The sequence below is a fragment of the Crinia signifera genome, chromosome 4 (genome assembly GCF_055691185.1).
Source record: "Crinia signifera chromosome 4, ASM5569118v1, whole genome shotgun sequence".
Lineage (NCBI taxonomy): Eukaryota > Metazoa > Chordata > Amphibia > Anura > Myobatrachidae > Crinia > Crinia signifera.
The window spans coordinates 185,024,325-185,096,413 of NC_139220.1; the positions used below are offsets into that span (position 1 = coordinate 185,024,325).

Here is a 72,089-nt window from a genome sequence, read left to right on the forward strand (position 1 = left end):
TGGAGGGAATGGAGAAATAAGTGGGTCAGTCCATACGGTACCGTATTTTATGGAGAAAGGGGTGAGATCCGTTCCTGAGGATGCCTTCCGAGATGTCCTTTATGTATTCCCGTTTAGTGGGGGGTCCTGTTCCTGATAGTGGTGGCGTTTATATTTGTGGGGTAACGTACCCCGGCCAGATGGTAGGAAGTCCGTTGACTGGACTGGGACCAATCCTCCAAAACTTAGGGAAAGGTAATAAGGTAGTTCCAGGTAGGCTGGTTCGGTCTCAAAGGTGTATCTCCAAAATATTTGTAGTAGGTGGTATGGGGCTGTGGGTTCCCTCTCCTCCACCAACGCGTTTCGCCTATAAAGAAGGCTTTTTCAAGGTGTGTATGGGCATTGTGGCTGCAGGGTTTAAATACCTGTATTGCTATGTAAATGATCTACCTAATTGGCAACTGTTTGAAACATGATAAGCAATAAAAAACTTTAAAATATGCAATAAAAAGATGGATCGCATGAGCAGAAAGAAAATACGGTACTTGTTTCCTAGAACGGCCACACCGATGTTGATTGGGTCGGTCGCATCGCATCGATCGCATGCGACCAAATCGCATGCGATGCGACCGACGCGATGTTCCCGATTTTTACATTGATTGAAATGTGAATAGGGTCCCTGGGACCCTATTTTACATTGGATTCAATGTAAAAGTCTCCCCAGACCCCAATTTTAACCCCCTCAACGGCACCCCACGATTGACGCCAACCCGAAGCGTGGCAAGCGGCGGCGGTACGCGTCCTCCGACCTTTTCATACCCCTACTATCCACGTCGGCGTGGAGTTGAGAATATAAAGTGTGGCGATCGCACACGTATAACTTCACAGGTATACGCGTCCCCTCGTTGGGCTTGCTGCGCTCGCCACGCTTCGGGCTCAGTGGCTCGCTGCGCTCGCCACACTTTATATACTCAACTCCACGCCGACGTGGATAGTAGGGGTATGAAAAGGTCGGAGGACACGTACCGCCGCCCCTCGCGGGCTCGCCACGCTTCGGTTGGCGTCAATCGTGGGGTGACGTTCACAATGGGGGCGGGCATATACAATGAGAAATGGGCCATATTGGCCCATTTCCCATTTTTTTCCCGATTACAATGTTAAAAATATTTTAACATTGAACCCTATGGCAAAATCGGGTGCATCGCGTCGGTCGCGTCGCGTGCCATGTTAATGCACCCGACCGTCGCGATGGACCCGATTTTGCCTTTGCCGGCAAAATGGACCTGATTTAAAAGGAAATTGGGTCCATCGGGGGTAATCGTGTACCTTAAGTTAAGGTACACGATTACCCCCGATGGTGGCCGTTCTAGGAAACAAGTAACGAAAATACATTTATATGTAATAATGGGCATCAAAAACGAGTATTAAAAAGTATATAAATACAGTCAAAACATAATCAAACAATTGCATGAGCACCGGATATCCTGTTCTGGGGCTATGGAACGCATTACACTTCCTGGATTTACATGTGTTTAATTAGCTCTGGACCGCACACCGTTTTCCGGGTGCGTCCAGAGTCTGTGTGCGCCCCATGGTCTCGCCCCTGGCGTGGTTTCCAGCCACTAGCATGTCCAGCAGCGGGACTGATTTACGTGGTGGAACGCACCGCGTTTCCGGCTGCGGGACTGATTTACGAGTTGGAACGCACAGTGTTTCCGGGTATGCGTTCCACCGGGGCTGCTATTAGTCTGTGTCGCTTGGACAGATAACCAGTGGGACATTAGAAAAAAAAGGATATAAAAATATATATACACTTGGCTGTCTTTAGACAAGGAGCATAATCTAAACAAAGGTATATACATTATAATACAACACATGGACTGAGAGATATAAATGATGATGTCAGGGAGGCCCTGGCGGCCATCTTTGTTTTTGGAAAGAGGTTTCTCCATATGCAAAATATTTGACAGACACAGAAAATAATAAATACATAAATGAATGGTAAATACTGCATTAAAAAAATAAATAATATAATAATAATAGTAATCATTATTAAATGTTTCAAGAACAATAAATGCACAAAAAAAGGTGGTGTTCATAAATAAAATTAGCAAGTGGTACCAGGTGGTATGGATAATTTGCAATGAATACAATGTACAGATTAGTGAAATTAATTAATTGGTTTAACACTATACAAAAGAAGGGCGTATTTTCACAGGCCCTCTTATGAAATAGAGGGGGGGGGGGGGGTTGGTTGGAACCTATAGGTGCACTTGATGCACAGGCTCAGTCTATGATGGCGTTTAGTTCGACTGCCTCATTCAACCCTTCAGGGTAGATGGTCCTGAGTCTGTACATCCAGTACACCTCCTGCTTGCACAGTCTAGCGAAGCGATCCTCTCCTCTAGAGGTTACAGGAATATGTTTGAGGCCAAAAAGGGTCAGACCCTCAGGTTTGCCTTCATGCACCTCAAGGAAATGTTGGGGGACACTGTGGTTTATCAATTTTTTGGCAATGTTGCGGCGATGCTCAAAGAAGCGTGTTTTGATTTTTCTTGTCCGCCCAACATATTTTAGGTTGCACGGACACACCAACAGATAGATTATGCATTCCATATTGCAATTCATAAATTCATTAAAAGGTATCCTTTTCCCTTCTCTGTCCATAATGCTGTTTATAGATCGGGTTTGGATGTGGCTGCAAGTAATACATCTGCTCATACCGCAACAGAAAAAAAACTTGGTTTAGGGCCTAGCCATATGGGAGTTAGGGGTTCTTTAGTGCTCTCAATTTCTCTGAGCATACTGGGAGCTAATTGGCTTTTTAGGGTCCTATTCTTTTTAAAGACAAAAGAGGGTTTGGGAGGGATGGTATCTTTCAGTAGATAGTCCGATTTCAAGATGTTATAATTCTTAGTAATTATCTTCTTAATAGAAGAGGAGTGGCTGTTGTATTTAGAGATATATGTGGATTGTGTATCCCATTTTGCTTTTTGTGTAGTTTTCTTGGATACAGGGAGTAACAATTGATCTCTATTAAGAGTAATAACTTCTTCGTAGGCTCTGGTAAGTATATGTTACTATACTTAGTACACAGCAGCTCTTGATAAAGCGGCTCATTCCCTGCGCCCCCCACTCTGTGATAACTTGTTCTCTCCCACCATCCCCACTAGGTGTAGCATCTCTTCCACCTCTTACTTTACCGCTGCCCGCTTTGCCTCGGGATACGGTCTTTGTTTAATGACCACCCTGCGTGGAGTCACAGCATCATTCTGGATGATCTGTGTCTTTCCCAGAATGGCAGAAACACATCTTGGTACTGTGCCACCCAATTCACCGCTTCCTGTTTCAGACCAGGGCTAAAGGTGCCCATACACTGAGCCGATTTGATAAGATTTTGTCCGATTCTACCGATTTGGGCTGTAATATCATGCCAAATCAACTCAGTTTGATGTCCCCTCGGGTCTGATGCGTGGTCCTGTGTGCATCGGACCCAAGCCATTGATCGGACCTGCTGCCGTGCAGCGGGGTATTAGCAGCTGGTGGGGGTGACGCGTAGTGGAGTCCATCCAAGCAGCAGCTGGAGCTTGTAGCGGCATTCTGCCAGGTGGCAGGATGCAGCTGCTGAATATTTTGAAATGACTGGCCGGACATTGATTGGCTAAGAGTCTTATTAATACAATATGTGGACCTCCCAGGCTTCCAGATTTACTAACTTATACTAATATGAATGTTGGTGCAAACATTTGACAGTCTTCATACATATACATCGCACTTCCTACTGCTTTTTTTATTTGCCATCATTAGTATTGCCACTTATCCTGTACAAAATAACTGTTCAAAGCATCTGCTTTTGTACTTTTTTTACCCTAAATCATTCCCTTTTAATATTTTTCCCTATTTACTAAGCCTTGGAGAGAGATAAAGTACCTGTTAGGCGCACTTCCCGGAGCTAGGATGTTGCGCCTTCTTCTCCCCACCCTTTGCCTAGCAACGGGCGGACACCAGGCGTAGCGCCTCCTTCCCACCACCCGGCACCTAGTAACATTTGAACAACAGGTGTAATGCTTTCTTGCTCCCCGTCTGGGTGCCGGTTGCCTGGCAACGGGGACGCTAGAATCAGGCGGCGTTCCCCGTTGGCCAGAGAGAAAACAGTATGCGCAGCTGCACTCTATTTAGAATTAGTCACTCATTGGCTACAGCCCCTTTTTAGTCTCTGGCTGGGCACTCCCCAAACTGCTAGTGATAGTTCCCGCTTTGTTCTGAACGTGTCAGTTGTGGAGTGTCTGTATATCGGAGACCTTGCCATTGTTCCTGATTTGACTCAGTCTGCCGTTGCCCGGATCTCGGTGTAGAGATTTCATTCAGGCTGGTCAAACATGCTTATTGCTTATAACATCTTATGCATTGTTGCATTTATTCCCAAATACATTCTTTGGTATTATTGCATATACAGTACCATCCTGTGCCTGGTTGCATTGCCGTACCTTAGCTCACTGTGTACAATTTCTTCTGCACAGCCTCCAATATCCACTTTGTCTATAGCAAGACCTGGGGGCATCTGAGTATGGGCGGCGGCCCTAATCTGCCCTGGAAAGGCGGCTGCTATAGGCAAAGTCTTTGGCTGTAGGAGGCTAAAGGACTGCTGGGCATTTTGTCAGTTAGGAGCTGATTAGCTGGTTCTTTATCTCCACTTTGACTCTCTGCAAGGTTTAAGGCCCCCCATACATTAGCCCGACTTGTCCTAGGGACAAGTCGGACCCGATTTCCCCGGCAGCTCCCCGGGAGGTTTCCATCATGATAAGGCACTTGATGTGCCAAGTTGTGCATATGATAAATCGCCATGCGATTTATCATATAAAACTCCCGGGGAGCTGCAGGGGGAGAGCGGGGTGAGGGACACGGGGGAGCCGGGCATTGTAGCTGTCAAATAGGCAGCGGGCGGTGGGGGGGGGGGGGGGGGGGGGGCGCTGGAGAGCCGGGCTGGGGACACAGGCAGCAGCGGGCGGGGGTGGACGCCGGTGAACGGAGCTGGCCGGGCGCAGCATGACCGGGGACGGGGAGAACGCTGCAAGTAAAAAAAAAAACCTTCACATGGGGAGCTGAGCACACAGGGCTACACAGTGATGTACCGTTGAATGATCTGCCAGAGCCAGTGTTCTTGTAGAGAACACTGGCCCTGACACTGGGGATTATAGATTTATCCAGCGTGATGGATATTAATTGCAGAGGCAATGGCCCCTACTCATGGAGCAATGTAGGGGCATTTTCTAATTTCTGAGATCGCTTAGAAAAGACCAGCGAATCGCTATGTGTGTAGGTCCCATTATTAAATAAATCCCACTGTACTAAGGCATGGAGAGAGATAACGCTATCTTGACGTACCAATTTATCAGCTCCTGTCATTTTTCAAACAGCAGCCTGTAGTAGCTGATTGGCTGGTAGTCTCCCTCTCCCCCAAAAATTAGTGGGATATACACATGAATAGCATACATCTTATTCAAAGGGTATTTTGCAGGGACTACCTAGTACATATAAACATTTTAAAATGTATGTAATATATATATGCTAGCAGTGTGTCCAGGTTCGGTAGCAACACGCTAAGGTCCTGGGAGCAATAGAATTTACTCTCCTTTTAAGACAACCACAGGCTCTCATTGGCTAGTTTAACAGAGTGATGTCAGGTTTAAGAGAGCAAAGCCTAAGGCCGAGTCTCGGGTTGTGCACGGTGCCAGCACGTATATTACATACATCTTCACATATGTTTATATGTGTTTAGAGGTGCACCACCAGCTACAGTATAGGCAGATGGTGCTCAGCTGCCACTGATAATGGTATTTATTAACTCAGTATGCTTGAAAAATATCACAAAGGACTGGTCTCTGAATGGGTGTGGGTTAAATGGACTACAGTGTATGGTAGACAGTCAATAGGTCGAGACGAAAAGGTTGACACACAATAGGTTGGCTCAGGCAAAAGTTCAACATACACAGACAAAAGGGTGCTAGGCTGTTGGTGTCAATCTTAGAATACTTATCCTGATTAAGATCATGCAGAGACATTCCTGGGTTGGCCTTCTCAGCCTAGTCCCTGCATTTTCTGGGGGGAGGAGGGGGGGACAATCCACTCCACTCCATGTCACATTACCTTAAGGCAGATGCGGGAAGGGGAGGCACATGGCAGTTCCTTCCCCAGGCGGTGACCCGGCAGCTTACCCCAGTGGCAGGAGGAGGTGGGCATACTGCACACAGCAGCTCTGTGCCCGGGCAGTGACTCTACAGCTTCCCCCAGTGGCGGGCTGTGGTGGGAGGGGGTCCCTAGGCAACAGCTTCACCCTGACGGCTTCCCCAGCGGCGGCACTCTCTTCCAGCCCAGAGAAGTCAAGTGAGTAGCTTTCACACTGGCCCGTATCATGGGAAAGTCCTGGGAGCAACCCTGCTGGCTAGCAGGGTTGAAATCCTGGGCAATTGATCCCAGGATTTCGGCCTGGGGCCCTTTTACAACAGCACTAGTCCCGGGTCGTTAGTTAGGCACTATTTAAAAAGGATTCTGTCCCAGAGGTGATTATTTTCATACCTCATGTACATATCAATGTAGTAAGGATAAGGTTATCTGGGTTTTGTTTTTTACAGATCTTCTAAGTTGTCATTCAGGCATACCTTACTTACATGTATATAACATGAATTAATCTATAGTATCAAAAATCCTTGAAGGTGGTGAAGATGAGATCTTGATCTATACCTTTGGTGATATGCATTTGTCAACAAGGAGCACTTTATAAGGCAAATTAAATTCTAATTACGACAAACCACATGTCCTCCCAAACGCTTTATTAATTTAAGACATCAATCAATCAATCAAAAAAAAAATTGGAGTTAAAGGCAATCTACTTTGAAGCTAAATTCTTTATTTTTCCATTCTCTATATTTTGAGTCAAGCCGGCAGCATTATCATTGCCTTACTGGGGCCTTTCTGAATCACAGAACGTTGGCATACGTGTGTGCGGATGAGGCAGAGAAGTAATTGCACTCACAAAATGAACTGCACTGCGGATTACAGTTTTTAGCTATGTAAATGAGGACCATAATGAGTCTGTAAATGTGCAGATGCTACCAGGTGAAAACTTTGCTATTTCCAAAGCATTAATCAGCCACATATATAAATCAGATACAATTGCATAGCCGGTAGTGCACAGATAGGCTTGGCATGAGATAACACATTTGATTACTGAGATTGGAAAAAAATGGGAGTATACTAAGCTGCAAAAAAGAAATCTCTTTTACCACAATGGGCCTGATTCAGATTTGTTCGCTAGTCTGTGTATACTTGCAGCCTAGCAAATGGGTAAATGTCCCCCGTCCCCCCGCTGCCTGTAGTTCTGCATGTGGCCGAAAGGAATAGAAATTAATCGATGGTCACTCATCGAATTATTTTCTCTTCCGTTCAATAATAAAAGTCGGTCAAGACTGACTTTTATTTTGGCCAAAGAATACAGAATTGGGGGCGAGCGTTGACGTCAGAAGCCGGCCCCAAACAGGCTTGGGGTATGCCCAGCATCTTCATGGACACACCCACCATTTTTGTGGGCATGCTCATGAAATCCTTGGCGTAACCCCTACTGCCCGCTCCTGGCCCTTCCTTCCTGAAGCGAAATTGCTCAGCGAGTGTGGAACTTGCCAAAGCCGTTCGCTCCCGGGGTTTGGACATGTGGGGACTGGAGGACGGGGATAAACATCAGGGACGGGGGCGAATTCGGACTTTAATGTTTGGGTCTGAATAGGCCACAATGTGCGTAACAGTAGAATTCTGCTCATGTTGTTTTCAGCATTAGGTTGATGGGGAAGTGACGTATTTCTTCATAGGATCTTCCTCCCATTCAGGCAAAGTAGATATATTGGTTTCGGTTTTCTCATCAATGGGCCACCCCCAGGCCTTGAAGAATGGGGCCAGGTTCTTATGGACAGCTTGAGAGAACTTCTCTGCCCAAAGATTCATCTTAACCTTTTTCTCATTGCTGACATTTGATAATCTTTGATAATCAGAGAACAGGCGTTTGAAGGGATCCCAGCCAAAGGCCTCTTGCAACTGAAGGATATACAATACATAAGGTGAATTAGTGATCTATTAATACATTTGTGAATTGTTATCTATAAATAATAAATAGGTACTTCACAATATGGTTTGCATTCTTTACAACATGATAAGCACACTTTTTATACGGCATGACAAAATATAGCACATGGCAGAAGGATATGGGAAGGGCCAGCAATATACATTTCCAATGGTGGCTCTCTGGATACACATTAATAAGTCAAATGAGTTGGTACTCTTTACCTAGAAGGGCGCCCATCGCGGACATCGCATGCCATTATAATGGCATGCGATGCGACCGATGCGATGCCCGCGATTTTACATAGAAATGCGTGTTAAAATGTAAATCGCGTCGGTCGCATCACATGCGGCCAAAAAATCGCATGCGATGTGACCGACGCGATTACCGAGATTTTACATAGGGAACAATGTTAAATGGGTCAATTGACCCAATTTAACATCGGGAACAATGTTAAATGGCCCACAGACCCCAAATAGTCACCCTGGGCCCCCCAATTGTTAACGCCACCCCACGATCAACGTGAACCCAAAGTGTGGCGAGCGCACTATCCACGTCGGCGTGCAGTTGAGAATAGAAAGTGTGGCGAGCGCAGCGAGCCACCGAGCCCGAAGCGTGGTATCCGCGTCCCCTCGCGGGCTTCACAGGTATCCGCGTCCCTTCGCGGGGCTCGCTGCGCTCGCCACGCTTCGGGCTCGGTGGCTCGCTGCGCTTGCCACACTTTCTATTCTCAACTCCACGCCGACGTGGATAGTGGGGGTATGAAAAGGTCGGAGGACGCGTACCGCCGCCCCTCGCGGGCTCGCTGCGCTCGCCACGCTTCGGGTTCACGTTGATCGTGGGGTGGCGTTAACAATTGGGGGGGGCCAGGGTGGCTATTTGGGGTCTGTGGGCCATTTAACATTGTTCCCTATGTAAAATCGCGGTAATCGCGTTGGTGGCATCGCATGCGGTTTTTTGGCCGCATGCTATGCGACCGACGTAATTTTTTACCTTGCGATGCCTATGATCAAAATCGTGGGCGCCCTTCTAGGTAAAGAGTACCAATGAGTTTGACCTAATATTGTGTGTCCAGATGCCTCCTTTGGATATTTACTATTCAGCTGCATCCCCATACACTATTGTTGAAGTCACACCAGACATTTATTTTTCATGCGGATGTGCATCTTAATTGCAATGCAGTATCATGAAACCGCTTAACAAGATTGCAGTTATTAATTTGTGAGCTACAATGCACTCATGTGCCCAGTAGGTAAAAATGCCTAGCTACAGTGACCTCCTCCAGCTCTTCTTTAAGAAGTTTTGAGAAGAAGAATTAAAGTTGTCAAGTATGAACTGCTGTGCAACATAATGTAGTTCCACCAAGGCGCACTTACTGTATGCTCTTTTTTTTTTTTTTTGTGCTCATTGTGAATTAAAACTATACATAGATTTACTGTATTTGTACAAACCAGAAGATATGTCTCAAGGCAAGTCCATTCAATCCAATCTTTCAGTTTGGTGCCATCCTTTATGTAGTTTGTAATTCGAGCAGTCCTGTCTTCTGGCTTTAGATCCGGATGTGCTAAATCCCGAGTAATATTCAGCACTGTCTCATGTACATATACAGACCAGAGGTTATTTGTGGCTTCGTTGGTATGAGGGGGAAATTCCCAGTTAGATTGTTGTTGATTATGACCAAGTTCATGGGCAAATCCCCACATTCCACTTTTCCTTATTTTCGTAAGGTCTACCATAAGGTTTGCTACTGGCAGATGACACATTATTGGGTATCCAGCATGCATCCAACCTACAGAATAGTAATATTTAAAAAGCCATATAAGTAATTGACTAATATATCTTGACACTATTATAATCTTGTAATTGATGCAATTAGCAACGAGCGTGAATACATAAACCGGGCTGGTGTTTGGGAAGCATAAATCCTGGGGAAGATTTCCTGTTCTGTTTTTATTTTGGTGCTTTGGAAGGATGTATCCTCCCCAAACATCAACCCTGATCTCTTATGGGTTGATGTTTGAGAAGAAATAGGTTCCTTCCAAATGAAGTCCTCTTCAAATTCAGTGTTTGAGAAGGATATACACTGGGAAAGATAAGTCCTGTTCTGGGCTAGTATTTGGGAAGATCCAGTTCTTTGCTGGCATTAGGGAAAAATATTCCTGTTCTGGACTAGTGGTTGGGAAGGATAGGTCCTGTTCTGAGCTGGTGTTTGGGAGGAAATGTCTTGTGGGCTGTTGTTTGGGAAGGATAGATCCTGTTTACATCTAGTGTTTGGGAAGGAAAGGTCCTGTTCTGGGGTGTTGTCTGGGAAGGGAAGGTCCTGTTCTGGGCCAGTGTTTGGGAAGGGAAGGTACTGTTCTGGGCTTGGTGTTTGGGAAAGAAATTTCTGGCCTGGTGTTTGGCAAGAAAAGTTCCTGTTCTGGGATGATGTTTGGAAAGTGGAGATCCTGTTCCGGGTTGGTGTATGGGAAGGAAGGTCCTGTTCTTGGTTGGTGCTTGTGAAGAAAAGTTCCTGTTCTGGGCTATTGTTTGGGAAGGAAAGGTCCTGTTCTGAAAGAAAGGGAACCGGTTCGGTGGTTGTTTTTGGGAAGAAAATATCCTGCTCTGGGCTGGTGTTTGAAAGTATTAACCCTAAAATAACTAAAGAAACAAGTTCATTGTCAATGCTTTTTTATGTGGACTTAGATGGGGAACTAGCCTGGATAGCTACATTTTGAAGGTCTTTTATATAAGTTAAATGTTATTGAACTGGACACTTCTCTTTATCAAGTAAATCTATGTAATAGTGATAATGATAACATGCACTGGAGATATGCACATGCATGCTACCAAGCAGTTGCTATAAGAAAACAGAAGCATCACGAAGAGGTAAATGTGTGCAGCTTGGAGAAGTGTTCTCTATCCCCATGAGGAACGTTATGTGCAAGGTGATAATGCACCAGCCAATCAGCTCCAATATGTAAATTGACAGTTAGGAGCTGATTGGCTGGAGCATTATCACCTTGCACATAACATTGTTTATGGGGATTGATACCACTTCTCCAAGCTTCATACACTTGTCCCTAATTACAAAACAATGTTTGCTGCTTATATGCACACTTCGAAGGCTTTATTCTCATACAGTAAATTAATATTTGTAACTACTGCACTTTCAATGTGTATTGTTTTTCAAGGATGGTAGTAGTGTTTTATAGCCATATATTTATGCTACCAGAATGTATACTTAAGTCTGTTCCCCTGTTATCCAGATGATGGTCATAAATCCAAGTCCTGCTTTTTGTATAGTCAGAGTATATTTCGGTCACCTCACCAGTGCACCATAGCGAAGGATTAAGCAATGGTATCTTGAGACTGATCTATGATTACATTTTAATTTAGCTGTGTTTCTTTTTGGATATACAGGGTGAGTCAAAAAAAGGAAGGATACAAGACCAGCAAAGAACCACAAGTGTAGCTATAGCTGCAGTATGGGGGGTGTGTGAGTCTCCCAAAATATAAATAGACAAAAAGAAAGTATATACAGCGCTTGGGTTTGAGTGAATGTTGTACACTACCACATGAAAAAAATAATACACATTTATTAATTAATAAACATACATACAGGATAAGCATAAAAATTGTATATTAGAGAACTCTCATGATAAGAAAAAAACTATTTAAATAGTGCAAATGGTAATCACAAATATGCTGGTAATCAATCCAATTTGGATTCTAGATCTTGCTAGCGTATTAACTCCATTAGATGGGAATGAGCAACAGTTCACTGCACCAAAATGTTATAGTTACCAGAATTGAAGCAGGGAGATGATTTTAGTCCCTTATCAATCAAGGCTGTATGTATTTGTAAAGGTCCTGGAATAATACCCAGTAGGATCCTGATTCACTCAGGGGGCATAGCCTATAGGCAGTCTGTGTCTGTGTAAATGCTTTGCTGCAGGAGAATCTGAGGTTCTGAGATTTTAGTACATAATCTAACAGTGTTGACTATATTATCTTAGTTTGTTTGGCATATAGCAGCCCTCCGTTCATTAATGTTCCTAGCTTGTAGTCCAAGAGGGTATTCAATCTGGGATTCCGACCGTCGGAACATCACAACAGTCGGAATCCCGGGCCGTTTTAATTTCTTCCGACTGCAATCCGACAGCTGGAATTTAATGTTCCGGCTGTCTACCATCAAAAAGTGCGGATCGGTGAAAATGGCTGCAGATTGTTGAAACATAACGGTGAATTCGACAATCCATGGCCATTTCTGACAAAACAGATCTGAGATTTAAAACAAAGTCAGATCTGACACCCTTCAATGCTAGCATTAAGGGCAGCATTGAATAGGCAAGTGCCGATATTTCCCATATGAAATACCTACACAGATTGAATACCTCCCCCCTTATAACCTTTTTGGAAAACTTTAAGATCTGGGAGTTGTTTTTGCCTCACCTTGTACAACGTAATTGCAAAATGATGTCTGTGTCATGTGGGAATTGTACAGTGCATGTCTCTGCTCCTTATGTAACTCGTGATGTGGGGTTACAAAAACTGGGAAGCAGTGTGTAACGTAATTTTATATGTGTTTTACTTATATGTGGAGTTATTTTATACAGTGAAATTAAATTAATGGGTCATTTTTTTATAAATAGATTTTCTACCCGATAATAATTAAAATAAAAACCTTAAATAATGTGACTTTGCGGTTTACCAACCTCGTGAGAGCTGCACATCTGCCACGATTCTTTCAGGACGTGCAAATTTTCTTGGAATTGCAGCAAGATCGGCTATTGCCACCATGACATTTTCCCACACAGAAGTTAATTCTTCAGGATCATCTAGTGAGCGGATAACCTCAGAGGGGACAGTAAGGATTATGTTCTCTGTAATGATCTCAGCCCAAGGAGCTGGATAGTTGCGAATGGTTTGCACCCAGGATGAGTTGTTCGTTTGGCCTGGGGGAAAAGTCAGAAGAAATTATTGATTCCAGAATAACAAATAAGCTGCACATTTTGCACATCAATGGTAGAACATTGTTATACTGGTCCATAACAATCCAGTAAATAAAGATGTATATAAATTACAGTTGTAATTTGCTTAACCAGCCTCATGCTGATCACAAAAAATGATGAGCCCCATTTATCAATGACTAATACAACTCATTCTCTATGATAAATTGCCTAACTGTCAAGCACATGATAAGCTGATTTAACAACACGTTTTATCACCCAACAGATGTTATCACTTGCTGCTAAATGAGCAATATTTTTGTTTCTTTATATATCAATTAACATTTGCATCTTTTTAAAACCACATAAATATTGAGGTCCATGCTGCATCATTAGCAATGTGAAAGTCTTTCATTATCATAAATGTCAATACACACTATGCAAATTTTTCGCATATTGTATGCTGACCGATTATGGGGATAATCGATGGGCTGTAAAACGCTTAGTGCACCCCATCGCTCATGTGCTGGTAATAAGCTCATCTGCTGGTAATACCAGCAGATGAGCTGCCAGTCCAACGATGATGCAGGAGCGCACATCAGCGGCCACTGCTCATCACTGCCCCGTACACACTGGGTGGTTTTTGAGCTGAAATGTTTTGAAAAAACATCTGGTTGCAATTTTTAAAGTGTGATTTTTTTTTGGGGGGGGGGGGGGGACGGCAAAATGGGCAATTTTTACAGCTAACCGCATGCTACTACATGTGTGATTTTTGGAAACTGTGTGAATTTGGCTGTCTTTGACAGAATAAAATTTCTAAAAATCGCACCCTATTACATGTCACCCATGATCTTCTGGGTGTGGATCATTTTATCGACCACAGTTAGGTCGACAGTCATTAGGTCGACACCGTTGTGTCGACAGGGGTCTAGGTTGATATGGGTCAAGGTCGACAGGTGTCTAGGTCGACACGGGTATAGGTCGACATAGGTTTGGGCATCAGGTCATTCGGTCGACATGGATTCTTCACTTTTTGGACCGAATGTCGACACAGTCGACGTGGACACAGTTGGAAGTCAACCGCAGCCCCTCGCATCGCTCGCTTTGCTTGCGATGCTTCGGGCACGGTGCCTCGCTGTGCTCGGCACGCTATTTTATTCTCCCACCACGCCCTAGTGGATGGTAGGGCATGAAATACCACCTGTCGGCACATGTTGGCTCAAAAAAAACAGTGAAAAAACCCATGTCGACCTGTCGACCTAACCCATGTCAACCTAACACATATGTTGACCTAAACCCATGTCGACCTAGACACCTGTCGACCTAGAACCCTGTCGACCCAACGGTGTCGATAAAACGACCGTATACCGATCTTCTATGACTACAAGAGGAGCACTGCAGCTGACCTGTGTCTGCCATCATTGAGAATAATGTTGCTGCTATGCAGGCCACACTTGAGGTGGACTTAAGGGTTGCCATGGCCCAGTTAGAGAAGGAGATAGGTATCTCATTTGGATACATTAGCTTGATACTCCACAAATAGGTTGGCCTGAAAAAGGCCTGCTGTGTGTCCGATCAGCTGACTTGAGAGCAGAAGGAAGCTCAGGTGACTTGGTGCCGCAACATGCTGGCCAGGTTTGATGGTGGTCATTCAAAAACATTAGTGGTGATAAATCCTGCATCTACATTTAAAACCCTCGAAAACAAACATGGCAGCATGGCCAAGCATATGGTGACTGCTTTTGTGGCAAAAACTGTTAATGTTGCTACTATACCATTTAAGCAGCAGCGCACAGTCACTGGGGACTGGTACACCAACCTAAGCCTGCTGGAAGCCATTTCCAAGCGCCATCCAAGAAATCACCACTATGGCACTCTTCTTCATTACCTACTCAGTCAAGAAAAGTGCTATTTTCTGGCCCATGAACCCATTATTTTGGTCATGCACTATACAGTCCAGACCTGGCCCCCTGTGACTTCTTTGTGCTCCCACTAATCAAGAGCAAGTTGCATGGGATGCATTTTGAGTCACTGGGAGCTGCATGAAAGACCTTCATCCAGCATGTAAATGACCTACATGCGTACTGGTTCTGCTTCTTCAAGTGGTTTGAAGACATGCAACTTTGCATAGACTCCTCTGGCGAATACTTTGAAAATTGTACACCCCTTGTATGTGTTAGTATTGGCTTGCAGCATTATGTCCGAAAATATTAATAAGGTTTTACTGCTGTCCATGCTTACCTTTTATATAGGTTGGAGCCAGATCTGCTCCATGCACTGATACGGAAATCATCCCCAGATTGCTGTTTCCCTTCACAATAATATACAGCAAGCCTCCCCAGACACAGGAAATCACAACCCTCTGATCAGTAACACTCTTCTTGTAGACCACCACAGGAGCACGGCTCAGCTCAGTTTGACCACTCAGGTCATCTGTATGACAGCCAACCTGAACCTGTAATACATACCAAAAGGATATGGTAAATGGAAACTACACCGAAGGGGTCATTTCTTTATGCAAAGAAACTTAGTCATTCACTTTACACATGATTGCAGTTGAGTTGAGTCTCCCTCAGAGTAGTGGAACAGTATTTGATATTGGTGGAGTTTAGGTTCTGTATAGTGATAAGAGTGTCATGTGGGTTTTGTCTGTGTTTGATTCGGTCTGTAGTGTGCCGTCACACCAATAATTTGATATGATGTTTTTGAAGGTTTATAATCCTAGCAGTTTATGTATTATTTTATTGAACCATTTATTAATTAAGGTCTGTTATATACTGTAAATAGTGCATTTTAGTGATGACATAAATGCTTATATGTAAGTGATAAAATGTTTATATGATTTCATTGGTTTCAATTTGTGAACATGTGAAATGGTTAAAGATGTAATTGCTGCTATGTAAAAATAATGTTAATTGTTGTATATTGCCGCATAATGACTATTCACTAGAAGCCCTGGATGAATGGAACGCATACAGTAGAGCAGGGGTGTAAAACTCAAATTCATCGGGGGCCGCATCAGCAGTTTGGTCGCCCTCAAAGGGCCGGTTGTATCTGTAGGTCCCCCTGTATAATTATAATGCCATGACACCAAAGGCTGCTCCCCCTGTATAATATAAAATGAATGCTGTGACACCACAGGCTGCTCCCCCTGTATAATAATAATGCCATGACACCACAGACTGCTCCCCCTGTATAATATAATAAAAGTAATGCCATGACACATAAATGATTATACAGGAGGAGCAGCCTGTAGTGTCATGGCATTATTATTATTATACACGGGGACACCTCCGGAAACAGCAGATATATATATTTTTTTTTATTGTGAGTGTGATCCTCATCCTCACTTACTGTTTCTCCGTCTGTCCTGCAGCTGCTGCGGCTTCCAGCTTTTCTTCACTGCTTGCTGCGGCCACACTGTCCCCGACTCCCGGTCCAGCTTCCCTGCCTGCTCCTACTTCTCTACAGACGCATGGGCGCGCGGCGTCATCGTCATGACGTCCCCACCCAGTGTCTGTCACTGCCAGGCATCAGAGGGAACAGGCGGCCGGGCCCTCCTCCACGTAGCCGTGGAGGCCGGCGGACATGTTTCTGTAGCCGCATACATATGTGCCTACAGGAACATGGCCGCCGACAGTGGAGGAACAGGTAAGGCGGCCGCGGACATGGACGCGGCCCGCAGCACTCCTGTTTTAGACACACTGCCCCTGCGTGCTATCTCCTCGCGCGGGCCACATGACGAGGTCTGGCGGGCCGGATTTGGCCCGCGGGCCTTGTGTTTGACACCCGTGCAGTAGAGTAATATGTTGATGTATTGGGCAAATCTGCGCAGACGCGGGCACTCTATTCCAGAGCAAGGCTTGGACGTGCAAGGAGCACAACACTAACTGAGGTGAAATAAGCATGCACCATTACGTCGGAGGAAGCCTCTGGCTATACATACAGGTGGAGAAATGCGTTAAGATTGTTGGGACAAGCAGCACCAGAAAAACAGACATACAGTAACTACAGATGTAATTACAGATTAGGCTAAAATGCACTAATAGCTGGCAAGTAAATGTTGGTATTGGAAGGAGAGAAAAGAGGACTCTTTTTGTGGGGCACTCTTTGTATTATGTTTCTATTAAAACTTAGCTTTTAATGTATTCAAATAAGATAAAGTAGACATACATAGACAGACAAACGAATAAACAAATAGTCCAAATCTATACAGATGGGGGTACACTTAGATTCTGCAGTGAGCTTTTGAATTATAGGCTATGCAAAAATTTATTTGGTGTTCAATATTGTGTATGGACAAGGACTGTTTAATTCTTCAGCACAGCTAATTGCTGTTGGCTGCTGAAATTTGCAGTGAGCTTTTAAAAAAGTTGCTGTGCAAAAAACAAGGTTCAGTTCAATGTCAGTACCTAATATATGGTTGTTGTGATAAATCTAGCAAAGCTATTTGCTATTTGTGCTAGAAATCGTTTGAAGGTTTTGTTAAAACTTTTGCTAGGGAAAATTTCCCTCCTTGGACTGCATATTTGATGATACCCGCTACTGAGCGTTTACAATGAGGTGTCTGATTATTGGAATAGTTTTCTTAAGAGTGTACTCTGTCAGGTGGTGCCTGCTGAGAGTCTCTTATGTCAGAAATGCTCCAAAACACATCATTGCAAACTTCCAGTCTCTGGAAATCACTTTCCACATATATGCTTATAGTAACAATAAGAGATTAGGCATTAATATAAAATGATTCACTGTACACATAAAATATTGTATATCACATAAAATACTCTGTTTCTATCTTTCAAAGATCTCCCAACCTGAGGGATCATTTAGTCAGCAGTCATTTCACACGGACAAAACCCAGAACCCCAATCATTGCTGGATCATATCCATGCGGCACATGTAAAGCATGTGAATATATGCATAAAACAACAGAAGTGGAGGACAGATACGGCAACAGAACAAAAATCAAGGATTACATCAACTGCAAGAGCCAAGGGGTCATATACTGCATTTCCTGTGACTGTGGTCCAAGGTACGTGGGAATGACGTCAAGAATGCTAAAACAACGGATATTGGAGCATTTAGGATCAATCAGAAATGCTGAACAAGACCGCAGGAAGATGAAACAACTCACAACAGTGGCCAATCACTTCCATTTTAAGCATAAAGGCAACACCAGCACCTTCAAAGCATTTGGCTTGGAGAAAATACATCTCGGAATAAGAGGAGGAGACCTTACACAGGAACTCCTCAAACGAGAAAGCCTCTGGACCTTTGAACTGGGAGCCCTGGCACCGGGAGGTCTGAACGAATACATAAATTATAGTGTCTTCATCTAAATCGCTTAAATTAACAATATCTGAACTTTTATCAAATCCAAAAATACACTTCTATCTCACCTATTATTACTCACTTTCCTTGACCTCATATGCACGATCTTACTAATATGTCACCTGAACAAGTGACCCCAAAATTACCCCAACGGACCCATCCCTCAATCACCCAGTTATTATAACCTTTTTTCACAATTTTAAAGACCACCCTCATTTATGAGGTATTCACTTTGCCACTATCACTTATGACTTTACCTCCCTCCTCTTCCCCTTTCCCCACTTTTGTCCCAAGGACATATTAATATCACTTCTTTATGGAAATGGTGACCCCAATCCATACCTCTTAATTCACGACAGCCCAAATGATACTCACCAAAATCCATAGATTATAAACACTAGTATGGACACTCAACACCCTCACAAAACTATCTCTTTCCACACAGCACGTACATCGGAATCACAGACCGTCTCTGATGGTTATTATTAGCACAAACTTAAAAACTAAAATAAATAATCTGAAATTTATATCCTATAAATGTGTTACATCACTTTTCCTACTGACACTTGGTCCACACATAAGGGACAATATCTCAAGAGTCCACACACTCCCATTTCATCAAAATTAAATCCTTAGAACAATTGACATGTCCGGGGGAGATGTCGACCATGATGACCCTAGTACAGTACTCCAAGAAACCAACAAGTCATCTAGGATTTCTAACACAGGACTCCAAGGGACCAATAAGTCATCTAGGATTTCCCATACTGCCCAACATAGCAGTTTACATTTCAACACCATCACCCCCAGTAACCAGTTAAGCGCTGACCAATATATCAGCAATATGATAACTAATAGCAGCGTTTCCTGAGATTCAATAAACAGTAAGACCCATCTCAATCTGTTCATCCCCAATATGCTCCTCCGAACCTGTCAATGTCTATTTTTAGTATACCCATCCATTATAGCTATCATCTAACTCTGGTCATAATTAATACAAGAATGCGCATTACACACTCACCGCATCAATTAGAAGGCAGCGCATCCCACAAACAATGGCAAAGTACTAGTAGCACTTTACACCTTAAATCACCCATATGTAAACTTGCTATCTCCCTAACAGGTACCCTGCGTCATATCAATTCATCCATCATTTTGGACATAATTAACATAGTGAATGGTGTATTTCTCATACCTATTCCATAAAACTTAAGGCTGTTTTCTTAAAATATGACGTCAATTGGCAACTAGCAAGTAACGCGATATAAACATTTTTCTGTATTTTTACTATGTACTTATTCTCAGGCTTTATCTAAACCTTCTCATTTGAGAATCACAGTACTGAGCGGGTACGCATACTTCACAAGGTCACCCTCTTAGGGAAACCTATCGCAAGAGAATTCCCTGTATAGCAAAACTCCGTTTATGTCAGGCTAACGTCCATATGACAAACCAGCCAATTACCGCTTAACACCTCAGAGGGGAGGCACCTCTCCAGGGGTTACTTCAGGAGACTGTGCCTTCCTTACGGCACTTGATGTGATCAAGCCGTTGGAAGGCAAAACGCGCGTCATCCCCTCACTGCCCGTCGGCGCCGGCGGGACAGTGCACCTTAGACTGCTAGGCAATTAGCCACTTTACCTGAGACCTGTACCACAGCGAAGGACGTTACACTGAGCCTGCATGTTTCTATGACAGAGAGCTCACACGGAGCACGGAGAATCTCCCTCCCCTCTCTCCACGTCAGGCACCCGTCCTTATACAGGTATTCCACCGCTCTCTCCCTGCTGTTTTTACACAGGCTGCCATGCTCTGTTGAACAAACATCATGGCAGTAGGTGTTATCTAACAGCAGAAAGTAAAGAGCGGTGTCTTTAATCTTCTTTTCACCACATTGTGAACTCGTGCCTATCCTCTCTCATTACCAAAGTCCGCTGCAGGAGCAAGACTTTCCTAAAAGCAGAAGGTGGCACCTGTTCCACGTGGGCTACTTTAAAAGTATCCTTTCCACATCAAATATTGTTTAATCTTGTTCTTAAAACTGTCACCCATATTTCCGACACTCTCTCATTGGCGATACTGAGTAGTTTTTTGCTTTGCAATGTCAGCATAACAGGGCATCTCTCCCTCAGTTTCCCCAACAGCAGAAGTGTCATTACTCTATCTCTCCTGACCCTATAGCACAGAGACGGACTCTCTCATCCTGAGCCCAATGCACGTATGCAAGACTCAGAGATAACAGTGAATCCAATCTGACTCGCTAGAAGGTCATTGCTGTGAGACCAGGATTACAAACCAATTGTGCTGTTATAATTATTTATAACTAATTATAAATACTGAGACCTTCTCGGATACAATTGATTGCAACAATTTATTGACACTGTGACTTTCTGATACAATTTACTGTAACAATCTACCACGCTAGTCTGTACAACCTACGCAATTAAGTGATCAGATTTTTCCTTCTTTCTTTATTCTGTGCAATGGTGAGAGCCAGGTGCTCTGTAATATAAGAACTTACTATTTAGTGGTCTGGTGCACAGCAAGATATTGGTCATTTGAACTTTGAAAGATAGAAACGGAGTATTTTATGTGATATACAATATTTTATGTGTACAGTGAATCATTTTATATTAATGCCTAATCTCTTATTGTTACTATAAGCATATATGTGGAAAGTGATTTCCAGAGACTGGAAGTTTGCAATGATGTGTTTTGGAGCATTTCTGACATAAGAGACTCTCAGCAGGCACCACCTGACAGAGTACACTCTTAAGAAAACTATTCCAATAATCAGACACCTCATTGTAAACGCTCAGTAGCGGGTATCATCAAATATGCAGTCCAAGGAGGGAAATTTTCCCTAGCAAAAGTTTTAACAAAACCTTCAAACGATTTCTAGCACAAATAGCAAATAGCTTTGCTAGATTTATCACAACAACCATATATTAGGTACTGACATTGAACTGAACCTTGTTTTTTGCACAGCAACTTTTTTAAAAGCTCACTGCAAATTTCAGCAGCCAACAGCAATTAGCTGTGCTGAAGAATTAAACAGTCCTTGTCCATACACAATATTGAACACCAAATAAATTTTTGCATAGCCTATAATTCAAAAGCTCACTGCAGAATCTAAGTGTACCCCCATCTGTATAGATTTGGACTATTTGTTTATTCGTTTGTCTGTCTATGTATGTCTACTTTATACTTTATATTTGAATACATTAAAAGCTAAGTTTTAATAGAAACATAATACAAAGAGTGCCCCACAAAAAGAGTCCTCTTTTCTCTCCTTCCAATATTGTATATTTCGGACTCAGGGGAGCACCGCCAACATATAGACTTTTACCCCATACAGGGAATTCACGCTGTACAAAAAGTTGGTATCAGGCAACCCAGGCCGAATCCCACCTTAAGGAGTGAAGGGGGTCTCTCTTGACCCAACTCACACCGGGTGGGCAAAACCTTGTGCGACTGCCACAAACCTCTCTCTTCTAAGTAAATGTTGGTGCCCATATGTGAGTTAAACATTTGCTGGGTTGAGAAACACCAGGGAAGATGCGTTATGGGGGAGAAGGGATTATCAGCACATGTTTTGTGCACTGATATTGCTACACCCCCCCCATGTAAGATGGAGATGCTGTTTAAATTACAGGGATGTGGCTGGAGATGACTCATCCCTTAGGGTGCCTTGGTTGGCTGACTGTATTTCTGCACCTTATGTTGAACAGGCCAGAGGAGTGGCCTATCCTTTGGTCCCTGATCCAGAAGGCAGATATCTGTTACTGGATGTTAAAATAAGAGATTCCTCATATACTATCTTAAATATTTATGCCCAAAATATTCAAGTACTATATTTCCTTCTTTAAATCTCGCAATTATTGGCCCAACGTGATATCACCTCTTTAATTGTGGGTGGATATTTTATTATTGTCAGGAATCCTGTTTTAGATAAAGTCCCTCCCCCAAGCTTACATACTTCTAGATTATGGACTGCACTAAATGTCTTTTTATCACAAACACACCTGACTGATGTCTGGAGACTCTTTCACCCCACCCATAAAATTTACACGTTTAATTCAGGAGTTCATCACTCATTCTCACTCATAGATTATATTTTTGTGGCGGATCACCTAATCCCTATACGTTCAATAGGTGCATGGCCCCAGATTAAAATGTCTCCAATATCAGTTGAATTCTCCTTTCAACTATCGTCTACCGGGTCCTCGCATCACTCCTGGAGGTTCCCCTCATATCTATTTCAATCCGACAATTTTCAACAAAATCTCAAACATCATTGGCTTGAATATGTCGACAACAATATAGTACATTGGGTAACACCTGTCTTGTTCTGGGAGGCTTCAAAATCCATGATGTGTGGCCTAATTATCTCCTATGTTGCTAAATGAAACACCCTTGAGACCCAAGACATTTGCAGCCCTTACCTTCTCTTTTGCTTTTCTTCATGACTTTAATGAATTAACATTTATCATTCAGATTGATTCATTTACAGCCGCTTGATACTAACTGTATTAAAAAAATATACTGTCACATCTCTACTGTGTTTGCGCAATTCATTGGGGAATACATGATCATTGAGATTTCTATGCAATGTTACTAAATATCATGTTCATGTCCCCAGTTCCTCAACCAATTAGTAGTGCAACTTTAGCACTTAGACTTTGTTACTCAGTCGGTTTATTAACTAATAAGCCAATTTGAAGTTGTATCCTACTAGGCAACTGCTATTAATTAATTACCAGTTGCAGTCTGATAATTGCTGAGCGGAGTATTTATTTGTTGTACCAGTTATCAAATTAAATATTTATTTTTAGGCATATTCAGGATTTAAATATACCTTTGCCTTTTACAAAGGGGTGCTTTTTTAGCTTTTTAATCTTTTGTGTTGTTGTTGTGTGTATTTGTTAACATTTATAATATACTTATTAAAAGTTAAGTTTTATTAAGGACATGACACTTTTTCACCACACTCTTTGAATAATACGTATATACGTCTTTAGCGTGCCCCCACAAAGGAGTTTTCTTTTTCTTTGTTTAACCTTCATTTTTTGTAAACTCAACATTATGGCAATAAAATATCTAACCTTATTCCAATGGACGACTGGGACAATGATCTTGGTAATGTATTGATAGCACCTCATTTATCTAAAGGAGCAATATCGCTTTATTATAAATTTCTTAGATCACCTCTACATCATTCCACATTTTCCTTCTTTAACTGTGAATGACCTACTCAAATTGCTACAATACTCTTTAACTACTTTTCCAATGGCGCAATGTATAATAATATTTTTCACCGCTCTTATATTTCTCCGTTGAGGGGATTTCATATGGGTATCCTAGATACTCCAATGTGTCCTAAATGTAAATCTAAACAAGCAGACCTATGCCATTGTTTTTGGTCTTGTCCTGTTATTAAAAAGTTTGGGATGCAGAGTAGACGTTTTTCTACGGAACATTTAGTCAATTATACTCCATATTCCCCTGAATGGACTATATTTGGCCTCCTACCTGAGGGAAACAGAATCCCTAGAGCAGTTAAAAATTGTTATTGGCTTGCAAAACTATATTTCAGGTGTGGATTCAAGAGACCCCTCCAACCTTGAAAATCTTTAAAGATAAGTTATTTTTTATCTTTTATATGGACTGACTTGAAGCCTCTCTTCAAAAAGAAACTTGCACCAAAAACCTTTTTGAAACCTGGAGAAGCTATATGGAGATCCCTGTCCACCAGACAAGTCATATACCATTGCTTTTGTAGAACATATGAAGAACGTATCTTGCTCAATGACCCGCCAATCTCTTTTGAGTAATGTTATATTTATGTATTACCTTTGCACAATGTTTAAAGATTATTCATTATGTATTATTTGACTTGATATCTTTACAAGCTCTGTTCTGCTCTGGAGATCTCGTATGAGTATCGAGATCTCGTGCATGCCAAGTACAGATGGCCAAGGAGGAAGGAGACAACGAGTCAGCATGAGCTTATGTGCTGTCTGCTCTAGGGGACATCGACAGAGGCAGGAGTTTATGCTTCGGCAGACAAGATGTTAATACATCTTGCTGATGTCTCTTTATGTTTTGCCTCATTAATGAGGCGAAGCAGGAAGTGGTATAGCACTGCCACTATAATACATCTACCACTCTGTTACATAATAAGCTGTTTCAGAACTAAGAAATGAATATTGCCGCTGTGGTACAAGGATTTCCAGCTTCTATGGCAAATATGCATAATTGCTTTCAATTGTACAAAAAGATAAACTACTAATAATGTTTTTTTTTTTGCTTTTAACATCCTGATCATTAATTAAGCTGTCTCCTCTCAGTTAGGTTTTAAAAATGGGCCGATTCAGGATCACTCGTAGCGATCTGAATTCAGCCCCATCCCCAGTGGGGCGTCCCCATAAAAATGCTGGTCATTCCCCTGCGAATGCAGGCTTGGCGATGTATGTTTAGGGCGTACTTGAGGACCAGGGCTGGGAATGCCTGCTCTAGAGACTTGATGGTCATTCGCACAAGGCAGCCACACAGCTTGAATGATGCGACTATTTCCAGAGCAGTCTGGCTCCACCATTGTTCACTCAAAGGTGATGCCCAAACTATGTTTTTATCCTGTTTATTTTCTCAAAGATTGCACCATAATCTGTGTGTATCTTTTAAAGTATTCCTATTAAAATTTTTGTAACTGTTTTTGAAAATGAAGACTTAGGGCCCGACTCAGGTTGGCTTGGTAAACTGCAAAAATCACAAATTACCAAGCGCTTGAGATGCCATCTCTCCGGATGCCGCGCCCCCCCTTTCCCCCGCCACCAATGTGTAAAGAAAACACATTCCCTCGCATGTCTCCTCTGCAGGAGAAATCAATTGAATGATCTCTCCTGCCTTCACAAAAATAAGTGAGTGAAAACTAACTTATTTGCGTGTGCCTGGATGCTGTCCTGTGAAGTTAGCCACCCGCCCCTGGCAGGCATTGGCCTGCTTGCGTACCCATGAAACTGCTCATAAAACGGTGGGGGCGTTCCCATGGGCATACCCCATTCTTGCCTCCGTCTGCCCCAGCCCTCTCTCCCTACAATGAACGGCCTGGCGAGTTCATGCGCAAACCCCTAAACATTGGAATAGGGCCTAATTCACCTTGTTTTGAATGAATCAGAATTAGGCCCCTAATGTCTTGTTGTTCTTACTGTGTTCTTAGACCCAAGACCTGTGTGGCCCATGTTATATACTTTTGTGAAATATTAATAATTGTGTGCAGGTAGACGCTAAGGCTACATAATATTTAGTCTGGATTCCTGTTGCTGGTGGCAGTGACCATGTCATGCATAACCCAGTAGTAACAGATGTAGATTTTCAGATTGACAAATCTGTAGAATTAGCCATCCAATTGTGACACTATGGATGAAATTTACTAAAATGGGAGTTCTGTTTCCGATGGGATGTTGCCATTGGCAACCATTAAGATACTATTATCTTCATGAAAGTGCTAAATAAATAAGTTGATTATCATTAGTTGCCCATAGCAACAGCTGATGTGAAATAAAACTCCCATCTTAGTAAACTTCCCCTTATGTCTTGTTATTTTATGTCTGCCTTTATCCTATGGGGTTTATTCTGGTTCACTTGCAAAGGCACAATCACTCTCTAATGGACAAAACCATGTGCACTGCAGGTGGGGCTGATGTAACATGTGCAGAGAGAGTTACATTTGGGTGTTTTATTGTTTCTGTGCAGGGCAAATACTGGCTGCTTTATTTTTACACTGCAATATAGATATCAGTTTGAAGTACAAAGTCCACCCAAATGTAACTCTCTCTGCACATGTTACATTAGCCCCACCTGCAGTACACATGGTTTTGTCCATTAGAGAGTGATTGTGCATTTACAAGTGAACCAGAATAACCCCCTATATTCCATCAGGTAAACATTTAATTTAATGGACTGTCATGTAAATGATATTTCCCAGATGAGCAGAAGTAGTTTATTTGGACTAAATTATGACACAATGTGAAACTATCAAATGGAACCACATCATCACCATCATCTTACATTCTGCTAGCTTACACTACCATATTTCCCAATACTGAAACATACACAATCTGGTAAAAATAAATCCCACCCCTGATCCAGCCTAATACTGTCTCTAAATATGACAAACACAATCACTAAGGCCCGTGATTCAGAGCTGTCCCACTAAAGGGACATTCAGTGGGTACCCAATATAACTAACAGCAAAACACAGTCCATGGTCTAAATCTTAAATGAAAAAAATGAATAATACTGTAAAACAAATTATCTTAATCAATATGAAGTAAAAATTGGGCAATTCCCAGGATTACCTGGAGACCTTTCCCCAAGACTGAGTCTGGAAACAAAAGTGCTGCTGCTTTTTTGGGAGGGAGGTAGAGTCCAGTGCTTCTCCACGCATCACCACCTGGGGCACAGTATCAGTGTCACTACACATGTATCTCAGTAATCGTTGTCACACATAATGGCAATGATTCAGAATTTACCTTGAGGAAATCTTGCGTGTTGCTTCATTACCTATTTTCTGTAACTGATGCACGGACATGTGCACTTTTACCTTCATCGAAGATTGCAGCTAAGTAGGTGGAAATGGGCTGTAACAGGAAGTGCTCATGTAGGCACAGTTCAATGAGGCCGCGTTGACGCAATTACGTGTTACTCAGAGTTGGACGTATGCATAGATTAAGCATTTTAAATATAAACAATGAGAGTGATAAAGCCCCCATTACCCGCAACGAGGACCCAGCACTGCCTTTTCTGGCTTCAGCAATGCCTTACAGGCATCGCTGAGTCCCTGCTCAATGAAGCAGTCATGCAAATGCACAGACTGTATATTGACCATGCACATGACTCAACAACCGGTCACTGGCAGAGTTAAGGTGCACACACACAGTGTGATTTTGGCTATTGCTCATTTTGACTATGCGATTTCCCTTGAACTCCCCAAAGCTTTGACTATATTTCTGTGCGAATTTGACAATGGACAATTTTGACTATACCAGAACACTGGATTGTATACAATATAATCAAATTTGACCTATCTGCAAAGTCTATTTTTACTTGCAATACTGACCACGCGGGGACAGGTATAGCCATCTCAAACTGTTTAGACACTGTGTGATATGTACTAAATTTTCTTCTGATGTGGACTATATAGTCAAACTCAGAAATACATATTAATGGAACGCATGTAGCCTTGATAACTTGCCTTCCAGGTCACATGTCCCGGTTAACCAACCAGGCGCTATGAGCGCATGCACTACTGAGGTCTGTTTCCGGAAACGCGATTGCAGACTTCCGGTGCTGTGTTCCAACAGGGTGGAACACACGCTGATGTGAACTGACTTTGTTATACCAGCGGAGTAGTGATGGTGCTAAAAATGTGGGTATGCTTCAAATGCCATCCTTACCAACTGGGGTGATATGTAATGTATAAAATTATTTGATAGAAAACATGTTTTATGTACATTTCCAGTATTAACTGGTTATTTGGAGGCACTTCCTGGCACCATGGTATTTAAGGTATACAGCTGATTACTGTGATAGATCATCTGATGGTGTGAATCCTCTATATTTTGGTCTTGACAAAGGGCCCGGCATGGCTCGAAACGTCGACTCTGTACTATAAACAAGTGGTGAAGTATTAAACTTTTTACTGCATAAACTTTTGGAAATCTGGTGAGTGCTCTTGCTTGGACAGTTGCTATTTTTGGCTGTACCCCTGGGACTATAGCTTAAGAAATGCACCCCAGTGGATGGATTTGAGGATTGCGTGTGCCATATATTTGGGGTTGTGCGGGTGGCACTCTCGGACTTAATGCGGCATAGGCTTTGATAAACTGAGCCAACTGCCAGATGGTGATACAACGTTTCGATTTTAATATCGTCTTCAGGTAAATTCAAAACGTTGTATCACCATCTGGCAGTTGGCTCAGTTTATCAAAGCCTACGCCGCATTAAGTCCAAGAGTGTCACCCGCACAACCCCAAATATCCTTACCAAACCAGGAGAAGGCACCCGGCTATATACTAGAATTACACCTCAGTACTTGGAGTGCAGAGTTCCCGCAAAATATATATATATATATATATATATATATATATATATATATATATATATATATAAATTGACAGAGTCCGCACTCAATTGTTCATGCTTTCAAAGCGGGGTGCTCCAACAGATGAATGAACATCAAAGGGTACAATTGTAGATGAAATGGGCACTCACCAAGGTCTTATTCAACAGCAAAATTTATTGTCGATACAAGGGTACATCCGATGTGACATAACGTTTCGATCTAGATCGAAACGTTACGTCACGTCGGCTGTACCCTTGTATCGACAATAAATTTTTTCTGTTGAATAATACCTTGGTTAGTGCCTATTTCGTCTACAGTTATATATATATATATATATATAGTGTCCAGGGGGATGGCGGCACTCGCATATAAATAAGACTCCACACTCGAGCAGGTAGTCACCAACGTTTCTGGGCAGTTATGCCCCTTTATCAAGGTGCAGGAAGAACATTAGAACAATACAAACAACAAGCATAAATACCTTTACCAGTCGTTCACGCCGCCCGCCGTCTCCCGCTCCGGCGTCTGAAGAGATGACGTCACCACGCTGGTCGACGCTACGGAGAGCGTGAAGGACACACCAGTGCACAGAGATTGCTAAGCAACCAACATCAACAATATGGCCGCCGGATCCCCGGAGACCAAACGCTGTGAAAAAAGATAAACTCCATTAAGAAACAACATTAAAAATGTGAAAAGAATAGCGTTTAAAAAGACATTGAAAAAACGTCTAATATATAGCAAATATTATGCAAATATCACATCCCATGTAAGGGCTCAGAACAATCGTGATGTCGACATGCATGTCTTCCCAATAATGTCGACTATTGTGTATCTGCTATTAAAACAAGGCACCTTATTATTAGAATATAATAGTAAACTGACTAAGGTAGAAAAGGCTGAAAAACACAGCCAAAATCACCTATGGTAAATATATTACAAGAAACAGGATAATCCTAAATGTTCGTTGAGCCCCTTAGGACTCAACGTATCTAGGGTAAAGATCCACCGGCTCTCCAATTGGAGAAGCCGGAGAGATCTGTCCCCTCCTCTTTTAAGAGGGGGAACATGATCAATGATCCTATACCGGAGCGTCGTGATGTTATGTCTAGCCTCTGCAAAGTGACGGGCCACAGGCTGTTCACTGTGGCCCGAAGCAATGGCTGCTTTAATTGCGGAACGGTGGGCAGCCGCTCTTTCTTTAAATGACCTTTCGGTCTTGCCCACATAATGACGTCCACATGGACAACTAATCATGTATACCACGAATTTTGTATTGCAGCTGACTCTATGATGGATTTTAAACTTTTTACCGGAGAAGGGGTGGAAGAAATTTTCTCCTGGAATCATATAAGAACACGTAATGCACCCACAGCATCGGAAACAGCCAGTTTTGGCCTTACCCCAAAATGGTGTACTAGATTTGGGGGGAGGAAAAGAAACTTCACTCTTGACTACAAAGTCTCTGATGCTTTTACCTTTTTTATATGAGTGCATAAGCGTCTTATTTTTCAGGGAATGCAGCGTCGGGTCTGATGTGAGCAAGGGCCAATGTTTTTTGGCTATCTTGCTTAGTGCAGGGCTGGCAGGATGGTAAGTATTAACCCAAATGAGTTTATCTGCTGCTGACTTGGATGCTGACTTTGATTTTAGAGCTTCCTCTCTGGGAAGTCTAGACACCCTTTCTCTGGTATCTGTGAGGAGTTCTTGATCGTAACCCCTGTCACTAAACTTGGTTGCCATGGATGTTAGACTGTTTTCCAGTTCTGCAGGTTGACTAATTATTCTCCGTGCCCGGAGCATTTGGGAAAAGGGGAGCCCCTTCTTGAGGGGAACTGGATGGAAGCTGGAACTTAACAATATATTGTTCCTATCCGTGGGCTTACTGTATAGAGCTGTTTCAATCTGCCCCTCCACAATTTTGATGTTCACATCCAAATAATGAACAGAATATGTATCCATGACGTAAGTGAACTTGACAGGGGAACAGGTGGAATTGTGCTCATCAATCAAGCGTTTCAGGCGATTGTTGTCGCCCACCCAGATCACCAGGAGATCGTCTATGTACCGTGTGTACAATAGCAACGACCCCCTGGTGACCGGGTTGTTGGTAAACAAAGCCCGTTCAACAATAATCATGTAAGAATTCGCAAACGACGGGGCCACTGAGGACCCCATCGCACATCCTCTTAGCTGGAGAAAAAACATGTTGTTAAACATAAAATAATTACGCTTGAGCGTCAATTCCAACAGTTGTAAGAATAACCCCACATCTGGACCCGTGTACAAGGGATTTCCCATAATCAGAGATCTTACTGCTTCCAAGCCTGCACCGTGAGGAATACACGTGTACAGGCTTGTTACATCTACTGTACACAAAGTACAGTCGGGGGGAACAGTACTAATGGCTTTTAATTTTGACAGTAGACTTGTAGTGTCCTGCAAATAACTTATATCTCCTTGTACACAGGGTTGAAGGAAAAAATCCAAATAAACAGAAACGGTCTGATAAAGTGAACCCCGGGCAGATATAATTGGTCTACCCGGGGGTTTCACTGGATTTTTGTGGATCTTTGGTATTGAATAGAGAACTGGAATGATTGGATAATCCACAGATAATACAACTCTAGTGTCCACATCAATCTGTCCATTACTGACTGCCAATTTTAATAAATTGTCCAATTCGGACTTATAGCCCCATGTTGGGTCACGTGGTAAAGCACAATAGGTGTCAGTGTCCGACAATTGCTGATTAATTTCAGCCACGTAATCGGCAGTGTCAAGGACAACGATCCCGCCGCCCTTGTCCGCTGCCCGTATCACGATTGAAGGATCATCACCAAGGCTTTTAAGAGCTGTCCATTCTTGCTTTGAAAAGTTATTCATAACAGGACTAGGATGTTTTAACTTACGTGCTGTTTCTTGTTCCAAAAGTCGAGTGTAAGTCTTAATCGACGGATTGAAAGATTGGGGGTCAAACTTGGAGGATTTCTTTAATTTTCTCGGGAACTTAGGTGTAATCATAATAGATGGTGTTGTCGCATCTTTATCCTGGAAAAACTCCTGGAGTTTCAGTTGACGATGTAACTTGAACTGCTCCACTTTGATGTTAAAGGGGTCAGTCTTTGTTGTTGGTACAAAATTCAACCCTTTTGCCAACACTTGAGACTCAACTTCCGAGAGTGTCCTGGACGACAAATTAAAGATTATTTCTTTAGGATCCGTGGAGGTTGGGTGCGGGTTTTTACGCCTCTCTCTCTTATTCTGCCCCCCCCGGCGCGTGAACCTCCTGCGCCGTGTTGAGCTGGACCCTTTGGGTGTAACCCCAAAAGGTCATTTAAAGAAAGAGCGGCTGCCCACCGTTCCGCAATTAAAGCAGCCATTGCTTCGGGCCACAGTGAACAGCCTCCAAGTTTGACCCCCAATCTTTCAATCCGTCGATTAAGACTTACACTCGACTTTTGGAACAAGAAACAGCACGTAAGTTAAAACATCCTAGTCCTGTTATGAATAACTTTTCAAAGCAAGAATGGACAGCTCTTAAAAGCCTTGGTGATGATCCTTCAATCGTGATACGGGCAGCGGACAAGGGCGGCGGGATCGTTGTCCTTGACACTGCCGATTACGTGGCTGAAATTAATCAGCAATTGTCGGACACTGACACCTATTGTGCTTTACCACGTGACCCAACATGGGGCTATAAGTCCGAATTGGACAATTTATTAAAATTGGCAGTCAGTAATGGACAGATTGATGTGGACACTAGAGTTGTATTATCTGTGGATTATCCAATCATTCCAGTTCTCTATTCAATACCAAAGATCCACAAAAATCCAGTGAAACCCCCGGGTAGACCAATTATATCTGCCCGGGGTTCACTTTATCAGACCGTTTCTGTTTATTTGGATTTTTTCCTTCAACCCTGTGTACAAGGAGATATAAGTTATTTGCAGGACACTACAAGTCTACTGTCAAAATTAAAAGCCATTAGTACTGTTCCCCCCGACTGTACTTTGTGTACAGTAGATGTAACAAGCCTGTACACGTGTATTCCTCACGGTGCAGGCTTGGAAGCAGTAAGATCTCTGATTATGGGAAATCCCTTGTACACGGGTCCAGATGTGGGGTTATTCTTACAACTGTTGGAATTGACGCTCAAGCGTAATTATTTTATGTTTAACAACATGTTTTTTCTCCAGCTAAGAGGATGTGCGATGGGGTCCTCAGTGGCCCCGTCGTTTGCGAATTCTTACATGATTATTGTTGAACGGGCTTTGTTTACCAACAACCCGGTCACCAGGGGGTCGTTGCTATTGTACACACGGTACATAGACGATCTCCTGGTGATCTGGGTGGGCGACAACAATCGCCTGAAACGCTTGATTGATGAGCACAATTCCACCTGTTCCCCTGTCAAGTTCACTTACGTCATGGATACATATTCTGTTCATTATTTGGATGTGAACATCAAAATTGTGGAGGGGCAGATTGAAACAGCTCTATACAGTAAGCCCACGGATAGGAACAATATATTGTTAAGTTCCAGCTTCCATCCAGTTCCCCTCAAGAAGGGGCTCCCCTTTTCCCAAATGCTCCGGGCACGGAGAATAATTAGTCAACCTGCAGAACTGGAAAACAGTCTAACATCCATGGCAACCAAGTTTAGTGACAGGGGTTACGATCAAGAACTCCTCACAGATACCAGAGAAAGGGTGTCTAGACTTCCCAGAGAGGAAGCTCTAAAATCAAAGTCAGCATCCAAGTCAGCAGCAGATAAACTCATTTGGGTTAATACTTACCATCCTGCCAGCCCTGCACTAAGCAAGATAGCCAAAAAACATTGGCCCTTGCTCACATCAGACCCGACGCTGCATTCCCTGAAAAATAAGACGCTTATGCACTCATATAAAAAAGGTAAAAGCATCAGAGACTTTGTAGTCAAGAGTGAAGTTTCTTTTCCTCCCCCCAAATCTAGTACACCATTTTGGGGTAAGGCCAAAACTGGCTGTTTCCGATGCTGTGGGTGCATTACGTGTTCTTATATGATTCCAGGAGAAAATTTCTTCCACCCCTTCTCCGGTAAAAAGTTTAAAATCCATCATAGAGTCAGCTGCAATACAAAATTCGTGGTATACATGATTAGTTGTCCATGTGGACGTCATTATGTGGGCAAGACCGAAAGGTAATTTAAAGAAAGAGCGGCTGCCCACCGTTCCGCAATTAAAGCAGCCATTGCTTCGGGCCACAGTGAACAGCCTGTGGCCCGTCACTTTGCAGAGGCTAGACATAACATCACGACGCTCCGGTATAGGATCATTGATCATGTTCCCCCTCTTAAAAGAGGAGGGGACAGATCTCTCCGGCTTCTCCAATTGGAGAGCCGGTGGATCTTTACCCTAGATACGTTGAGTCCTAAGGGGCTCAACGAACATTTAGGATTATCCTGTTTCTTGTAATATATTTACCATAGGTGATTTTGGCTGTGTTTTTCAGCCTTTTCTACCTTAGTCAGTTTACTATTATATTCTAATAATAAGGTGCCTTGTTTTAATAGCAGATACACAATAGTCGACATTATTGGGAAGACATGCATGTCGACATCACGATTGTTCTGAGCCCTTACATGGGATGTGATATTTGCATAATATTTGCTATATATTAGACGTTTTTTCAATGTCTTTTTAAACGCTATTCTTTTCACATTTTTAATGTTGTTTCTTAATGGAGTTTATCTTTTTTCACAGCGTTTGGTCTCCGGGGATCCGGCGGCCATATTGTTGATGTTGGTTGCTTAGCAATCTCTGTGCACTGGTGTGTCCTTCACGCTCTCCGTAGCGTCGACCAGCGTGGTGACGTCATCTCTTCAGACGCCGGAGCGGGAGACGGCGGGCGGCGTGAACGACTGGTAAAGGTATTTATGCTTGTTGTTTGTATTGTTCTAATGTTCTTCCTGCACCTTGATAAAGGGGCATAACTGCCCAGAAACGTTGGTGACTACCTGCTCGAGTGTGGAGTCTTATTTATATGCGAGTGCCGCCATCCCCCTGGACACTATATCTAGCAGTCTCAGTACTGCATACTGGCGGGCACCGTTATTAACCAGCTATTTACCCTGTACATCGGAGGTCATTTGGAGTGCCCGCATCTACTACATATATATATATATATATATATATATTTATTTTTTTCTTTCTTTAAGACCATGATACTTTACCCGTGTTTGTAGCATCAATCTGCACAGTGATGGGAGGTGTGTCCAGCAAATTTTTCAATTCTTGGTCATCTAGTTTAATAAAGCAGCTGAGATCTTGGGCCAGAGACAGCATGAAAGCCTTCGTGGAGCCATTTTTCACTTTAAAACCTATGCTAACATCAGGTAGTTTTTTGCCAAGCACTAGGCGGACCAGCTCATGCTGCAGCAACGAGATTAGAGGGCTTTCTGGAAGCTTCGTAAAACTTAAGGTATCCCGTGTGAGCTGCAACATCCAACAATCCAGAGGAGGCTTCTGCTCTGCTCCACACTGCAGGTCACACAAAAACTGGCTGATTGCTCTGGGGAAGTGATACGTGGTAGCAGTTTGCTGAGGATCCAAAGGAGGATATACTGCAGATCTAACTGTCTTCTCTAGAATGGTAAATCCAAACTTGTTAAGGATTTTGTTTCCTGGGTAGTCCGAGCACACATTTGGATTAGAAATGGACCAGTACCAGGATTGGCCAGCAATGAACAGGCCTCCTCCTTCTGCCACAAACTGATGGATTTGGCTTGCATCTTTATCACTGTAAGAAGTACAGCAGTATACACTGTGCATTTCAGGAATCAGTTTTGATAGTTCACAAGTAAAGCCACCATTCTGTAATATAGGAAGAAGACCTCTATAACTTGCGCTAACACCAACTCTTCCCTTTCCTCCCTTTAACAGCCATTTCATGGAGTTTAAAACGATGGTCCTGAGCTGTGGACTTAGAATATTACCTTCATGTGTTCCCACAAAAATTCGGCCTTTGCCATAGTATCCAGCACCAAAAATACATTGATTATCTTTGGTCAGACCTACTGGGAATGTTAGAGGTCCATGAAGCAGAAGTTCAGAGGAAAGACTACTCCCACTGATATCCACATTATTAACACCTTCCATAAGTTGCTTTAAATCTGCTGAAAAGTTCAACCTGTGTAAAACACAATGAAATACACATGCAGCCATCAGCAGTGTAACATACAGTATGTCAGATACAGAAATAGTGACCTTTCAATCCGGACAGGAGCATTACATCATAACATGAAGCAACATTAAAAGAGGACAGATATGCCAAATAAACCTGAGTAGTCATTTCCTTAAATTGGATCAATGCTCATTCTCAAGCAAAAACCAACATAACAAGCACGAGTTAAAAATATAATAAGATGGCATGATAATTAATGAAGTATGTTGTATTTTATCTTAATGATATTCTTTTCATGTACTAATAGAAAACATCAAATATGTTTAAAATCGACTCATTCTCGCTTACACAGCTCTGGAACGGCAGTGAGGCTCCCAAAAATCATGTTCGACTCTGGGCCTTATTCTGGTTAATTCGATGTCCCACGCGTTCGCACAGGGGACCAATGTTTTACTACAGCACATGCACATTTATGGTGCGAGTGGGCACAATAAACTGCTAGTTCGCTGCCCTGTTCACACCTTCCAGTCCAGGTGGTGGTCGGGGGGGGGGGTTGTGACAGGCTGCGCCCGTGGGAACTCCCAGCGTTCCATGGGTGTTCACATAGAAGCTCTGGGCGTCCCCAGAAATTCGGCTGTCAGTTGCCTGCCCTTTTCCTGTACTGGGAGCGCGCTCCTTCCAAATCATTCGATGGTCGGTGACCAACGAATGATTTGTGCCCGCACCCAAGGCTGCAAATTATGCAAAACATCCATTCTAGTGGGGAGGGGGAGCAGCTGTGCGAGCGGCGGGCGGCATTAAATCTACATGCAACGCTGCAAAATTCGCAGCACTGCGCGTGGACTAGAATAAGTTTTGCACTTTATCATCTAAGCCATGCCCCTGTTTCATAATGACATTACTCTGAGCATAATATAGCGGGGGATATGACCATGATGACACAATATCATTCACCAATTTATTGGGCAAAAGATGAGAAAAGATTGTAAAACGTTCAAAGGAAAGTTTACTTGTTTAGTTATTGCAGTGTATTGTATTTTAACCTATTTAATCTTATGCTTGTACAGTAGTATTTCTATGATGGTCAGTATATGCATATAATTATATAACTGTGTATGAGTATGAGGGGACTAATAAGATAAAATTACGGCTCCCTGAATATGATGTATGATGAGCTAGATATGACGTATGACATGCTGGATATGATGTATAAAGAGCTAGATATGAGGTTTGGTGAGCTGGATATGACGTCTGGAAAGACAGATATAACATATGACGAGCTGGATATAATGTACGAGTTTGACATGACGTATGATGAGCTGGATATGATGTATTGTATGATGAGCTGGATATGACGTATGAAGAGCTGGTTATGAATATCTTAGATTTTTATGACTATAACATATACTGGAAAGCACATGACTATATTATCCAATCACAGCTCTCCTATTTATCTGTGCTCCTGAGAAGGAGGAGGAGTTTATCATAAGTCATATTCAGCTCATCGTAAGTCATATCCATCTTGTCATACATCATATCCAGCTCGTCATACATCGTATTCAGGGAGCCATAATTTTGACTTGAACGTCCCCTCATATATAAGAATATATTGTGGCATAGGAACAGAATGCCAGGAGTGGAATGTAGGTCTTATACAAAATCTCTCCTAGAAATGGAATTTCACATCCATGGGGCTTAGGAAAAATATAATTCTATCTTTGGATAATATTGGTGATTTTCAAAGGGGGTGCAGGTTTACGGTAAAAAGTAAAGGAAAATATGGGATGCAGTTACAATCCCGGCGGTCGGGATCCCGGCGTTCAGAATCCCGACGCCGGAATCCCGACCGCCGAAATGCCGACACATTCTCCCTCCGTGGGTGTCCACGACACCCCTGGAGGGAGAATAAATTAGTGTGCCGAGTGTAGCGAGGCACCAGGCCCGCTGCGTGGCGAGCGCAGCGAGCCCGCAAGGGGGGGCGATCCACTTCCCCCCCTTGTCGGCATTTCGGCTGTCGGGATTCCGGCGTCGGGATTCTGAACGCCGGGATCCCGACCGCCGGGATTCAATACTGAATCCGAAAATATTAGTTGTTCTGCAGCCAAACTAGAGCAATATGCTGAATCCTCTATATAGTCAGCACTAAACCCAAAGGACATCGGCGCAAAACATACTGGTTCATGTTTTGTTCAGCACCCCTTCTCTTATTACCATTTTAGTATGAGTTTGAGAGAAATCTATAAAAGAACTTTGTACTATTACAACATTCATGGGGAGATGTAATAAGAGAGACAAAATACCAGCCAATCAGCATCTAGCTGCCATTTTACAGGCTGTGTTTGAAAAATAGAAGAACCGGATTGATTGGTGCTTTATGTCATTCCACATTATCTCTCTCCAAGCTTTTATAAATCTCCCTCATAGAGTCTAGATCAACGGTTCTCAAACTGTGGGTCCTGACTCCAAAGTGGGTCCCGACCTTCTCAGTATAGGGTCGCAACTCCATGTTGCTGACCATCAGGCTGATGACTTTTCTAATCTCAGTCAGTGATTCAAGGAGTCTGAAAAATCTGTTGAAGTGTCTGTTACTTCAGACTCCTCCCATCATATTGTGCCTCCACAATGCTGCCATGTATGTGCTGTCTGCTGTCTACACATGTGATGTGATGACCTTCTGCAGTAATGCCCGGTACATACCAGGACGGTGGTGCTCTTGAGTGGGTCATCACAGGAACGTACGACCTGCTCACGAGCTGGCGGCGCTGCTAATCCGCCACGAAAATGCCCCTAATGTGATCACGATCCGATCGTGACCCCCACCCACTACAATGGGCATTTCTGAGATCCTACCTGCAGCAGGTAGGATCTCAGAAAAGACCGACCTGCGGGGCAGCGCATCGGATCGGGATTGCATCAAAAGGGCAGCGAAATGGCTCAAAACACTGCCGATTTACATACAATCGGTTGAGATTGTATCTAAATTGGCTCGTTTTGGGCCATATAGTCCTCGTGTGTACCCCACATAACTTGCTGGGGTCCCTTAATTATTTTAATTGTCTGATGGGGTCCCAGAGCAAAATAGTTGGTACTTGTGTATTATCTGGATGCTCGATATTTTCATTGTAGGGCATTGTACAACCAAAAATCGGTTGCATCGCATGCGATGGGATGCAACGCGATTGGGCCCGATTTTTAATTGTACAGGCACCCAGATGCCTGATTCCTATGTTAAATGCCCCCCCCCCCCCGACCATATTTTTTATTGTACACCCACCCTGATGGGTAATTACTAGAGACAGGATTATATGCATTTGCATATTTGCATATGCATTTGCATTTTTTGCCCAATCTCACTGGTTGTTGCATATGTTACCTAAAATCTAGTGATGGAGCATATTTTAGTCCCTGCCCTCCTCCCACCCACGAGTTACAGCACTGCTTTGCCCTGCTGCTGCTGGCCAGGTAGTGGTAGACCGACCTTTTCATACCCGCACTATCCACGTTGACGTGGAGTTGATTTTAGATAGTGTGGCGAGCGCAGCAAGCCACCGAGCCCGAAGCGTGGCGAGGGGACGCGGATTACTTCACATTTATTCCGCGTCCCCTCGCTCGGCTCGCTGCGCTCGCCACGCTTTAGGATCGGTGGCTTGCTGTGTTCGCCACACTAACTAAGATCAACTTCACGCCGACGTGGATAGTGGGTGTATGAAAAGGTCGGAGGACGCGTACGGCGTTAAAAATGGGGGGGGCATTTCACATAGTAATCACCGATCAGGGTGCGTGTACAATTAAAAATGGGGTCTGGGGGGGCATTTAACATAGGAATCAGGCATCAGGGTGCCTGTACAATGTGAAATCGCGTTGCATCGCATGCCATTATAATGGCATGCGATGCGACGCAATATTAAAATTGCATACTCTGCTCGGGAAAGGCTGAAATCAGGTCAGTAGCGCACGCAGGGGGGGTTTCTGAGTACCCAGAAACCCCCCCCAGGAATCTGGGGAACCGGAGATATCTGACTTCAAAACAGTGGTCCCCATCCAAGCCTGTTAATTGCTCTCCCCAGTCAGATATTTCAGTTTTTGTCTGACTTAGAGTTTTTCTGAGGGTATATTCCAAAAGCTGGGACTCTCCCCCCCTTGAAGGACACTAGTAGCTTGTCTCTACTCCTCCCAGAACTAGAGATATCAGCCTTCCAGCAGCTGGTTACTGCTCCAGATCCACACACCTGGTATGTAGTTTTATATACTCGTTGACGGATTGCTCTGCCTCCTGATATCTAGTCCCCAATTCCATTAAAAGCTAAGAAATCTAGTTCCTGGAACTGGAGATATCTGCAGTCAAGCAAGCTGTCTTCCCACCAGAAAATTATGAATAATAAGCCCACTCCACTATACACCCCTCCTCTGCGTATAAAACATCCTCTACAACCCTGGAAGTTATGTATTGGGACCCCTTCATTCAGACCAATGCCCCCTTCTCCCACCTCATCTCCCACCATCTGTGCAGTAAAGGGGTAATTAGTGGAAATTACTGAGCCCTACATGCTGATCGGTTGATATAATACGCCTACCACCCGCGGGACATCAAAGCTTCCGCTCATAGCACCCCTACCGCTGGGGGATAGGTAGGGGCCCCAATACATTGCTATGCCCAGGGGTCTACTCTGCTGTTATGTATATATATTTATATATATATATATATATATATAATTATTTATATACACTTGGTCTATCTATAATACTTTAACTGACCCGGCATATACTGGGTCACCTAAGTGTCCATCTCTGTGCTTTGCTCCGCCCCTCTGGAAACCCCCTTCTGAAAATCCTGCGTTTGCCCCTGCAGGTCCCATCGCATGCCATCGCATACCTTAATTAGTGGTATGCGATGCGATGCATCGGGCGCCCAGATAATACACAAGTACCAAATAGTTTGAGGACCCCTGATCTAGCTGATAGGCAGTAATGCCTATATATTATTATGATAACGGAATAATGCAGCCATAAGTATCTATATCAGCTTACTTACTCTTTGTAAAATGGGCACCATTGCATCTTTTGGCTCACACTGACATTTCCTTTCTCTCCACACATGTCTGTGAAATAGATCCCAGCTACAGATGTAATTTTGTTTCCAGGAAAATTGCACCAAATGTTGTCTTCTTTGTGGTCAACAGCCCAATGGTAAGCTTGTGCTCCAATAAGCAACCCCCCACCACTTTTCACAAATGAAACAATCTTTCTTGCTTCACTGTCATCATATCCTGATGTACAGAACACTGCCAGATCTTCTTTAGGGCCAGCATCCTTCTGAACCTGGTATCCAAAGGAAGAGATAGTCTCTTCCAGGGAACTGACACTGCTATTGACACCAATGACAGTTCTTGAGGATGGTTTTAGCCAGGATATTGCATTTTTCAGGAAATCCTTGAATTGTGGGTTTTTGAAATATGAATCATGGCCCAGCGCAACAATCCTTCCCGTGCCATAGTAACCAGCACCAATAAGGACCTCTTTTGACGAACCCACAAGCACTGGGAATGCAGTGTCACCGCACAGGAGAAGTTTGCAGGGTGCATCATCCCCAGAGAAATCCAGGCTAGAGAGACCCTGGACCAGGGAGTTGAAGTCATCACTTGTTGTCATACTTTTTTTGAACTGTAAAACAAAATAAAATGGGCGGTGAACAGAAGAAATACAGGTTGAGTATCCCGTATCCGAGTATCCGTTATCCGAATTATTCCGAAAACCATACATTCCAGAAAGTGAAAAAAAAATATTTTTTTTTGCTAAAAACTCACTGGGGACATTTGTAACAGCACTACTGAGGACATGATATGTAACTGGCAATATATATGTACAAGAAAATGATTGCTTGGCATTCAAATTCAATATCTGAGATAGTACACAAATTTTGTTTCATGTTTTGAAACCTTGTTTTTTGAACAAATAAAATATATTTGTGTATTTTATGTGGTAATAAAATATATTTGTGTGTATTTCATGTGTTTATACAGCATACATGCAAGATACTTCAAAATACATCATTGAAATATTAAAATATTCCGAAATACGGAATAATCCGTTATCCAAAATTCTCCTGGTCCCGAGCATTTTGGATACGGGATACTCAACCTGTACATTTGTCAAAATATATTTTGGAGCCAGATACATTTAATTTACTGTAATATTAAAAGTTATACAGGGGTAGAGGCCCACAGCTAGGGTTGCCACCTTTCCTGGATTTCTGGGATTCTCCTGGTTTTGGTGGCACTGGCAACCCTCCAGGAGGCTTTTCTAGTCTCCCGGGATTCTCCCAGAATCCAGGTGTCTAAAAAAGCCTCCAGCCCTCCACATAGCCTCTCCCAGTGCTGTGCGACAGTACGCCGCCGATGCAGAGCTGCCTTGTAGGACAAATGCGCTTGCGAGATGATGATGTCATCATCTTGGAGTCTCTGTCGCCTGCCCACCGCTGCTGTGGTCGCGGCCCGTGGTCTTGTAGGCCTCCGGCGCCGGCCCACATGACTGTCTCTGAGTATATGGCGGTTCCGCGGCCTCCTCCTGTCCTGTGTTGCTCCCGGCGGCTCTATCTGACACTCTCAGCTACCCTGCCCAGCCACTCAGCCAGCCATTAGGTAAAACAACTTAAACAGCCAGCCCATATATATGTATATATGTATTTATTTATATATATATACTGTGTGGGATCTTGACAAAGGTTTATTAAAACCGAAACGATCCTTCATATTTTCCTGCCATTGGCGTTTTTTCCTGTTACTGTTTGAATTTGAAGACCTACGAGTGCCGCTCACCCCACCCCGCTTGCTGGCCAGGACATATATATATATATATATATATATATATATATATATATATGCATGTCAGAAAGGATGTCACTCAGCAACAAAAAACGCTCACAAACGATCAGTTCAAAGATCAACGTTTCAGGGTGTCACCCCTTTTATCAAGACCTGTTAGAACACAAGCGAACATACACTATATATACACAAGACAAACTTACAGTTAATGCGCCCCACACCTGCCGCGCTGCTCGTTCGGGGTCCGGTGACGTCACTGGTGTGTGACCACAGTGATTCCCGGCGCCTCCCGATAGGCGCGGCTTCACCCAAGTGTCATATCACCATGGCAACCGACGATGCATACACAGACGCAGTACGTACTTGGCTGTAAAGCTGGGGATTACTTCGCTAAGGCACACTGACGGCCGGAGGTACCCGCTTGAGTTCAGCTGTATATGCGTGTGGTGACAGGACACTGTGAAAAAAGGAAATAGTTAATACCAAAATATACCAAAGTATGCACAAAAAATAAACGTAAGAGCTGGAAACGGGAAAATGAGAACAACAGCAGGGGGGAGACAGATGCAGCAGTAAATATGGTACTGTGTACTGAATAATCATACAGATCTACATTACAATATCAGAAGTTAATCATGGCAGGTATCTCCGTGTAACGTTGTACACAGTGCTAACACAATAACCCCTGCGGGTATAGCGAACACATAAAAAAGAAAATGTTCAAATATAAACCTGCATGTTATAAGAAAGCATTAAACGAAAACAGTTCATTGAGTCCCTTGGGGTGAACTGTCTGCAGAGTATGTATCCAAAAAGTCTCTCTCTGCAGTAGGGTTCTACCCCTATCACCACCCCTGCGATTAGCCGGTACATGATCTATCATTTTCATCTTTATGTTAGTCATGCTATGATGGGCATCTCTCCAGTGGCGTGCTACTGATCTGCTGATTTTCCTTCGAGAGCAGCTTTAATGTGGCTCCTGTGTAAGGCAATGCGTTTTTTGATTTGGCGTGTTGTCTTGCCAATATATAGCAGACCACACGGGCATCGAATCTGGTATACCACGTACCGGCTTGTGCAAGATAAGGGAAATTTGATGGTAAATTGTTTGCCCGAATGCGGGTGGCTGCACTTGTCTCCAACCTCCGTAAGGCTGCAAGTGGTGCAGCCCGTGCATCTATAATTACCGGGTTTCTTTGTCAGGAAATGGCTGGGTCTCACTATGCCCATACTGGTGACATCATTGTGGACGACGATGTCCTTAATATTCTTACTTCTACGGAAAGATGGCAATATCCTGGTGTTTAATGCTTTCTTATAACATGCAGGTTTATATTTGAACATTTTCTTTTTTATGTGTTCGCCATACCCGCAGGGGTTATTGTGTTAGCACTGTGTACAACGTTACACGGAGATACCTGCCATGATTAACTTCTGATATTGTAATGTAGATCTGTATGATTATTCAGTACACAGTACCATATTTACTGCTGCATCTGTCTCCCCCCTGCTGTTGTTCTCATTTTCCCGTTTCCAGCTCTTACGTTTATTTTTTGTGCATACTTTGGTATATTTTGGTATTAACTATTTCCTTTTTTCACAGTGTCCTGTCACCGCACGCATATACAGCTGAACTCAAGCGGGTACCTCCGGCCGTCAGTGTGCCTTAGCGAAGTAATCCCCAGCTTTACAGCCAAGTACGTACTGCGTCTGTGTATGCATCGTCGGTTGCCATGGTGATATGACACTTGGGTGAAGCCGCGCCTATCGGGAGGCGCCGGGAATCACTGTGGTCACACACCAGTGACGTCACCGGACCCCGAACGAGCAGCGCGGCAGGTGTGGGGCGCATTAACTGTAAGTTTGTCTTGTGTATATATAGTGTATGTTCGCTTGTGTTCTAACAGGTCTTGATAAAAGGGGTGACACCCTGAAACGTTGATCTTTGAACTGATCGTTTGTGAGCGTTTTTTGTTGCTGAGTGACATCCTTTCTGACATGCATGTAGTTTTCCTCGGATGGGCACCAGACAAAGTTGTTTCTATATAGAGAGTGCCGGGCTTCCCTGGACTGTATGCTATCTAGTGTTAACCACACTAGTTGTCAAGGCACCTACCCCAGAATTTATCATTACAAGACTTCCTCGTTTTCTGCACCCGGTGTTTTACAGTATTGAGTTGGATACAATTTCTCGCAAAAAGTTTCTGCAAGTGATGTCTGCCACAGATGAAACAGCTGGCTTTCTAAATGTTGTGTTACCACTTGGTGAGGTTTTAACACACACAGACTCAGAAGCGGACAACATACTCTTCAGTGATAATTTGAACACCACCGCAGGAGAGGAAACAACACAGCAGCTTACAGCACAATTAATAAGGCTAAAAAAGAAAGAAGTTGACTTTTATTTGCACGGGGTGTCACTCTCGGATTACTTTCGAGAGAAAAAAATACCCCGGGGCTTTCGTATCCGGAATACGCCAACTATAGGTCGCTATAATCCGGACTTTTGCCGCAAATGGGCAGCCGTGTTAAATCGCTGCTCATTTGACTTAATATTGCTTGTAATTGAAGAATCACGTAGAGAACTTACAGCAGTAACAGAAAAAATCAGTGTGCTTGAAAAGAAGCACACTGCAAAACTAAAAGCAGATGTAAGCCAAGATTGGTTGGCAGATATTGGCAAGCAAATTGACAAATACAAATCAGACCTGATACAGTTCAAAAAGAACAAATTTGAAACGGTCAATAGAGACTATAGTGAACAGCGCGTGTACAGCTGGGCCTACCATCGGGGGCCACAAAAAGACCGACGACCCAAGTTCAGACGACAGAAACGCTTCCCATTAGAGACCGACCAATCAAGTGGTGCAGCATCATCAAGTGACGCGGAATGTGTCCCCCAAGCAAACTCAAGGCGTCCCCCTTTAGGGGTAGCTACGAGAGCAACTTTGGACCTCCGCAACGAACCCGCACCAGGCGCGGAGTTCAATGGGCAAGGGAAGCGAAAAAATGCAAAATCGTCGAGAACGTAGTTTTTAACTTATCGTCCAGAGTACTAACCAAGGATGAGGTGGATGTACTTAACCTGGGCTTATCGTTTGTTCCTACCCATCACCCGAACCAATTCCAAGACAAGATAGACCTTTTCAAATTCGATAGGCGTATAAAACTAAGAGAACACTTTGGAGCCAACTTGAAGGTTGACACAAGCCAAAATCAAGTGGTCCGGAAGAAATCAACCTATACGCCAACCACAGCTAATAAAAACATTAAATGTTTTACGGAATACATGGACAACTCTATTAAAGACAAAAGCCGATATGTATCCAATAACAAAAACATTAGAAACAACTTGACGCCAACCCAAAAACAGGCTCTCAAAAACCTTGGTGATTATAAAGATATAATCATACGCCCCTCAGACAAAGGTGGGGGGGTGGTCATTCAGGATCTCAGTTCCTACATTGCTGAAGTTGACAGACAGCTAGCGGACACCAAGGTGTACCACAAAATGGCCAATGACCCCACCAGCGTCTTTAAAGATGAATTGGATAAAGTTATGGAAAATGCAGTGATGGAACAAACCATCACCAGGACTGTATGTGATGCACTCACCAAAGATTTCCCCATGATACCCGCATTGTATACCATTCCAAAAATGCACAAGGACGCTGTACACCCACCGGGCAGACCCATCATTGCAGCCCGTGATTCTCTCTACTACGATATATCCAAATACCTTGACCATTATCTGCAACCATTGATTCAATCCCATCCCAGATTCCTGAAGGACACAACCACATTTCTCCAGAAACTACAGACTTGGTCAGGCTTACAACAAAGAGCGTTGCTCTGTACCATCGATGTTTCTAGTTTATACACTAGCATCCCCCAAGCAGCCGGCATTCAATCTGTTAAAAGGTTTCTGTCCAATAATGTGCATTATGATGGTCCAGACCTGGCTTTTTTTCTCCAACTCCTAGAATTGACCCTAACTCGCAACTACTTCTTATTTAATGGCAACATCTACATCCAAACGGCAGGGTGTGCGATGGGATCTTGCGTCGCACCCAGCTTTGCGAACGTATATATGTTCGAGATCGAAAATGACTTTTTTTTCACAGACCCCGCAATAGCCAGCATGATAGGGGGCTACACACGTTACATCGACGATATTTTCTTACTGTGGATGGGAACGAAAGAAAGCTTTGAATTGATGATTACCAACATCAATTCTTTAGATTGTCCCATCAAATTGACGCATGAGTGCAGCTTCGACACGGTACATTACCTGGATGTCAAAATAACCCAATCCACCACGGGATTCCTCTCTAGTACCATGTTCTTCAAGCCAACAGACAGGAATACCTGTCTGCAGGGTAATAGTCATCATCCCGAATCACTCAAAAAATCTTTGCCTTTCTCACAATTTTTGAGAGTGATACGCATTTGTAGCGACCCAGAGGATGCTAAATCCCAGATGGAACTGATGTTACGAAAATTTGTACAAAGGGGGTACAATTATCAATCCCTGGTACAAGCCAAGAATAAAGCGCTTGCAATAACCAGAGAAGAGGCACTAGCTGGCAAAACTCGCAGTGACAAAACAGACTGTATTGTATGGACACAGGAATATACAACTGCGAGTAAAACGCTCATGCGACAAGCGAAATCAATATGGCCCATAATATCTAGCGACCCTACGCTGCCATCTTTGAAGGACACCAGGATATTGCCATCTTTCCGTAGAAGTAAGAATATTAAGGACATCGTCGTCCACAATGATGTCACCAGTATGGGCATAGTGAGACCCAGCCATTTCCTGACAAAGAAACCCGGTAATTATAGATGCACGGGCTGCACCACTTGCAGCCTTATGGAGGTTGGAGACAAGTTCAGCCACCCGCATTCGGGCAAACAATTTACCATCAAATTTCCCTTATCTTGCACAAGCCGGTACGTGGTATACCAGATTCGATGCCCGTGTGGTCTGCTATATATTGGCAAGACAACACGCCAAATCAAAGAACGCATTGCCTTACACAGGAGCCACATTAAAGCTGCTCTCGAAGGAAAATCAGCAGATCAACCAGTAGCACGCCACTGGAGAGATGCCCATCATAGCATGACTAACATAAAGATGAAAATGATAGATCATGTACCGGCTAATCGCAGGGGTGGTGATAGGGGTAGAACCCTACTGCAGAGAGAGACTTTTTGGATACATACTCTGCAGACAGTTCACCCCAAGGGACTCAATGAACTGTTTTCGTTTAATGCTTTCTTATAACATGCAGGTTTATATTTGAACATTTTCTTTTTTATGTGTTCGCCATACCCGCAGGGGTTATTGTGTTAGCACTGTGTACAACGTTACACGGAGATACCTGCCATGATTAACTTCTGATATTGTAATGTAGATCTGTATGATTATTCAGTACACAGTACCATATTTACTGCTGCATCTGTCTCCCCCCTGCTGTTGTTCTCATTTTCCCGTTTCCAGCTCTTACGTTTATTTTTTGTGCATACTTTGGTATATTTTGGTATTAACTATTTCCTTTTTTAACAGTGTCCTGCCACCGCACGCATATACAGCTGAACTCAAGCGGGTACCTCCGGCCGTCAGTGTGCCTTAGCGAAGTAATCCCCAGCTTTACAGCCAAGTACGTACTGCGTCTGTGTATGCATCGTCGGTTGCCATGGTGATATGACACTTGGGTGAAGCCGCGCCTATCGGGAGGCGCCGGGAATCACTGTGGTCACACACCAGTGACGTCACCGGACCCCGAACGAGCAGCGCGGCAGGTGTGGGGCGCATTAACTGTAAGTTTGTCTTGTGTATATATAGTGTATGTTCGCTTGTGTTCTAACAGGTCTTGATAAAAGGGGTGACACCCTGAAACGTTGATCTTTGAACTGATCGTTTGTGAGCGTTTTTTGTTGCTGAGTGACATCCTTTCTGACATGCATGTAGTTTTCCTCGGATGGGCACCAGACAAAGTTGTTTCTATATAGAGAGTGCCGGGCTTCCCTGGACTGTATATATATATATATATATATATATATATATATATATATATATATATATATATATATATATATATAGTGGTGGAAGGCGCGGCACTCGTACCTCTGGTAATAACTTTAAACGGAAGCCAGTTTACTTATCAACGTTTCAAATCGGTTTAATTTGTCATCAGGATGACAAATTAAACCGATTTGAAACGTTGATAAGTAAACTGGCTTCCGTTTAAAGTTATTACCAGAGGTACGAGTGCCGCGCCCTCCACCACTACATTGTGCTTATCTACAAGCTGCGAGGGCACCGATCCAAGTTAAGGCCCTTATTCTGATCGGTGCGGATATATCCGCGTGCGTTCGGCCCGCCGATGTTTTGTGTCTGCGCATGTGCAGAGGCGTCTCTGCGCATGTGCGAGCGGGGCGTACGGCCAAATCCCGCATGATATGTGAACACTCCGAACAGGGGGTGGAGAGGGGCGTGTAGGGCTATTTGGGCTCATTACCATATGCATACGCCCCGCGTTTCATGGGAGTTCCCATGAAAACGCTGGGCGTACGTATGGTAATGCGGCCGTGACGCACGTGTAGGGGGTGGACATATGACATCGCCGGATGTCAGCTGCCTGCCCAGATCCCTGCTTTTGCACGGAAAAATGTCCGTGTGGTCTGAGGTTGCGGGTGCTGGTGGAGCACACGGTCCTGCATTCGATGGTCTGCGACCATCGAATGATGGGGGAGGATCCCTTAGATGGAGGAGGCGTATTCCGTGAAAAATACACGTGCGGTCCGTTCGGCCAGCTTCTTACCGCATACGGACGGAGTTGGCGATCCGTATGGAAGGCGGGGTTTCGCACGCACGGTCCTGGCCGCATAATCGTCTCCGGCCGCACCGATCAGAATAAGGGCCTAAGTCCGCCGTTGGGAGTGCCGGACCCTGCTACAAATATATATATATATATATATATATATATATATATATATATACATATGTATTGTGTGTTTATTTGTAAACACAATCGCATATGCATGGAAGGAGCGCTTGCAGTCTGCACTATAATTGCCCGATTTAGCTATACAGGAAGTTGCTCTATAACCTATCTATACCGCTTGTTTTTATACAGTTTATATGTATGATGACATTAACCTTACTTCAAATCATTACTGTAATACTTGTTTGTAAATATTTGCACATATACGCGATTTTACAATGTATATACAATTATGAGGACATTACTTCCTGGAGAGATTCCCATTGGCTGCTCCTAACATAAATATGGCTCTCTCATACAGCCTGGTCATGCCTTGATAAAGGTCCAATAGGACTGAAACGCATTGGCGGTACCAGGTAGTGTGACCAGCCACTCTTTTTTTGTAACTTTGGCCGTATGTATTAGGTTTTTCCTAATCTTGGAAATAATTTTTATATTTTTTTCTTATTTTTATTTTGGACCTTTTTTGTATTTTTAATCCTCTTTTTTGCATATGGTATATGTTTTTTACTCATGTCAAAATTTGCACACCTTGGGATACCTGTTGCTTTGGTGTGTTTGGGGAGGAGTGTCCACCCATATGCTTTTTAAATAATAAACATAAAATATTTTTGGACTATTTGGTTGATTTTTCTGAAATTCCTACAAGTAGACAGCATACTCTGGGCATTAACCTTGGAAATCTCAAAAAAGATACCTTTATGTGATTCACTTTCCGGTACTTGTTTCCTAGCACAGCGCCCATCGCATACCATGCCATAAGGTATGCGATGGTATGGGATGCGTTATTTGGGAAAATGACCCTGATTGTACAATTAAATATCGCATAGCATCGCATGCCAGCAAATGGCATGCGATGCGATTTTTAATTGTACAACCCTGATGGGTGTTTACAATGGTAAATGTACCCCCATTGTCCACACCACCCCCACTATCAACGTCAACCCGAAGTGTGGCGAGTGCAGCGAGCCCGCGAGGGGCGGCGGTATGCGTCCTCCGACCTTTTCATACCCCCACTATCCACGTCGGCATGGAGTTGATTTTCGACAGTGTAGCGAGTGGAATACATGTTAAGAAATTTGCGTCCCCTCGCAGGGCTCGCTGCACTCGCCACGCTTCGGGTTCGGCTATCTAAAATCAACTCCACGCCGACGTGGATAGTGGGGGTATGAAAAGGTCAGAGGACACGTACCGCCGCCCCTCGCTGGCTCGCTGCGCTCGCCATGCTTCGGGTTGCCATTCATAGTGGGGGTGGCGTTGAGAATGGGGGTGCATTTCACATTGTAAGCACCCATCAGGGTGCTTGTACAATTAAAAATCGTGTCGCATTACATCGCATGCCGCTATATTGCATGCAATGCGATGGTATAGGATGGAAATCGTGGGAGCCGTGCTAGGAAACAAGTACTCACTTTTTTCTCACACGAGTAAGTTATGGTATGCACCATTTATCAGCTGTATTGTTCACTGTCTTCAGGTGAAATGTTAGGTCTTTGAAATAAACATTCTCCCTTTTAAAGAAACCGCTATATGTGTAATGCGATATCCTTCCATTGTGAGTTGGGTACACAATTTAAGTCACTTTGCACCCCCTTGTTCCCACACATGTGAGTTTATACGGAATGCTAAAGATACCATTATAAGCGGCCATAACAACATTTCACTGTATTAATTTGTGCACTGTACACTGTTATTTCATTTTGCGCCACTTGATCACGTCAATTCCTATTTTTTGGCAATATTATGTAAATGTTAAAAATTAGACTATGTATTTTCAGAAATATCCGATTGTACAACACTTTACAGAAGGGGTAGCCAACTCAAGGCAACTCCAGTCCTTGAGAGCTACCAAAAGTTCATGTTTTCCAGCTCACCTCACATGTACGCAGGTGAACTCATTGCTGACTAACACATTTTAAAAGATCCACAGGTGGAGCTAATTACTTCACTTGTGATTCTGTGAGGAGACCTGGAAAACGTTAACTGTTTGTAGCTCTCGAGGACTGGAGTTGGCTACCCCAGCTTTACAGTATATCTTTGGATATATATGGATTTGTGATCACTTAGCCTTGTCTGTATAACAGGGGCCATGGCGCGTGCATTATCTCCAGGAATCAATGATGAGTGAGGTGGCAACCCTACCCACAGGGTATTGACTCGTATACAAATTATGCCAATGTCAAACTATCCTTTACTTCTCTGGATTATACTACCAGAATTTATGCTTGGAGCTCGGAACAGAGAACAACATTTTCCACAATAAAATTATACTAAGAATGAGACAAACGAGGAAGTATTATTTCTAGGGAATGTAGAACCACTTTCCATAGTTGTAGACCGTGAAAGTGGTTCACTCAGCATGACGGATGGCGGTGGCCTTCTATAATGCAGGAGCATGCACCAGTGATCACCGCTCATCGCCTGGCCATATACTGTACACTAGCAGATTTTGAGGTGAAAGTAGCTCAAAACACCAAATGTGAGCTACTGTCAGATCAAAACTGCATAGTGTGTATGGGCCTTAAGAAAGTATTTTACCCTGGCTGTCATAAATAAAGGAGTATGTAACCATAAGGACAAGGTTGCCTACTTTTAAAGTCTCCTCTCCAGGAGAAGCTAGGAGAGGAGACTGTCAGCAGCACTTCGAGGGGCAGGGCTTGATGTAGACATCATCAAGCCTCACACCCCAGTACAGCACTTCCTGGATCTTCGATGAGGGGGTGTGGCTAAATAAAGCACTTTGCATCTTTAGCCCCATCCCCTCCCCAGAAAAGCCTAAAATAGCAGGAAATGAACACTGCCGCGGGGGAGATGCGTGCGGGGGGGGGGTGGCTTGGCACCGGTATACGGGAGGGTTGCCCACCTTTTTGGGAGGGACTTTTCGCAAGACTCCCAGCCATTCTGGGAGGGTAGGCAACCCTGCCTAAGGAGTTCAGGAATGAGAGGGGGAGATGAGGCTGCCAAGTGATGCCAGTGATAAAAGTGGAGAAAGTTGCAAGTAAGATTGATTGAAATAGAAAATTGGCAGGTGCTGCTGAACAGTGTCCCTACCTTTTGGGGCCCTGAGCAGTGGTACAGGCAGGGCCGGATTTGTGCCTAGGCCCGTGAGGCACCGGCCTCAGGGCGGCACCAATTAAGGGCGGCAGGCAGGCTGACATTCTGTTAAATAGCAGCATGGCAGAGCAGGTGGGCAGCGCTGAGTGACGAGCGCAACCGCTGTAGACATGAATTATCATATGTCGGCGGCAGCGCCGCTCGTCACCCGCCGCTGCCCACCCACTCTGCCATGCACATTACATCACCGCTTAGTGGCTGGGTCCGACGGTCCCCCTCCGTGTCCGAAAATGGCTCAGGCTCAGTGCTGCCGGCTCCCTCCCATTGGCTACTCTACACACACACAGTCTATTGGCTGCTGTGTATCCAGCAGCTGAGCGGCGGCAGATCCTCCCTGAGCTACAGTGAGCAGTCCAGAGTGCTTAAAAAAATCTTAAGGTGGGCTACAGTTAAATTTTAATGAAATATATAAATAACAATGCATATACATATATGATTACATTAAAATAAGGGGGGGGGGGGCACAGAAATGTTGTGCCTAGGGGCGGCCTGATCCCTAAATTCGCCCCTGGGTACAGGCCGCACCACCCTAGTGACGGCTCTTGCAAAAATGACATAATGTAAATTTTTTTTATTTTACTGTGTAAAGCAAGACAATGAATAACAATTCAGAATTCAATGTACAGGAAAAGAAAGGTATTACATATGTATGTATGGCAATAGGATGAAATTTAGATGCATTGTTTTTGCAAAACAGACGGTAAATCTGACTATATGGAAATAGTAATATACAGTAAATAGAAAGTGTACAGTTTGTCAAAACTACAGAATACACTAAGGGTGGAATTTACTAAGATGAGAGTTTTATTTCACATGGTTTGTTGCTATGGGTAACCAGTCAGAATCTACATTTTATTTATTTAGCAACTTCTAAAAGATATGGTTGGTTGCCCATAGCCACATCCCATATGAAATAGAATTAACATCTTCGTAAATTTCCCCCTAAGTGTCAAAATAGTAGTCATATTACCATCTATACAAAAACCAGGGGCAATTGCATAAAAAGAAAAGGCAGGCACGGAGGGAGTCGCACATGACAACAAAAAACACAATCCTCAAGGCCCCCCTCTGAAACTATAGGGGTATCATAATTACAACTTCTGTCATAAAGTCTAAAGTATTGATCTCCTAAGAGTCTCCGTTGCTCATAAATTACCACACAGAGTGTTCCTTAAACTATCTGCAATTTTACATTGGAATTACTACTGTATTACTTATTTATTTACAATTTCTTATATAGCACAGCAAATTCCATAGCGCTTTACAATAGTAGACAGTGATAGAACAAACTGGGAAACAGACAGACATGGAGGTAGGAGAGCCCTGCTGCAAGCTTACAGTCTATAGGGAAATAGGAGGGAAACAGGACAGGCAGCAGTAGTAGCATACTGTAGCTGTTCCACCAAGTTGCAAGTCCAGAAGGAAAGCTATATAATGTATAAGTTCCTCTAATGGTTATTTGTGTGTACCTAAATAGGATAAGCTTGCCTGAAGAGGTGAGTTTTCAGGGAACAATTGAACGTTTGGTGGTTTTGAGATAAGTAAAGAGATATATGTTGGTGTAGAATGGTTAATCGCTTTATATGTGAGTAGAAGTATTTTATATTGAATATGGTAAAATATTGGCAAAAAATGGAGGGGCTAGCAGAGCGGATCAGCAGATGATAAATGTCTTGGTAGGAAGATCAGGCTAGCAGCAGCACTCGAGGGGCGGCGGTATGCGTCCTACGACCTTTTCATACCCCCACTATCCACGTTGGCGTGGAGTTGAATTTATATAGTGTGGCGAGCCCGAAGCGTGGCGAGCGGACACGTATCACTTGCGCTGGCCACACTATATAAAATCAACTCCACGCCGACGTGGATAGTGGGGGTATGAAAAGGTCGTACGACGCGTACCGCTGCCGCTCGCCACGCTTCGGGTTCACGTTCATAGTGGGGGTGGTGTGGGGGTGCATTTAACATTGTAAGCCCCATTAGGGTGCTTATAGAATTTTAAATCGCATACCATTGTATATGCGATAGAATGGCATGCAATGCCATACCATACAATTCGATGGTATACAATTTAAAATTGTCAAAGCCAAAGTACTCAATGCATTTCATCTAGGGAGGACCATGAAGGTTATTCCGGGTGACTGGCAAGGCTGCGAATTTCACAGCCTTGCCAGTCCACCAGACGCTGCCCGCATGGCCATCCCCCCTCGCAGCCTGCAAATGATGTTTAGCATAAACATCCATTTGCAGCCTTGGGTGCGGGGGAGAAATCATTTGATGGTTGGTGACCATCGAATGATTTCTCCAGCGCTTGCAGATCTGAGACACCTCTGTTGTGTCTCAGATCTGTGGGCACCCTGTGCGGGAAACGGACAGGCAGCTGACATCTACTGACGTCAGCTGCCTGCCCCTCACACCCACGTCATCTGGGAATTACCATGAGAACACCCAGCATTTTCATTGGAATGCCATGAACTGCTGGGCGTTCCCATGGACCAATCCCCCGCCCCGCTGCCCCCCGCCTGCACTGTTGTGTGCGAGTGCCCGGCGAATAATATGTCAATCAGAATAGGGACCCATGTCTCAATTATCTGACTTCCTCATGGGTAACACTATGTTAGTTTTGATGTATTTTATATTTTAATGGAAGCATATTAAAAACATTTGAAAAATTCCATGTAGTTGTAGACATCGGGCAGTATTCAATGAGCAAATTCGGCATGTGCAGCTAATCCTGTTTAGGATTTGCTGCACTGTTGTCGTGTTCCGGAGGGCTGGAGCCTTCGCTGCCAGCCCTCCCTGTCCCCGTATTCAATGCCGCAGGGGCTTGCTGCCCCTGATGGCAAATCTTAACCCCTGCGGCGGACGACGCAGGGAGCCGGGGGACGCCAGCAGGCAGGGAGATGGAAGTCTCCCTGCCTGCCCCAGAATGTACAGTATGTGGGGGGGAGGTGGGCTCCCCGGGACCCAGGCAGCACAAGCTTCCCCCCGGGAGAACTTGCAGGGGACCGGGTAGGAGCCGTTAACACGGCTCCCGATCGTGCATATGTAATGATCGGGAGCAATGAATATATGAATATGTAATGAGCGGCTCTCGGCTCCCGGCCCCCTGCTGGCTGTTATGTGTTAAAAAAATAAATATATTTTTTAAATTAAATATATATTCATGTGCTGTAAGCACATGAATAAAAATAGCATGCCCCTTCAGATAATAAAATTCCTGATTTTTTTACACCAAATAAAAAAAAAACATTATTTTAAAAGTTCACATTCCACTTCACCATGAAAAGATGGCGATTGCTACACGGTGAAAATCACTTAGAAAGCAATTCCCCATCTTCTCATTGAATACACTCACGGTGAATCACATTGAAAAACCCATTGGAAAACCACAGTGAATTGTGGGGACTATCAGACGGTGAATTGTCCGTCATTCACTGTTCGCAGATGGTGAAAAGTGCACGTTGAATAGGGTGATTCACTTTCTGACACAAAAAAAATCACCTTCCAAAGTGAAAATAGCACAAATTCGCCATGAAACATGGCGAATTGGCCTCATTGAATACTGCCCTTCGTGTGGATCATTCCAAGATATTAAATATAAGCTATCAAATTGTTCTGTTTGCTTTGCAATTGGAGTTGGACTTGTTTATATTTTCTGTTTTATATAAAACAGAAAATGAGAGAAAGAGAGCGAGAGAGCGAGTGAGAGCATTCAGCAAATTAATACCAGAATGCCACATTAATGCACTGTACATGTGATAGGGGAACCAGGTACTACCTGGAAAATGCCTAATGGTGTGTACACACTGGCCCTTATTCTAATCGGTGCGGCCGGATCCGAATATGCGGCCAGGACCGTGCGTGCGAAACCCCGCCTTCCATACGGATCGCCAACTCCGTCCGTATGCGGTAAGAAGCTGGCCGAACGGACCGCACGTGTATTTTTCATGGAATACGCCTCCTTCATCTCAGGGAACCTCCCCCATCATTCGATGGTCGCAGACCATCGAATGCAGGACCGAGTGGTCCACCAGCTCCCGCAACCTCAAACCACACGGACATGTTTCCGTGCAAAAGCAGGGATCTGGGCGGGCAGCTGACATCCGGCGATGTCATATGTCCGCCTCCTACACGTGCGTCACGGCCGCATTACCATACGTACGCCCAGCGTTTTCATGGGAATGCCCATGAAACGCGGGGCGTATGCATATGGTAATGAGCCCAAATAGCCCTTCACGCCCCTCTCCACCCCCTGTTCGGAGTGTTCACATTTCATGCTGGATTTGGCCGTACGCCCCGCTCGCACATGCGCAGAGACGCCTCTGCACATGCGCAGACACAAAACATCGGCTGCACGAACGCACGCGGATATTACCGCACCAACCAGAATAAGGGCCACTGTGAGATCTACCCTTAGATTTTGAATACTGTATATAGTCGTGTTCAAATCGGTATCACATAGACATAGAATGGGGATCGAACGTGTTTTTAAGCTTTCGATGCCGATTTGATGCCGAACGTGCTCCCGTAAGTCGAATAGCCAAATAGACTGCAGCCAAGACTATATAGTGGAAATTGAATACAGATAAAATTAATCAAATATTTTTTTTTGCCTTGCGATTAGATCCCGATGCGATCTGCACCATCAAGCAACTCCTATGCCCCTTCTCCCTTGTATGAACAATCTTTTATTTAAATTTATAGCATAATCAAAATCGAATAGTCAAAATCACATGAAAATCACATAGAAAAAGTTAAAATCGCATTGGCGTCGATAGTGCAGAAAGTCATAATCGAATAGAAATTGCACATGAGTTAGCAGAGGAGCAGAAATCAAATAGCAATCTCATCGCAATCTCACTGTGTGTACAGACCTAAAAACTCAGTGATAATTTAATCATCTCAGCACCTATCACAGGGATGGCTTCATTGTAGGTTAGTGCAGTGGTTCCCAAACTTTTTTGAATCACGGCACCCTAGGCAGTGGTAGCCAACCCTAGCCCTCGAGAGCTACCAACAGTGCACATTTTCCAGACAACCTAGCTGCTGCACAGCTGCACTCATTATCACTGACACATTTTAAAAGATACACAGATGGAGCTAATTAGCTCACTTGTGATTCTGTGAGGAGACCTGCAAAACATGCACTGTTGGTAGCTCTCTAGGACTAGGGTTGGCTACCCCAACCCTAGAGCATCAACATTTTTTCAAGGCACCCCTAGGCCAAATGCTTCTTATTGAGAAATTTATAAAAAAAAATATTAAATTAAGTGCATTGTGTGTATATGTGAATCTAGAATTATGGTAATGGATGGTCCCAGATCTAGACATAACAGTAGGGGGACCTTTGCGTGGCATAGCCGCACGGCAACAAGGGGGCGTGGCCTCATGGGAAGGAGGCGTGGCATCGCAATGCATAATTACACAGTAATGCCCATTACACATTTTAGCAAACTCCGTAATACCCATTACACATAAAGCCACACACCGTAATGCCAATTACACATAAGGCCACACACCATAATGCCCATTACACATTGTGCCACACATCATGATGCCCATTACATACTATATAACAAACCGTAATGTTCATTACATATTTGCCACATAAGTGCTGCTTACCTACGTGCTCATTGCTAGGGGGTTCTTGCTTGATGGCACCATAGTACCCATTACACATGATACCGCACACAATAGTACCCATTACACATGATGCCGCATACCATAGTACCCATTACACATGATGCTACACACCATAGTACCCATTACACATGATGCTGCACACATAATGTCCCTTACACATGATGCTGCACACATAATGTCACTTACACATGATGCTGCACACCATAATGCCCCTTACACATTAAGCCACACGTTATGCGTAATGCCCCCACATACCGCCACTTGTAGCGTCCCTTAAGCAATGCCCCCAAAAGTGCCACTTACTGTAAATTTTTATATGAGCCTTCGCTGCTGCTGCAGGGAAAGATGGAGAGCGGTGCAGCTGCTTCTATGGGGAGAGGAGCAGAGCGCACCGCAGAGCACGGTCCCACACCCCTCCTGGTGTCCCCTCTAGCCGAGTGGACATTTGAAATATTGTGTGCGCTGTTGTTGTGCGTAACGTCGGGGGAGCACGCCGGGCGCCGGCACCACATGATTAAAGGGGGGGGGGGGGCTGAGGTGAAAGCGGGGAGAAGAATTGGAGCGGAAGCTGCAGGGGTGACAGTCATTGACAGCTGGGCAGAGAGCAGGGGGCTGCCCGGCTGTATTCAGAGCACTGCAGGTCACGGCTGTTTGAAATAATACCCCTTTCACAACAGAAAATGCAGGGATTTACCCGGGAATATGGTCCCAGGATCATGCAGGGACATTCCCAGGCTGACCCCTTATACACCAGCCTCGTCCCTGCATTTTCTGGTGTGAGGGGGAGAGAAAACCACTTCCCTCACCCTACCCCCCCTTTAACCAACCAGCTATATCTTCGGAACCAACTGACCCATTTACATGAGACCAGTATCATATTGAAGAACTTTTGAGTTGGCTTCGAATGATTTTGGTCCCGTGAAACTGGGCTGTTTGGTTCTGCCCTCAAAGAACATAAACAGTCATAAAATTAGATTTAAGAAATGAAAAATAAGGTTGAACCTCAATATCCCTGGAACCAATTAACCCATATGGATCCAGCCTGGTATCAGATTGAAGGCCCAGCGATTTGGGTTCGAATGAGATCAACCTCGAGCTTCAGTGATGCCGAAGGGGGAACTGGCAGCTGTTGAACTGGGTGGGGATCGGAATTAGCGGGTCCCATGTTATCCTATAGGGAAAACGTTGCAGCTTTGCCTGGCAGTATCTCCGGTTCCCAGGGGGCTAAAGACACGGGGCTGGGCTCGTTGGAGCGCCCCATCCCTCAGCTACAAAATGGGTTAATGGGTGGTCCTGTGCTCCCCCGGACCACCCCTTAGATTCACCTATGGTCACAGTTATGTGGTGAGGGACAGGATTTGCTCCTGTTTGTCCACATATATTATGATTGGCAGACACAAGCACTGGTTTTGCCTGTTACATTGACCATTAATAATATGAATTGATCCTGGTCCACCAACCCAAGGCACCCCTGCAAGTATCCTGAGGCACCCCAGGGTGCCGAGGCACACAGTTTGGGAACCACTGGGTTAGTGAATGAATACAGAGCTATAATCCATTTTAAATGCTGGCTTGGACTGTGTTCAGTCCATGCCAGCATTTTGCTGCTGCAGCTGTCAGGAGCAGGTTAAGGCCCATACACACTGGGTGATTTTAAACTAAAAGTTGCTCAGTTTTGTCATTTCAGTTGCTTTCAGCTCAAAAGCCACCCAGTGTGTATGGCCGGGCGATGAGCAGGGAGCAATGATGCACGCTCCTGCATCATCAGACTGGATGGCTTTCCATATTATCCTTCTATAGAAAGCTGTGCACCCCCTGTGACATTCACTGGGCAGGGCAAAACTTTCTCAGAGTGTGCACTAATCGCAAAATCGTCCAGTGTGTATGGACCTTAAGTCACTGCTGGACAACTGACATCCTGGGGATGCCAGGCGTTTGGCTTGGTGCACGCCCCCCCCCCCCCCCCATCTGCACGCCTCCCCCACTACGATTGCCACGTAGACTAAGCATGTCTCCGAGTGTGCCCGCAGTGAAGATCTGCACATGGGCATAAGCAATTATGTGCATGCGCAGATCTTTAACATCTGTCCCCGTTGCAAATTAATTGGTGAACTAAAATCACCCCCAAAATGTCATAATTCTATCATTGTCTACATGATGAATGCTGACATGGTTAATGGTGGCACCACGACTGTAAATATCTACCACTCCCATAAAAATCTGTGTGCTACTGTATATGGTTTTTCTACTTTTCATAAGGAACACCACTATGAGGAATGGATAGACACTTTTACTGAGTTTGTTGAAAGACACATGGACCACTCTAAAAAGGCCAGTCCATTAATAGATTTGGGTTCATCATAACAAATGAAGGGGCTGATTCAGACCCATTCGTAACGGGCCCAATTTGGCCCCTGATGGTCGGGGCTTGCGCATGCACAAATATGCGCATGTGCAAATCCCAGAAGCAAACGGCTTCGGCCCATAAAAATGCTGGGCGTGTCTATGCCTGCTTGGGGCGGGCAGCTGACATCACATGACATCAGCGCCTACCCGAAGTCGGCCATCGCCGGCCAGGATAAAAGTCGCCTTAGACTGACTTTTATGAGTGAAGGGGAAAAAATAATTTTTGCCTGTGTGGCCACATTCAAGTGGAAGGTAATAGTATAGTAATCCACTTACATGCAAATACAGGGCTTTCGCGTGGCGGCTGGGCAGCGTTTACCTGTTCGCTAGGCTGCGAAACCAGAGAAACCTAGTTCATCTATACCTGAAATAAGCAGCGACAGAAAATCTACCTGATCTCCATGGCTCCATAACGACGCACCTCTTTGTTTATTCTGTATTTGATCACAATATAGTAAGAATATAGAATAAGAATATAGTAAGAACAATACTAATAATGGATTTGGTATGAAATCCCGACGGTCAAAATCCCGACAGGGTCAAAATCCCGAATGGGCCATAATACCGACAAGGACAAAATCCCGACAAGGACAAAATCCCGACATTTAAAATAACGACATGGTCAAAATACCGACATATAGAATGTGCAGGTGAAACTGTCAACATGACTTTGGGTCGACAGGTCGCGAGGTCGACATGGGTTTTTTCACTGTTTTTTTTACCCGAATGTTGACACAGTCGACATGGACACAGTTGGAGGTGAACAGCAGCCCCTCGCATCGCTCGCTTCGCAAGCAATGCTTCGGGCATTGTGCCTCGCTGCGCTCGGCACACTATTTTATTCTCCCACCACGCCCTAGTGGTAGGGCATGAAATACCGCCTGTCGCACATGTAGGGTCAAAAAACAGTGAAAAAAGCCATGTCGACCTCGCGACCTGTCGACCCAAAGTCATGTTGACAGTTTCATCTGTACATTCTATATGTCGGTATTTTGACCTTGTCGGGATTTTAAATGTCGGATTTTGTCCTTGTCAGTATTTTAAATGTCGGGATTTTGTCCTTGTTGGGATTTTGTCCTTGTCGGTATTATGACCCATTCGGGATTTTGACCCAGTCGGGATTTTGACCATCGGGATTTTGACTGCATCCCCTAATAATAGTTATGTGGTCTGGCATTTGCTTCAAAGTAGATTGTAAGCTTGCGAGCAGGGCCTTCCTACCATTAGCACTGTCTGTAGCTATTGGATAGAAAGGTAAATTACTAAGCAACCCACAGCGCAAACAGTGACACTCTGCCCAGGAAATACAAAAAAGCCTTCACCAAAAGGCTCAAAGAGACATAGGATACAACAAAAGTTATTTGCAAATCCACTGGCGAGTGTTAACTTTTGTTGTATCCACTGTCTGTAGCTACCCAGGGTGCTGGATGACTGCCTTACAGTCGGGATTCCGACGGTCAGTACTCCGACATCGGAATCCCGACTGTTTAAATGCCCGACAGTCGGGATACCGACTGACAGGGGCTATTCTCCCTTGTGGGGGTCCATGCAAGGGGCTTCTTTGCACTCGCCCCCTGTCAGAGCACTGCAGTCGGGATTCTGATGTCGGGATACAGACCGGCGCTATCCCGATTGTCGGACAGCTATACCACTGTTTTCACTTGTAAACTTCAAGGGAACTTGCTGCGCTATATAAGCAACTGTTAATTAATAAATAAAGTACTGTACCTAAAAGTGCCCATACACAGTGCATTTTTCGGGTGCGATACGTGCACCTGCGCACATCACATTGCACAGCACAGCAGCCTGTGCTTTTAGTTCTAGATTGCATCGTATTGAGTACAAAAAGCACGGTGCTGTAGCACATTGTATGCGTTTTGTACTAGATACAATGCAATCTACAGTAGTAGTAAAAGCACAGAGTTCATCGCACCGTGTATGGGCACCTTACGATATGCTTATAGTTTACTGTAGGCAAGCATAGACTAATAAGTTATAGAAAAAAGTTCTTTCACTCTTGCTGGATTTTTTCACTGACATCTGTAATTAGTAAACTGCACTATATAAATCAGATTCACATATTGTAGTATAGCTGTGATTCTGCATTACAGAATCATTATTACATACTGTAGTATCCAATGCTGAGCTATGAATAAGCTATATTGATCATACAATAACTACATATTTCACAAAAAAACGAACAAATGTATATATATATATATATATATATATATATATATATATATATATATATATCTAGTAAAACAGAGTTAATAGGTTACAGTATGCTGAGCTGTCAGATACATACAAGTCACTGCAGGAGACGTGCCAAGAGGATGAAGGCGAGGTTACCCTTACTATGCCAACAAACGCAGGTTTTATATATTTAGAAGCGTTTATGTCAATCTACATGACTCCAAGGAGGAGCTTACAGTGTAAATATATGAGAGTGCCTGGAGGCAGCGGGATGACATGTCAGGGACATGGGAAAGAAGGAAAACTATGTGGACATAGAGACGTAAGTGAATGCAAGGAAGAAACTCAATTTTGTTTGTCTGTACAATATAGAGGTATGCAGTTCATGAATGCAATCTAGACAGGAAGAATGGAGAGCTTTGTGCAGTCTGTAGGGGGTATGGGTCATTGGGTATACCCAATTTGGTCGACATGCATTGGTTTGTACACTGAAGGTCCACTGGTCTTTGGTTGACACCTGAAATAGGTCGACATGGCTGGAAGTTCGACACAAGCATTAGGTTGAAAATGGCAAGGTCGACAGTCAAAAGGGAGACGTGAGTTTTTCATGGTATTTCCCAGAATGTTGACATAGTCAACATGAACACCATTCTCACTGCGATCACCATGCTTTGGCCAATATTCTTTTCTCCCTCTATGCCCTAGTGGACGGTAGGGCAATTACCACCGGCATATGTTGGTGTAAAAAAATAAAAAATAAAGGTGACTGTTCACCTTGCCATTGTCAACCTAATGTTTGCGCCGACCTTCCAACCCTGTCGACCTTCACTATTTTGACCTATTTCAGGTGTTGACTTTCAGTGGTCATCCAAATGCATGTCGACCTTAATAACCGTATTGACCGTACTGCTGCTTTGTGTTCAATAAAGTACATTTTTCTCCTAAAGGGAAAAGGGAATATATATATATCACAACAATACAATATCACTAGGTATTTGCGCTTGGTAAGGGTGGTTGCTAATAACACTAGATCCCCTACTAGAGGGATCCACAATCCAATACACAACCCAATAGCATTATACAGCGCCCATGTACAATTTATCAATATAGTAAATTCAGTCTTTCCGCTTCTTGTAAAATTATCAACCTAGACTTTTTTTTAAATATAAAACATTTATTATATGCTGTATGTCTCCCTCTCTCTCTCTCTCTCTCTCTCTCTCTCTCTCTCTCTCTCTCTCTGTCTCTCTATCTCTCTCTATATATCTCTCTCTCTCTCTGTCTATATATATATATATATATATATATATATACATACAGAGGAGTCCGGTCAATAAGCGCAAATAATCCCTTGTAAAGGTAGAAGAACTGTCCATATGCTGGTAGATCATGTAGTGCAGCTGTATTCTGGCGAGAGGTAACACCAAAACCTCAAGAAGAAGCACATGTAGAAGAAAAAACCAGAGAGCGCACGATGTGATTATAAACGTAAAGAGCACTTTTACTGTAATAATATAGTCACATACATGTAAGGTTTAAAACAGCAGGCATGCGAAGGTATATTAACCCGGAGAAGCAAGTCAGGCATCCACACGCTCACACGGATAGCGCGGCAGCAGCTGAGAACTCCAAGCCGGGACCAAGAACAGATCAGACGACGATCACAGCGTCAACACGTCATCCAGGACCGCTCCAACGCGTTTCGTCATTAGATGACTTTGTCAGGAGGAGTCATACGCCTCCTGACGAAGTCATCTAATGACGAAACGCGTTGGGGCGGTCCTGGATGACGTGTTCTCAGCTGCTGCCGCGCTATCCGTGTGAGCGTGTGGATGCCTGACTTGCTTCTCCGGGTTAATATACCTTCGCATGCCTGCTGTTTTAAACCTTACATGTATGTGACTATATTATTACAGTAAAAGTGCTCTTTACGTTTATAATCACATCGTGCGCTCTCTGGTTTTTTCTTCTACATATATATATATATATGTATATATAAAGATAGATAGAGACACAGATGATAAGGTGTGTACACACGCATCTATTTTACTTTCGATTCGATTTGCTTTCGATTTCACCAATTCCACCCCCTTTCGATTTTATCTCCACTTTTGCATTCGATATCAATTTCGATATCGAATTTGATTTACATTCAAGGCACAGTGTAAAAATTCCATTTACTGGATTGAATTCGATATTTCCTTGCCTGCACAGATATTTTTTTTTCGATATAGAGAAAACAGGAGCATGCGTCGAATCGAAAGCAGATCGAAAGCATCTTAAAAACCATTCGATTTCGATTCGATTTTGCTTCTATAAGCAAAATCGAATCGAAAACCTGTCAAAATCGAAGCGTGTGTACATCCCTTTAGATAAATAAAATCTAAGTAACATACATGCAAGATGGCGTATAATATAAACACACTGCGTAATGTAGCAAAACAAAGTTGGGGACTTTGACAAAGGTTTGCTAAATATATAAAGAATATAAAGTGAGACAGTTTTCAGGTCACCAGTGTGTTTCATTTTCTATTGGCACTAAGCCGTGCAATTTTTCAGATCCAAAATCTACACTGACTGACAACCGGTGCTAGAAGGACTATGACATGACCTACCGCAAAAAAAGGTTGTATTGACACAGATCTTATTGGAAAAAGTGCCTACACATATATGGATGTATGTTTCTACACACACACAGCCAGGGCCGGCACCACCACTAGGCAGCTTTAGGCATTTGCCTAGGGCGCTGGCCACTGGAGGGCGGTACAATTTATTAACCTAAGTTAATATTTAGAGCGCTTATATATGAGTGGTTGTCTTAGCAAGCTGCTGCTTATGGGGGTGGTCGGTTCCCCAGATATAAAGAAAAACAGAAAAAACAAGATTAAGCAGCGCTTTCACCCAATAATTTAGAGTGTATGCATCAATCCAATCATAAAAAATGTAATAAAACAGTACACATAAAATATTACATATAATAATACAATGGTAAAACGACAGTAGAATTAATAGGACCACTAATTGAGTATAGTCACCACCGATGCTTTAGTAGACCTGCACTGATCTTGACAGTAAATGTCCAATAGGATATAGAGGGAGTCCGTCCATATAATTTTTGTATATCACCTGTGGATGCTTGGTTGATGGCCCGTTGGCAAAAGTTGGTATAGCCAGTCCGGGAAACCTTTCTGTTAGCGCAATCCGATTTCAGGAATAGTTGGTCGGTCTGCAACCTCACCGGTATGGAATTAGGACAGGATCAGATGGTTCAGCAGTAAGTCAGATGACAGTTTGCGGTGGAAAGCAATGTGACTTTTCTCAGGAGGGTGGTCCAAATGCACCAACGCGTTTCGCACAGCGAAACGCGTTGGTGTGTTTGGACCACCCTCCTGAGAAAAGTCACATTGCTTTCCACCGCAAACTGTCATCTGACTTACTGCTGAACCATCTGATCCTGTCCTAATTCCATACCAGTGAGGTTGCAGACCGACCAACTATTCCTGAAATCGGATTGCGCTAACAGAAAGGTTTCCCGGGCTGGCTATACCAACTTTTGCCAACGGGCCATCAACCAAGCATCCACAGGTGATATACAAAAATTATATGGACGGGCTCCCTCTATATCCTATTGGACATTTACTGTCAAGATCAGTGCAGGTCTACTAAAGCATCGGTGGTGACTATACTCAATTAGTGGTCCTATTAATTCTACTGTCGTTTTACCATTGTACAGGTCGAGTATCCCGTATCCGAATATCCGTTATCCGAATTATTCCGAAATACGGACATTCCAGAAAGTGAAAAAAATTTTTTTTTTTGCTAGAAACTCACTGGGGACATTTGTAACAGCATTACTGGGGACATGATATGTAACTGGCACTATATATGTACTAGACAATGATTGCTTGGCATTCAAATTCAGTGCTGAGATAGTACACACATTTTGTTTCACGTTTTGAAACCTTGTTTTTTGAACAATTAAAATATATTTGTGTGTATTTTATGTGGTAATAAAATATATTTGTGTGTATATTATGTGTTTATACAGCATAAATGCAAGATACTTCAAAATACATCATTGAAATATTAAAATATTCCGAAATACGGAATAATCCGTTATCCAAAATTCTCCTGGTCCCGAGCATTTTGGATACGGGATACTCAACCTGTATTATTATATGTAATATTTTATGTGTACTGTTTTATTAAATTTTTTATGATTGGATTGATGCATACACTCTAAATTATTGGGTGAAAGCGCTGCTTAATCTTGTTTTTACTGGAGGGCGGTAGTTGGGACAGGGACCCCCTGGATGGAGGTGAGCGGTGGTCCGCATCCTCCCTCTGCTGGGGCATAAACCCCCCCCCCCCCCGCCTGGGGTGCTCCAGTGCCTTGCACACAGCAACACATAGTGGACCTTATTCTGGTTCATTCGCCCGGATTCGCACCCTTGCCAGATGCACTTGCACAGAAATGCACAAAGCAAAAATATCGGCCCCATACGAACGCACAAGGCCTTGCGAATGGACCAGAATAAAGTCCTCTGTCATCATGGTGCTAGATAGCTCCCGATGAAGGCAAGGCAACACCACTCAGCACCACCACTGCAAAATTCATTGGCCCAGTTTTTTTCTGGCATATTGATGTTATTTACAGGAGTATTGCCATCATGCCTTGAGTAAAAAGAGTATTACATTATGTTTATGTTACTTTTCTTGCTGAGAAATGTAATGCAAGAAGAATTTTTTTTGTAGACATCCTGCGTGGCGTCATTAATGGTTTACTGTCAGATAAGCTGATTTTTTTAAATTATGTGTGGTATTCATATTTTAACACACTGGTGGTATGATGTGAATATTGCAGTAGGAGGCGCTCTTGTTCTCTTATATTTTCAGATTGATTGGATTCTAGGGTGCTTGGCTACATTACTTTATTCTGGAAATCTTCTAGACTCTTTACACATTTACACATTGCACATTTGTGACAACCTTTGGAAGCTTTGTTTCACTGAATTGTATTGACTAAAGTGCCAGACATCTTTTAGGCATACTTGCGTACCCGGAAAGAAAAGGATGTGAAACCGCGCTTTTATCTTATAACATGCAGCAGGTAGAAGATAAAAATACATTTATTAAAATACACTTTAAAATAGATATTGTATATAGAATTGCTGGTACTATAATGATTAAAGGTAGAGCCAAGATAGTCACCCAATTTTTCCAAGGAAAAGTCTCAGTATCCGTTCCTATAGATGCTTCCTGGTGTTGTCCCAATTCAATTTGGCCGATGGTGAAGGACAGTTGGGAGTGATGTTATCCTCCAACCAAGGGAGCACCTAATGGTGTTAGGGCTCAACCTGGTTTGTAGTTGGTACAATGTCCTGATTATATGCGGCTGATGGGATTTGCTGTGGAAGCTGGTCCGATACTTGCGTACCCTCCCGGAATGGCCAGGAGTGCCCCGCAAATCAGGTCCCCCTCCCCGCCCCCCGGGAAGGAGGGCAAGTCTACAGCATTTTCGCCAAAGCCACGGCTCCCCCCTTCTCCGCGGTATAAAACCCTGCGGGGCTAAAATGACGCGATTCGCGTGTCATTTTGCGTAATTTTAGCCCCTCCCACCATCCACGGACCCGAAAATGGATGCGACTGTCCGTCATGGGGGCGGGGCTTAGTGACATCAGGCTCGCCCCGCCCCAAAAATGTAGCCTCTTTCCGCCCCCCTTTCACTCCTCTCCGGGCTTCTCCCGGAGAGGAGTTTTAAAAAGTCGGCAAGTATGCTTTCAGGGTGCCAGTTTATACAAAGAGTCCAGTATTCTGTTTTGTTTTCTTCAATTTTGGAAAAAACTAAATATAATAAAAAGATACGCGCCCTGCTAAAACAGCCGGGCTCATCCATCCCCACCGCCAGAGTGCTCGGGGAAGCCCGAAACCTATTTCGGCCTGCCCACATTCGTGACATTAGTGAAGTAGGCGGGTCCACCACATCACTGAAGGCACATTCAAAGTGTCCCTTTTCCCTCTGGCGAACTGCACTGCTGTGATCCTGACTGTGTTGTTGACTATCTCACCTTTAAAAGTCAGGAGTTATGATGCCCACATGCTAGATGCAGTTTGAGCCTATGCAATATGTGCTATGCAATTTGGACCGTACACACTGTGCGATTTGAACTACATGAGATTTGAACTACACCAGGTTTTGATAACATTACAATAGTACAGTATGAAGTACAATATAATGCAATGTAGTATATAAATACAGCCATTTTTGCAGTCAGCCTTTCTAAAATCCAACACCTTAGTTTTTGTGTGACTGGAGTTGGACCCTGCCTTGATACTGAGGAAGACCTACGAAGCGTACGCTGGCCAACCCAGCCGTGCGCACGTTCCTCCAGCAATTCCCTACCCTCTTTTTTGTGTTCTATGAATGTATTTATTAGTCCTTTTCAGGACTCTAATGTATTAGCAGCCTCTTGTCACTAGTCACCCTAAGACCACGCCAGCAGCAGTACGAGCTGACAGTGGCACAGGGTTGGACTGCTTGCGGCACTTGTCCCTAGGACAGGGAGTGCACGCCGATAGCTACCTGTTATACGGAGAACGGACGGCTCCCCGCTAGCTGTACGCGACCATAGTATCAGGTCGACAGCACGGGGTTCTACCTAGTACCTGTGTTACAACTGTTACCGTTACCGCCAGCCTCTCTTTTGGGGGAATCATTGTATACCGTCCATATAGGGCAGGCTTAAGCTGTATTGGTTAATGAGTCTCCCTGCGACCGCAACTATAAGCTATATTCTCAATAACGGCGTAAGGAAATAACTCCATACCATCAGCTTATTGAATTCACCTAGCCCAGGTAACAATGTTTATGCGGGCATTGAATTGATTCACTAGCAGTAACCCATACATATAATAGAGGTGCTGCATCACCCTAAAAACCCGCTCTGTAAGCACTGATTTAATAGTGACCTCAGACGGAAAGGGATAACCGATTAGTGATATTACTGCATTTCTGTGATAACACACAGCTCAATTGTATTATCAATATACAAATAATACAAACTGCACCACGCCAGATAATCTGGTAATTAATTGAGCTAATTAATCCTTTCTCAACCAATTGAGTACCAAACACCGCATCAAAGTAGCTAACCTACAGGCTGTTACATTTGTATATAGAACACAAACCTAATTAAGATCGACACACTTCTCTCCTCAAACAATTGTTTAAAGGTCAAGAAGGAGAAAGCTAGTAGTGTAATTGATAATATTGAATAGAGGGAATTTTGCTCCAGGAACTCGCACGTGCCTTTTAAATAGCACACTGTTCTCACTTGTGTTAATGTTATTTGTTGTTTGTCATATTTCGTGTTCTTCACTTTTAAATAAAAATAATAAAAGGTAAATTTTATGACTCTTTTCTATAAATGGTGCACCACCATATGACAATCCATTCTCTTTTCTGTAAAAATTGATACTAAACCATACTGCTTGATGATCACTGGATCCCAGGTTCTCACCCACATATATGTCTGATATCCTGTCACCATTTGTGAGTATTAAATCTAATATTGAGTCTTTGCGAGTAGGCTCCCTCACCAATTGCTTGAGAGATGCTCCCTGTAGGGAATTTAGAAATTTGCCACTTGTAGATGATCTTGCAAAAGACTCCTCCCAATTCACATCAGGTAGATTAAAGCCATGATTATGACTTCTCCCTTTAAAGCCATTTTAGTGACATCAAGCAATAGGCTCCTGTCCAAATCCTGCCCCTGGCTTGGTGGCCTATAGATGACCCCAGTACGAATAATGTCCTTCTCCCCCATTTCTATGGTCACCCAAAGGGCCTCCGTTTTTTCTTCTATGTTTTGTATTAAAGTAGCATTTATGCTTTTCTTTACATACATTGCTACCCCTCCTCCGAAATGTTTCATGTGCATCTGTTTTTCCTAGCCATGTTCAGACAGTACAAAATCGAAGTCTAAAGTTGAAATTACCTGTTTGATGATGTTGTTCAATGTCTGTGATTCTTTTTTACTGTTCAGAAAAGCTGCAGGTCACTAATTCTAAGAATATGGTGAGTCTGTTCAGGAAAGGCTACACCTGAACACTAATGGCCAAATGGTCAAATGAGATAATTTGCACTGTGTTTGAGTAGACATCAGGCAGAATGCAACACTAAACTATGCTTCATTGAACAACTTCCCCAAACAAGTAATAACAATTACAATCAATTCATTACATCAGAACTTTTCAAATCATACAAGAGTTTGCATAACACAGAAATGAAGAGAGCATATTGGAGATGAATTACATACTCTTGAGGTATCAATGCAGTCCATGTGTGTTTTTGTTGATTTGTAGTAGTTTGCCTTCAGTTGTCCTTCGGTGTAACGCAGGTATAACGCTCGTAGTTCTGACTCCGTTTTCCCACTTTAAAACAGCCTACTTCAATACAGGGCCACAGCTAAACTATGGCCACAGCCGTATGCAATGACAACTAAATACCTATGGGTGCTGAGGCAGGCTGCTGTTGGAAATGGAGGAACCGTGGCAGATACTGTATGGCTATATGTGCTTTAGTCCCTCAATCATACATTCATGGTGATACTTAACCCCTTCCCGACATTTGACGTATATATACGTCATGGCCGGGATGTACTTCCCGACACATGACGTATATATACGTCATGACTTCAAAGTGCCACTGCGTCTAGAGACGCAGTGACAGAGGGACGATGTCTGCTGTCCCTGACAGCAGACATGTCCCTGCATGCCCAGGGGGGGCGGCGATGTCGCCCCCCCGTCGGCGATCGCTGTGATTGGCTGTTCAATGTGAACAGCCAGTCGCAGCGTTTTCCTGTGTTACCGGCGAATCAGACGCTCGGTAACACAGGTGTCAATCACCGCCGGGTGTGAGGGGGCATGAGGGGGTCATCAGTGATGACGACACCTCACCCCACCTGCCCCCAAGGCTGTGATTGGTCCGTCGGACCGACGGACCAATCACAGCCAAGGCGCGCCATTTAAACTAACGGTGACTGCGCTGCAGACGCCATTCCGGTCTGGAATTGCGTGCAGAGCGGTCACCGGCCACTCTGTCCTGCTATACATACCTGAACCTTGCCTGATACTTACCTGATCACCGCTGATCACCGCTGGTAGCGTGCTGCCAGCAGCTGAATGCTTCCTGGATCTTGTGACTTCCTGTGTCCTGCTGCTGCAGTGTCATAGAGTCACAGATCGTGAGAGATAGTC

At 43.7% G+C, this 72,089-nt stretch overlaps 1 protein-coding gene across 1 annotated transcript; it reads right to left on the reverse strand.

The window, feature by feature from the left end:
* Window positions 1–6,804: 6,804 nt before the first annotated feature.
* Window positions 6,805–41,308, reverse strand: LOC146072475 (TRPM8 channel-associated factor homolog). Its single transcript, XM_083179702.1, has 7 exons — window positions 40,671–41,308; window positions 34,689–35,644; window positions 26,709–26,803; window positions 15,262–15,475; window positions 12,787–13,026; window positions 9,541–9,878; window positions 6,805–8,064 (listed from the first exon to the last, which is right to left on the reverse strand). The coding sequence occupies exons 1-7, from the start codon at window positions 41,285–41,287 to the stop codon at window positions 7,807–7,809; spliced, it is 2,718 nt and encodes a 905-aa protein (XP_083035828.1). The 5' UTR covers window positions 41,288–41,308; the 3' UTR covers window positions 6,805–7,806.
* Between the last annotated feature and the right edge of the window lie 30,781 nt (window positions 41,309–72,089).

Excerpts from the sequence above, each read along its gene's own strand:
- LOC146072475 (XM_083179702.1), bottom strand. The coding sequence starts at position 41,287 with ATGACAACAAGTGATGACTTCAACTCCCTGGTCCAGGGTCTCTCTAGC. Across the intron at positions 35,645-40,670 it reads TGGTGCCCATTTTACAAAGA|GTTGAACTTTTCAGCAGATT; the intron begins GTAAGTAAGCTG and ends TGTTTTACACAG. Across the intron at positions 8,065-9,540 it reads GCCTTGAGACATATCTTCTG|TTGCAAGAGGCCTTTGGCTG; the intron begins GTTTGTACAAAT and ends TATATCCTTCAG.